Source organism: Triticum aestivum, chromosome 5D (assembly GCF_018294505.1).
Source record: "Triticum aestivum cultivar Chinese Spring chromosome 5D, IWGSC CS RefSeq v2.1, whole genome shotgun sequence".
NCBI lineage: Eukaryota > Viridiplantae > Streptophyta > Magnoliopsida > Poales > Poaceae > Triticum > Triticum aestivum.
The window spans coordinates 293,282,489-293,354,577 of NC_057808.1; positions in this window are offsets into that span (position 1 = coordinate 293,282,489).

Sequence of the window (72,089 nt, forward strand, 5' to 3'; positions counted from 1 at the left end):
GATAGATCTTGCGTGAGTGTAGGAATTTTTTGAAATTGCATGCTACGTTCCCCAACATTGTGATGCAACAAGCTTCAAGAAATGATGATGGAATTTTTATGATGCCCGGCCTTGTTGAGCATAAGGCAGTTCTTCCATTCTCGATGCATGCAATTGAGAGATTTGATCATACTTGTAAACCCTCCTGAATCTCCAAGTGTCATGAGTCTTGTCAAGTCATCATTTGGTTCTCTCAACCTATCTAACCATGGCCTCTAGGCATGTGCTTTTAGACATCCAGATGTACTTGTCCCTTGAATCTGTGGCTATGCCATATGTAGGTATTGTCATAGCGGTCATGCACTTACGGAGACCTAAGAACCTAATAAGGCCGAAGACATCCTTCTCCATCTTGAAGTGGTCATCATAGTCCCTTGCACCTGTGTAGAGACGCATGAACAATGGTCGATGTATCTGGAATTGGCGCCAAAAATAGTTTTTGAATAGCACATTGGAGCAACGTAGTCATTGTAGAAAGTCATATGCCCTCATGTCATGTTCCGATTCAACACTTGATTTCCGTTGAACCCTTGAAGTTAAGAACAAGCTCCTCGCACGCTCCATTTCTTCAAGAATCGTCATCATCATCGTTGTTTCATCCTAATCTTTGTCCTCATCCAATGAAGATGAATCCATGAACTAGGCGTAGAAGTCCAACTTGTCTGAGCCCATCATGTTTGCTTCAAAGTGAAAAATGAGAAAGAAAATAAATTGCACCATGGCATTTTTAGAACACTTGACGGGTGCGGTGTTTGCCATGGAAAACATCCATAAGGGTGTAGGGTACCTGGAGAGTGACCGTATCTAGGCAAGACTTGGGGGACGTCAACAGGGGTCCAGTGAGGCCTGGGGACGACAACAACGGTGAACTTGGGAGCGAGCGATAGAGAGAGAGGAGGAGGGCATGACTGTGAAAAGGTAGAGGCTCCTAGTGGGGTTTGGGTGTGACATGGGTGTCGGAGTCAGGCATGGCAGACATGCGGTCTGCCTAGAGTTCCCTTGATTTGGGGGCCGAGCTGTTGGATTTCGGATGTCATGACTAGTCTGGGCTGATTTTCTGTTCCGCATTGGATGGCCAAAAGCATCCGGACGACCTGGTCTAGACATTTGTGGGCATTTTGGTGATCTGTGTTGGAGATTCCCTAAGCCTTGTCCTTGCATCTCTACCCATTTGCTCATTCTGATTTACTTTACAATCACCTAGATCAAGAATGCTCATTTGTTTCCCTGCAAAAGCATGCTCATTTCTGTGATTAGGATTAGTGATATTTTTTCTACTAGGTGCTCCTTGATTGCTTTAGAAACTTGAGTCATACTACCCAGTTTGGTCAGAGGTTAACCAAATGGATACGTCATTTCCCCCCTTCCCACTTACACTACACATGCACAATTGATGATAAATTGAATCTAACTCATCATGCCTAATACCAATTAGTGAGGATAAAATAAATATCATGCACACGAGAAAATTTGTACAATACAACACAGCAACACCGAGGAAGCCTCCCAGTCCCACATGTTGGGTGGTACTAGAGAGAAGTGAGCCAGATAATCTCTGTTGTGTACTATGACCGAAATGAGTCTTCGGTGGTGGAGGCAAATGAGTTGCCGAAATTTGATTTCGCCCTCATGAAAAGGGGCTACGACATTGACTTCAGTGACATCGGTATGATGCATGAGCACTTGTGGGCATCGCCTTAGCCCCGCCCGCCGTGTTAGCAATGAGGGAGACAACACTAGGATGAGGTTTTTAGGCTGACCTTTGGAGGGCTTTAAAGTTTGCTTGGATGTGAAATGGCTTGGCGGTGAATGGGAAGGCATGGAAAAAATATGTTATTTGAGATCATGAGAAGACCAACAGGCTTCAGAGAAGAATTAACGAAATCGAGCTAGAAAATGAGAGGCTTCAACAGGATAGGTGAATTAGACAAAGGTGCACAAATATCAGTTGAACTTGTAGGATAGGATGCTTGGATTTGGTGTTGTAGTATATTTAGGGTTGTTTGTTATCCTATCACTACAGTTGTTAGCAAATGGTAGATGCTTCTGAGGTAGACGTGGCTAAATGCATGTTGATCATATTTAATTTTAGTGCAAACAAAATTAATGAGAGCAATTTTGGGGATCCTTTAGAATACAGCTAAAAACCAATGATATTTTAAGAGTTAGGTTCGAAAGCAGGTTTTTGGAAGTTAAGTTTTACGACTGAATAGAGTTGTCCAAATTTGTTAGACCCACACGAGAGAAGAAACAAAAGTAAATATCATTGCCTGCAATGTGGGCAAAGGACTTCGATGCATGTTCCTTGCACAGAGATTGGAAACCACCAGGCAACAATCTATGGGCTTCAATTTGCACAACATTCTCGGCGAGATCCACACAATGGTGCATCCCGCACCATCGGGAGGTAGAGAGGCGACAACTGGGAGGTGGAAATAAACAGAGGGAGATACTACCATGGTGGAAGAGGTGACGTGAAGTACCTTGATGGGATCAATGCCACTGAGTGGAGGGGAGCGGCGAACAGGAGATTGAGAGATTGGGTGAGAAAATGGCCACCGCCATCTCGTTCAGATCTGAAGAGGGTTAGAGAGTTAGGGTTTGTGATACCCACATTTTGCCAAGCCTCACAGAATAGTGTCACCTTCTATGTTAACGGACATCAACCCAGAATCATTATGTAGATACCCCACAAAACTTGAATACCAAACCATACTACAACGTTATAGAGTTGTGTACAAGTAGTCATAGACCAACATATTCAACACCATCGCCATAACATGGTACAAATACCATCGATGCGTTAAGTGGTAGCGAAAGGTAAATGGGTTCACGAATATAGAGAAACTCCATAATCCACTGGAAAACCGACTTGGTTACTAACTAGCCCTAGAATGCATCATCTTGTCATCTGCACAAAGAAGAAACATGCAAAAATCCGGCCAAATCAAAAGCCGAGTATTTTGAATGTACTCGCAAGTCAACCATAACCGAGACAAACAAATATGGTTAATCATAAATTATGCCCCTTGGTAGTACCATAAATATGACAGTGCAACAAGGCATAATGTAGCAAGGTATAGCATGACACAGTACCGAACATATAAACATGTGAGCTTGGTAATAAATGAGGATTTCACATCTTGAGCTCCACAATTTTGATAGTTGTACTATTCCATTTAAGGAAACCCGGGTGGCACGGCTTAGTAAGCCGGTTGCCCAGGCGCGTCCCTCTAGCGCCACGCAAAAGACTAAGTGTGGTAAAAAGATGTGTATTTCTTTCCACCACACTTTAAGACTAAGTGTGGGTCCCAGCAGTCAGGGGGAAACATTTTTTTTCGCGAAATATGGTGGCTCGTCCGGTGGGTCCCTGCTGTTAGGTGGAGGAATAATTATTTTGCGCGTAATAAGGAGGCACTTCCTTGCGGCCGCCGTGGACCCAGCTGTCAGCCTCTCCACGTACAGTACTCTTCCGATGGAAGTCATTCCTTAAACACGTTGACCACGCCGTGCCAAGAGCACCAGGGCGGTGGACGACGGCGAGGCCTAGGAAGGGGACGACGTGGAGCAGGGGAAGACGCGGCAGTGGAAGCCCGCGCGGAGAGGAGTACGAGGGTTCACTGGTTCGGCTATGGTGTGAGGCTGCCGTCACCGCAGGGCCTGGCTAGCGATAGGAATAGTAGGGGGCGGTGAGGCCTCCGCGGCAGCAGAGCCGGCCACGGGAGGCAGGAGCATGCGGCATGACCGGTGCTGCTTTGGGCAGCTGGAGCAAGAAGATCAGAGGTTGAAGAAGCACTACGGCTGTTGGATGGACATCGTACAGTCACTTGATCTTGAATCGTTCATATTTACTAAGTTGACAAAGCACTCTGTCCCCGTCAACTTAGTAGGCCCACAAGTCAGCCTCCCACCAAGGTGGGTCCCAACTAGCAGGGGGAGTATTCATTTTTTGTGCGTAATAAGGAGGCACTTCCGGTGGGTCCGAGCTGACAGCGGGGGGAGGGGGGATGTTTTTTCGAGAAATACGGTGGCCCGTCCGGTGGGTCCCAACAGTCAGGGGGAAATGTTTTTTCCGCCAACTACGGTGGCCCGTCCGGTGGGTCCCTGCTGTCAGGTGGAGGAATAATTATTTTCCGCGTAATAAGGAGGCACTTCCTTGCGGCTGTCGTGGACCCAGCTGTCAGCCTCTCCACGTACAGTACTCTTCTGATGGAAGTCGGTCGTTGACCACATTGACCATGCCGCGCGGAGAGCACCACGGCGGTGGACGACGGTGAGGCCTAGGAAGGGGACGACGCGGAGCCGGGGAAGACGCGACAGTGGATGCCCACGCGGAGAGGAGTACGAGGGTTCACTGGTTCGGCTACGGTGTGAGGCTGCCGTCACCGCAGAATAACATGGGTGTGGGTGAGTGGAGGGATGGCCTGGCCAGCGGTGGGAGTAGTATGGGGGCGGTGAGGCCTCCGCGGCAGCACAGCCGGCCACGGGAGGCGGGAGCAGACGGCACGATCGGCGCTGCTTTCGGCGGCTGGAGCAAGACTAGAGGTTGAAGAAGCACTATGGCCGTTGGATGGACATCTTACGGTCACTGGAGCTAGAATCGTTCATATTGACTAAGTTGACAAAGCCCTCCGTCCCCGTCAACTTAGTAGGCCCACAAGTCAGCCACCCACTATGGTGGGTCGCAGCTAGCAGGGGCGTATTCATTTTTTTGTGCGTAATAAGGAGGCACTTCCTTGCGTGCGATGATAGCTTTTGGGTCCGACCTGTCAGCGGGGGGAGCATTTTTTTTGTGAAATACTAAAGCCCTTCCCGTGGGTCCTAGCTGTCAGGTGGAGGAATCATTATTTTGCGCGTAATAAGGAGGCATTTCCTTGCGTGCGGCCGTGGACCCAGTTGTCAGCCTCTCCACGTACAGTCCACTTCCGATGGATGTTGTTCATTGACCACGTTGACCAGGCCTCGCCGAGCGCACTAGGGCGGTGGACGATGGCGAGGCCTCAGAAGGGAACGTCATGGAGCCAGGGAAGACTCGGTAGTTGTTTCCCACGCGGAGGAGTATGAGGGTTTACTGGTTCGTCTGCCGTCCCCGGAGAATAACAATAGGTGTAGGTGACTAGAGGGATGGCTAGGCCAGCGATGGGAGTACGGTGGGGTGGTGAGGCCTGCGCGGCAGGATAGCCGGCCGCGGGAGGAGGGAGCAGGCAGTCCTGCCGGCGCTTGTTTGAGCGGCTGGGGCAGGAACAACAGAGATTGAAGAAGCACGACAGCCGTTGGATGGACATCCAACAGTCACTACTCTCATGTGTTGACTAAGTTGACACGGCGTCGCGTGTGCGTCAACCTTTTTTTAGGAAAGCATACGCGTCAACCTGTAGTAGGCGCACAAGTCAGCCTCAAATCTGTGGAAAACAGCATACAGCCCATCTGCCATTATTTCTAATAATATACAGCCCATTTGCTAATTCTTAAGAATTTTTTTGGAGCCCATCTTCTTTTTGTTAGCATTACACCCCATATTGTGGCCACGGTTAAAAAGTATACGAAATTTTGCATATTTCGGTGCGGTCAACTCTTTTTAATCCCGAAATATCGATTCACATTCAAACTATTTTGAAAAATAATTTATATAAATATAAAATCCAAATAATTGTCCACGCATAAAAATCAATGGAATTTAAAATCTTGTAATGAAAAAAATTGAAACTAATTCCCGGTTTGATGTGTTTTAAAAATGTACAACCCATTTCTGGGCAAACCGAATGAAACTCTCCTCGTCTTGAAAGATTTGCAGCCCAGCAGGGCTGATAAAGCAAGTAGGCCTCGTTTGGGTATTTCTTTGAAAAAAATAGAACTGGGCTAGCCATTTTCAGCAAGAAAAAAAACAACTGGGCTCATGATGTGGTAAACATAAATAAAACCCTGGCTAGACGGGCCACAGCCCCCGCACAGCCCCGTTGTTACCCTGATCCGTCGCTAAAACTAGTATAAATAACAACTGCTTGTTCCTCAAAAAAAACGGCGCGACCTGCTGGGTCCCTGGTGTCAGCCGCTCGTAGTGTAATTCTCTCGTTTATTGACTACATTGACAATGGCGTGAGCCCCAGATGTCCAACCATTAGGAGGAACCATATTTTTGGGCTTGTAATATAGAGGCACTTGCTTGCGTACTGCATGACGCTGGTGGGTCCCTACTGTCATCCTCTCCACGTACAGTCATCTCCTTGTTCCTCTCGGTTGTTGACAACATTGACAACGCAAGAGGGCAGCGCACCGTGCACGGTGAGCGAACCAAGGCCGCAAGGCGGAGGACGACAGCGAGGCCTCGGATGGAACGAACAGGAGCCGTGGAAGATGCGCCGGTCCAGTCGCAGGTGGAGGGGAGTACGACGGTTGACTGGTTCGGGTGCGGGTGTGTGTTGGGGCCGACATCACTGGAGAATAACAGGACGTGTGGGGGAATAGAGGGAGGGACTAGCCAACGTTGGAGGGTACGTACGGCAGGGCGGCGGAGGCGCATCCAGCCATGGGAGGCGGGAGCAGGCGGAGTCGACGGTGTGGTTTGGTTTGGGTGGCTGGAGGAAGAAGAAGACAAGAGATAGAAGATACACGACAGATGTTGGATGTCAATCCAACGGCTGGTAGGCAGAATCGTTTGTTGACTGGCGAGTAAGTCGACACCACCTTGGATAGGCTATTTCCTCGCGGGTCCCAAATGTCAGAATCCAAATCTGTCACGGTCATGCAGCCTTTCCTATGAAAATTTACAGCCCATTTGATGTGCTAGTTCGAAATAAGTTTGTGGGTGTTGGTGGGGGCTAATCACTTGGCTTCTGTAATGCACAGTGAGCTCAAACAGCCGGCGAGAGTGATGTTATTTCCCTTGGTTGGGATTTGTTAGTTGTTACAATATTTCACTCTAAATTAAACGACTAGCAAGCCATTTGCCTTGTTTCAAAGAAAATATGACAGTCACAGCCGAGTTGAAAAGGGCAAGAACATCCAACTCCAGCTTACAAACTGTACAAAAGAACGAGGGTTAATTGTTCATCAGGTTTACAAAAAAAACCCAGGTTGAAAAGGGCAACAACATCTAACTCGAGCACTATTTTCGGCAGTCACAGTCAAATGGATTGGTCAGGTCCATAGAATGAACATCCTGGGTCGTAAAATTTACTGGATTATGACCACAATATGTTGTAAATAGAAGCCCGGCACGTTCAGAAGCTCTTTTGCGCACCTGAAACTCCTGTTTTGGTCTTCCACATACCCATCCGTCAAAACCATGCTGCTGATAAACATAAGCCTGATGGACAATAGTAACCTCGCATTCAGCAGGAAGAATGTGACAAATCTTGTGTTTGCACGGTTGGCTACATATCGTTCTAGCGTTATTGTCTTCAATCGAATCTCATGAGAAGTGAGAAAATCCTGATGCTTACGAATCCACCGATTGGTTATAACTTTCTTACCCCGTCCTGTTGCCTAAATAGACATGAAGATTGAATACAATTAAGGTCTAAAAAAAGACTGTCGAAAGAGCAATAGCTAAACGGTTAATTCTAGTACACTATATGCGGGCTTCCAATGTGCGTGAAATTATCACCTTTATATACAACTTCTCCAGACATGGAAAGCATTGCAGCAAGCCAATAATCTTGTTCTGATCAAAACTATTCATTTGGATATATAAGATCTTGACAGAATCCAGCACCATTGATAGGTCATCCATGGAGAAACTCTTCATTGAGCATAGAACGTAATATTAGTACAAAATGTGTACTCCAATATGATATATAACTTATGCGCAGAAATTTAGAATGCAGCTTATGGTTACAAGTGTAGATGATAATATAAAGTACCTGAAGAACTGTGGAGCCAAACACCATATTGAAATGAGCACAGAGATCATGTATTACACCCAAGGTCTCCAGTTTAGGCGCAGAGAGGACGGTTATTTGCAACGGTGAATAACTATAATCAAGGATCAACCTTTGAAGTCAAGGGGCATCTTGGATGATGAGCTGCCTTCCGTCAAAAGAAATTCCAATTCTTACAAGGTTAGGCGACTTTATTTGGAGACAACCGATTCTAACTGTGAAAACAAGCACCAAGCACTCCAGGGCAGGGCAACTGGAGTGGATGATGCGGTGCAATGAGGCCTCCGATATACGAACCCGCACAAGTGAAAGTTTCTTGAGAAATGGGAGTTGAAGGTTTAGTACCAGATTGTCTGGTAGGTAGCACAACGCAAAGGTGGCGGTGTGGAGAGAGGAGGAAAACCGCGAGATGAACATCAGTGCTGAGGGCACAAGTACATGGCGTTCGGTATGTGGTATGTGATTTCCAGGGGAATAGTAGAACTCAAGCAGCTATAGTTCTATGAATTCAAGGGATTTCAGCCAGGCGTCCACCATGCAGGGCATGGTATGCTTGCTCAGGTAGCATGACGGGATGCAGAGGCTTTGAACGAAGCCCCGGTGGGAGGAGATGATGGCTCTGGGGATTTCAAAATCATTGAAGAGAGATAGCCGACGACAGTCGAGATTAAGGGGCACGGCGCGCCATAGAGGGCGCCACCGAATTGAGAGGACTTGGGTAAGGCAACAATCCTTGGTGGGGAGAAGCGAGATGATCTCCCCAAGGACGGCGTCCGGGAGATCGCTGATGCGGTCCACCTGAGATTCTACGGGTTCCTAGGATCCGGTGGGGGCGGGGTCGCCGCTTCTCCCCGCGCTGCCGGGTGCGGGATCTACAACAGGCGTCGCCGCTGGCGGGAGCCTCATCTTCTTGGCACTGGGGTCAGCCGAATCCATTTTCCTCGAGGGCGTCGCATCGCACTCACAGATTTGAGAAGAGTAACGAATGACGAGCCTAGTTGTAGTGCGAGTGAATAAGAAGGGGAGCTGGGGTTTTTCTGTAGTAGTGAGGAAGAAGGGGAGCTGGGGTTTTCTGTAGGAGTGAGGTGAGGAATTTGGGGGTACGAGTGGAGCGAGCTGACGTGAGGTGGGTGGGAGTGAGGAGGAAGAAGAACACCCAGGTTTTTTTGGGGGGCGGTGTGCTGGGTGTGGGTAGCGCCTCTCATTCAGTAAATATATGGGCTTTTGAATTTATTTTACTACTTACTAGGGTGGATGGGCTGTTTTGTCTTGGGCCCAGAGAAACAGTTACTACTCGTACAGTGGAGACACTCTACAGCTACCCCGAAAAACAATTACTACTAGTACAGTGGATACAATACCGCTTCTGGCTCCTCCTAGGTCATCGAAACGTCTCCCTCTACCGAATGTCATTATACTTTTGTTCACCGACATGCGGGCCATGCAGCGCGCAGGCCCAAATGCCATCCACCAAATTAGAAGGCAGTATGCAGGCGAAGAGTCACCCCGGTCGTAGCGTGGCAGTAACGAGCCGTCGTATCACAAAACCCCACCTCCCCGCAGTCTAAGTTTGACGGACGAAGCAACCATCATTTCACTCTTCCCTGAATCCCCTTCTCCCTCACCGTCTTCAAGAAAGGCAACACTCGCATCTGCCACTGTTCTTCTCCCCCAACGAAGGGAAGGTAAGAGGATCCGTGATGTTGGTATATTTTCGTTCAGAGAAAAAAAGAACTTTTACAAAGCAGTAACCGATCCTCACTCTCTTTTTTTTTCATTGTCATTGCAATTGTGTTTTCCTTTCAGTGGTCTCCTAGTATTCGTCAGTTTCATGATGGACCAAGGAGAACCAAGAAAAGATCTGCCGATATTGGAGCAGACGCGGGAGGCTGATCCTCACGAGACAGAGAGCTCCAAGAAGATGGAGGTAGCCACCGAGCCGACCCCAGATACGCTCACGGCCACTTCTGAGATGGTCAACGCCCCGTTTGAGGTTACAGCCCCCGTGGCACTGCAGGAGCAGTTTTCCCCCTTCGAGGATGTGTCCCCCCCCCCACCACTGAGCTGCCCAAGGTGATTTTCTTCTTTGCTGATCTCGATTGTGGTTTTTCATCTAAGTATGTGGTGATCAATAATGCAAAATTTTATTAGCTTCGATGCCATGCTATACATAGTGGTTTAAATAACTTGTGTTTCTTATACTGGAAAGTAATTTAGAATTTGTTTCTGTTTCAATTAGAGCCCTGATGCAGACAAGGATTGTGTGGTTGTACATGTCACTCGCTATGAGGCGGATGACCTGAATATACGCACTGGGAAAACAAAGTTTTTAGGCTGTTGGATGATGACCCACAAGTATAGGGGATCTATCGTAGTCCTTTCGATAAGTAAGAGTGTTGAACCCAACAAGGAGCAGAAGGAAATGATAAGCAGTTTTCAGCAAGGTATTCTCTGCAAGCACTGAAATTATCGGTAACACATAGTTTTGTGATAAGGTAATTTGTAACGAGTAACAAGTAACAAGTGTAAATAAAGTGCAGCAAGATGGCCCAATCCTTTTGGTAGCAAAGGACAAGCCTGGACAAACTCTTATATAGAGAAAAGCGCTCCCGAGGACACATGGGAATTATCATCAAGCTAGTTTTCATCATGTTCATATGATTCGCGTTCGGTACTTTGATAATTTGATATGTGGGTGGACCGGTGCTTGGGTGCTGTCCTTACTTGGACAAGCATCCCACTTATGATTAACCCCTATTGCAAGCATCCGCAACTACAAAAGAAGTATTAAGGTAAACCTAACCATAGCATGAAACATATGGATCCAAATCAGCCCCTTATGAAGCAACGCATAAACTAGGATTTAAGCTTCTGTCACTCTAGCAACCCATCATCTACTTATTACTTCCCAATGCCTTCCTCTAGGCCCAAATAATGGTGAAGTGTCATGTAGTCGACGTTCACATAACACCACTAGAGGAGAGACAACATACATCTCATCAAAATATCGAACGAATACCAAATTCAGATGACTACTAATAGCAAGACTTCTCCCATGTCCTCAGGAACAAACGTAACTACTTACAAAGCATATTCATGTTCATAATCAGAGGGGTATTAATATGCATAATGGATCTGAACATATGATCTTCCACCAAATAAACCAACTAGCATCAACTACAAGGAGTAATCAACACTACTAGCAACCCACAGGTACCAATCTGAGGCTTTGGGACAAAGATTGGATACAAGAGATGAACTAGGGTTTGAGAGGAAATGGTGCTGGTGAAGATGTTGATGGAGATTGGCCCCCTCCCGATGAGAGGAGCGTTGGGGATGACGATGCCGATGATTTCCCCCTCCCGGAGGGAAGTTTCCCCAGCAGAACAGCTTTGCCGGAGCCCTAGATTGGTTCCGCCAAGGTTCCGCCTCGTGGCGGCGGAGTTTCTTCCCGAAAGCTTGCTTATTATTTTTTCTCGGACGAAAGACTTCATATAGCAGAAGATGGGCACCGGAGGGCCACCAGGGGGCCCACAAGGCAGGGGGGCGCGCCCAGGGGGTGGGGTAGGGCGCGCCTCTCACCCTCGTGGCCAGGGTGTGGCCCCCCTTTGGTATTTTCTTCGTCCAGTATTTTTTATTAATTCCAAAAAAGACTTCCGTGAAGTTTCACGACTTTACGAGCTGTGCAGAATAGGTCTCTAATATTTGCTCCTTTTCCAGCCCAGAATTCCACCTACCGGCATTCTCCCTCTTCATGTAAACCTTGTAAAATAAGAGAGAATAGGCATAAGTATTGTGACATAATCTGTAATAACAGCCCATAATGCAATAAATATCAATATAAAAGCATGATGCAAACTGGACGTATCATTGGATCCTGGAAGCCATTTGCGCCTATACCAATGAAGAGTTGTATTCCAGCCTCACTGTTGTCAGGCGTGTTGTCCAGGGTGTACTGGAGCACAAGAAGTTCAAAGCTACTCCTTCGTTTGTGAGGCATAATGTTCTTGTCAAGCTTACGCAGGAAGATGACGTGGCATGCTCCACAAACAAGTTTATGAGTGGCAAGGCCGCAAGGTTGTCTTCATGAAGGTTCACAGGACTGAGCTGCTGCCGGACATCCTCGATGATGTTCATGGCAAGGTCCGTCTTGTGTCCAGCCCAAATTAGATCGAGGCATGAAATAGTTGCCCCAGCTAGTGTTTAATAGTAGTTTGGATGTGTCTAATTATCTGAACCTTGCCTGTTATCGAGCCCTCTGGGGCTAGTACTCTATTTGAATCCGTCTGTGGGAACTGCTGCTACTTTTGTGTGCCCGTGAAACATGTGAGAACCATCGTAATTGTTGCCGAAACAGATGCATCCTCACTAGTTTTTTCATGAATATGGCATGGTAAGACATAAGTTGTCTTGTCACGGTTTATCATACGAGCAGTGTGTGTTTTGATGAAATAGAGTACTCGTTCGAGCACTGTGCGCCGACGTATACATAAGTACTTCTAAACACTGTTGGTGCTCTTGTAAGTGGTTGTGCAAAACACGGCACATTGGCTCAGCTCGCTTCAACAATAGGCTATCGACCAGCTAACAATTAACAATGTGCTGTCTGACATATAAGCAACTATGTATCTTGTTACAGTGCTTCATGCAGTTAACTGAGGCCACAATGTAAATTCCAAACGTTCACACGCTAGTCCAGCGTTCATGTGGAACACTCACATTAAACTCGGCTTCATAAAAAACTTGAAAAGCATAAGTTAAGCAATTTTATACATCTCAATGATTCATAGAACATAACAAACATATACTAGTTCACAGCAAAAGACAAAGTTGTGAGAAGGTTTACAAATCAGGAAAAAACAAGCAAGGCTTCTCTGAGCAAAGGGCCTCTCGGCAGGCTTAAATTTCCTGGAGTTCACTCTGGTTTTTTCTTGTTGCCACCATCCAGGGTTAGGTTCTCTCATTCCAGAATAACCAATTATAATTGTGGTCTTAGCTGGAATGCTAAACTGAACCATGCAGTGTACTGACCAGCTAAAATGCTTGTGCATTCCACTAAATTTAAGCACCGCTATTTGCAGAAATAAGCAGACCACAATGCCTCTTGTCCGCGCACCTGTCCAAAAAACCACCGTGAAGCCGTGCCAGCTAGTCCTCGATCCATGGATGAACTGGTAGAAAGTGCTTTCCGGACTAGGATGCAGTTATTTTCACTCGTCCCTACACTGCAATCTGGAAGTGAAATGTACGAATCAACTTCTTTTATATTGCGTAGGTCATTCTACCTAGTAACTACCAATGTAGGAATACCTGGAAGACGGGTGGTTAGACGACGACAGCGAGGGATAGCCATCTCATTTTGCGCAGTTCTACTAAAACTCAGGTGTGTGCTTTTGATTGCGCGGATAGAAACGATACGGAGATAGACATCCCAAAACGATATGGAGGCAGACATCCATGTTTGCGCAAATATGAAATACGGTTATTTAAACAGTGACAGATATTTGCAGTGGTGTATGATTAATAGCGGCATGCATTGTGTTATAATTGTCACTAGATTGACAGTATGAAAGTGTCCTTAAGTAAGTGGCATCACATCACATCAACACTGCCACTAGATTAACATGCAGAACAATAGCATTAGTATTACTGTCATGAGAGTAGCACATGGTCAGTAAATGTGCAATCAAATTTGTGCAGTTCCACTAGGATGAAGCAATGTTAGCGGTGTGAGATTTAAGTGTGACTGCAAAAACACAATTCATGGGAAATAAAGCAAGACAGAAGCACTTCATAAAATGGTGGTGGCATTGCTTCAATTTATTGACGGCACTAGACCATTACTTATAGTGACATTAGGTGGCTTTGCTTAATGCTTCATGTGATTTTACATTAACGGTAGCGATATGGGCGTAGGGACAGCAGGGGCATAAAGTGGTGAGGCAGATGTGGTTGCCGAGAGCGGCAAACACTCAGGCAGCATGTCTGCATTTGTCCCATTTTTTATCTCCTCGGCGACATTTTCCTATGTGAGCACAGGAAATCTAGACCTGCTCATTCTCATTTGCGTTGCCCCCAAACCCGTCACTTTCTTTCCTTTTTCAACCAAGAGATAGGTCCACTTCCCCCCACCCTTCGCCATCCACCATGCTTTCTTCGTCTTTTCAACCAAGAGACCGGTTGGGTAGCCAGTATCTACTACTTTCCCCCATTTCCTCTTAGAACCAAGTCCTAGATTCATGCTACAGCTTTCCCACTTTCTTCCCTGTTTGAACCAACTCTTAGAGTCGACTGTATGAACTAGCTTTACCTCTAATAATAGTAAAAGTCTAGGTGGCTTTGGAACAGCGGACGGAAGTAGAAAAAGATCCACACGAAGCCAAGTGGGGAGCTGGGGCACTAGAGCAAGGCAGGTTTCGAAGGAATATATACCTGAGGGTCGTTGGCATATATGGCAAAGACGGCGTCGGGAGGCCGCATCTTGGCCACAATACCGCAGGGAGGAAGAAGGGGTCGGAGGCCCTCCCGAGCCAGCGCTCTCTCGGAGACAACGGCACGGCCGCCGACCGGGCTGCGCGGGCAACCGTTCGTCTCCTCCCTCGCCGCTGACGACAGCGTGAACGATGCACCTACACCCCTGCCCCGATCGAGGTTGTCCGGCCGGATTTGTGACTAGCTATGTGCTGAGAGAGAGTGTGGCCACCTATGTCTTGCTTAGATCTGGAGAGCATGAGAGAGTGAACGAGAGGAACCCTAGTAAAGCAAGCACTAAGGCTCCTGCTTATATATATAGTGGAGTGATTTTGTTGTACTAGCTTCAAAAAAAATGCGCTCCTACGTGTACCCGCGAGTGGGTGTGAGAGAACTAGTGCGGGCGTGCACTGCTTCTCTTCGTGAGAGTACAATATACTATGCACAAGGAACATTCGCCACAAGAGTAATAGTATAAGTGTGTGACGTGTGAGCTAAAATAAAATGTGCGCGACGTCTTTTGTTTTTTACAAGTTCTGAGGGTAGGGTGTGAAGAGCACATATGTGTGTGACGTCTAACTGCAGATAGACGGTGGGTGCGAGAGGACTTGGGAGAGTCGTGACTCGTGAGGGTGCGTGTGCGTGAAAGAGAGGGGGGCACGTACCAATGCAATGCATGTGTCCGTAAATCATTATCCGACAAACGTTCGCCACAAGCCTTTTCCTGACGAACGCCGTAAGAACCGTTAGATCGCCATCCGACAGTGTCAGATTTGCCATGTCATTTAACAGAACAGCCACTCCTCCTACACACAAATCTTCCACGTGAGTGTTAGCAACTACTGTATGCTCCCTCTGTTCCAAAATGCGGTGCATATAGCTTTCTTGAAAATTCGAACCTCGCAAACTTTTACCGACTTTTCCTGTACCAAATTGCACATGTAGAATACCCTGTATATATCATTTCATTCATCTTCGAGAGGTAACTATAAAGATGGGGGAGGAGTCTACAAAGAAAGACCATCGTATCACCTGCAGCAATTTCACCATCCTTTGGTGTGGAGGAATATCATAGGAACTCTATATGATATGATTTTTATAGGATTTTTTCATTTAGAGCCAATTGGTTCATAGGAATAGATTCATATACTCCACATTTCAAAGGAAATAAACATGATATCATTTCTATAGCTTTAGAGCCACTTGGTTCATATGAATGGATTCCTATACTCCCATAATTTCAAAGGAAAATAAACATTAGCGTATATTCAATAGAAAAGTTCCTATGATATGAACCAAATTACATCTCTTTTCTAATCCCTCCTCATAGGAATTGAGATACATGTCATCTCTAGATTCAATAGAAAAGTTCCTATGATGTGAACCAAATGACATCTCTTTTCCAATCCCTACTCATAGGAATTGAGATACTCCATGTCATCTCTTTCCCTACAACTTCCATGTATACATCTTCTATTCCTAAATAGCTAGTACAACCCACTAGTAGCTTTTTTCCAAGACATGCAACTATGGCACAAGAACTATATAGTGTGCGAATAACTTTGAAAGATGGTCGCTGGATGAAGCTAATCCGACAGTGCAGAGATGGCAAATCCGAGCACTACTGGCCGTTGGATATCATCAACATTCCACCAGATCTGCCACATGTACAATTTAGAAGACTCCATGGTTGAACTTAAGCATAATGCACAAACCTCAAAACACAAGCACTTCTCCTTTGTTCTAGAATCTTCCGTATCATAATTGAATTTTTTTCTAAATGAATTGCCATTATTTGTTTTTTACTTTATGCGTTACAATGCACAACCCCATGAATCTTAACATTTTTATAAAACTAATTGATTTTGAATGAGATGAACTATAAGAACTAAACGAACATCTACATCATGCATATATGACTCAAAAGCTTTACATGCTATAGTGTGTATTTATTCATAATTTGGTTTCGAAATCTCATGCGTTCAATGCATGTTTACCTTACTAGTTTTGAGTAGAGTAGCAAATTTCACGCGGCCCCAGGTATATCAAAATGCAGGGCCCATGCATCATTGCCTTTCGGTCGAACCTACGTCCACAATGTTTTGTACGTACTATATCTCCACTGGTCCCCGAACCCAAAATGCTGCCTCGTTCCCCTAAAATCAAGCGGCCCACACATATTTAAGGCGTCGACTCGAACTCAATCCCTCTCCCGTTTACTACGACGTGACCCCGCACTCCTACAAACCCTACCGCCGCACGCATCATCGGTTTTCTTCAAGAGGACGAGGGAGAAGCCGATTTGTAGTGGAGGCGCTTTCAAAAAAAGGATCTGTAGTGGAGACCCCTACCCTAGGGTGCCCTAGGTAGCTGCCGCACGCATCATTGGTTTTCTTTTTTCTTTATGCTCTTGCGCCCTGGAGTGAAATGATGGTTGCTTCGTCCGTCCAGCTTAATGCAGGAAAGGTGGGGCTTTGTGATTTGACCCCTCATCGCTCATTTTCTACTACTGTGGCGCTACGACCGGGGTGCCTCCAATTCCAACCGCTGCTCCGAACTGTAATTTGGTGCATCGCACGTGGAACAAGACGGTGGATGAGCCACATGTAGGCCAAAGGGGTCCTGTTAAGTGTGTCGCCATTTCGTGTGCGGACTGACCCTGCTTGAGTTGCTACGCCAACACGACAGGAGCAGCCTACCACTTGGTTTTGCTCCTTAGTGAATCCCGACTATATTGATCTAAAAAGATACGTACTGAACTACCCTCTCCGTCTCATTTTTTAGGCGTCTCGGTTTATAGGGAGTGCACGTAGTTCTAGGTCGTACATTTGACTAACTAAATATGAGTTACTATGTCACAAAAAGTATATCATTGGATTCTTAAGCGGATGTAGTTTCTAAACATATACTGTTCATCACATATATAGCCAGTTAAATTCTCAACCTAGAACGACGTGCATGCCATGTAAACCGATACGGAGGAAGTATAGTAAAAATGTGGTGATTTTACCAAGCGATCGGTGGGGGAGCATGGCCTGTCATGCGGTCCCACGTGTCATGATGTACCAAGGCGATGCGCGTGTCCCTCTTGAGGCAGAAGCAATACTACGTGCTTTGAGATGATGGCGAACCAAAGTGTGAAATAATGGTTGCTTCGTCCGTCTGGGAAGGTGCGGCATTGTGATTTAACGTCTCATTGCTCATTACTACTACTGGGGCGGTACGACTGGGGTGCGTCCCCCCTGCTGTTCGCACTGTTATTTGGTGCTTGACACGTCGACCCGGTTCCTATATGTCCCACATGTCGGCGATAGGAAGTACAGAATTCATGAAAGCGACCGTCGACGGAGGAGTACAAGACACGGCTTGGGTTTTTGCTGCTTCGCGCGATCCATCGATACAAACTCGGACTAAAAAAGGCAAGGGCAGGTCTTTTCCCACGCGGCAGTTAGGGGAGTTTGGCATAGTCTGTTCGAGGCAAGGAGGCAGGAAGGAAAATGAGCAAATAAAGGTTGAGCGACTTAGTTTTGGGAAAATCTGATTTGACGGAGTACGTACCCACTAGGGTTTATAGGGCTCATCTAAAAACATTCATTTTTCCGTTTTATAAGTCTCAATTCTACTACTAGTAGTAGTACAATCACATGTTGGATTTCGAGGTGCGTTAGATCACCCGATGCAAGCAGTGTCAAGAGAAAACTCACCAATGCATGTAGAAGTTCATGGAAATTTAGTGGTTATTCATGCATTCGTTCTAATTAATGCCTCGGTAAACATAACTTCTTGAGAAAAACGAGTGTACTAATTATTTGTACAAACTAGGAGTACAAAATTAATTCGACCACTCACCGTCTATCTTGGTTGGAGAGATTTTGAAATTGAGCCATAAACTGGAAAGGAGGGAGTAGTAACTTTTGTCTCGTTTACTATTTGTAGCCTTGTATAGATGCAAAATGTATTTTTTTATAGTGGCCTTGTATAAGTAAATGGAGGGAGTACTAAAGGACATATATATTCCAAACAATTTGATAATCTCTCTAACCAAGGTAGTAGGGACGAGGAGTAAACGGAGGGAGTAGTAAAATTTTCTCCTCGTCCTGCGAGCCATTGCGCGCGTGGGCGAGGGAGCGGGCGTAAGGCGTACAATACTACTACTAGTAAGCAAGCTTCACCTCATCTTGCGAGCCACCGCGCCCGTGGGCGGGGGAGACGGCGTACTGAGCAAGCTTCTCCTCGTTCTGCGAGTTGATGGGACACATCAAAAGTACTCCAGTGTATAGAGCCTTGCCTCTAAGGTAGGCCCCACATGGTTTGCCTGTTTTTTAACATAACACGCCAAGTCGCAATTTGTTTGTTCACCCGTGGTAGATGATCCTCCCTCCACCAAGTGGACAACCAGTACACGTGTCAAATTACCACGTGGGCTGCCTTTTCGTACAGAAATGAGCTCCACCGTGTACCCACGCGGGTGTGGTTGGGAAAGAGACGGGAGTACGTGCGCCGTGCGTGCACCTCTTCTCTTCGTGCACGTCCCCCACCTACGTGGGTGTGTGCGAGAGAGATACAAACCTAGAAATAATGCTCCGTCCATCCCCATGGCTCCGCCCAGTCCGACCACCAGTCACCACCACGCCCCACTCCTCCTCACCTTATCTCTCATCTTTCTCCCTCCATTTTTATATACAAGGCCACTATCAAAATTACAATTTGCAGATATACAAGGCCACTAACAATAATCGATGCAATATTAATGGTGTTTGCCTCGTAGTACTAGCAAAGGAGGACATTAATTATCCCTTGCATGCATGCGGGAGTGTGAGCATTGGCTTGATGTGCATGAAAGAGAAGAATACACATTAATTTACACGACAAACAAGGGAACAAGGTGGCTTGCAACATTGACTTAGAAGACATTAATTTTTTCTTGATACCTATAATATGGGTTTGTGGCCTTGTATACAAAAATGGAGTCCGATAAAATTCTTGAGATACCATTTATCCGATAAAATTCTCGAGATATCATTAGTTTTTACAAAATGGGATTACTCCTGCATGGGTCAATCACAACAGGTGTTTTGTAAAAAATGCATCTTGATGTTCCGTGCAATGCACGGGCATCTTGCTAGTCCATGAAAACAACACATGGCAAAATTCCACGGCGAACGAGGGATTTGAATATGTTGGGAGGGGCTATTTGGATCTTGCCCGGGGTAGCCAAAATATTGGCGACCCTTTTGTCCACTAGTGCCTTTGCCACCAATGAACGAGGAATGGCTCGGGTGCTCATGCATCCTCCAGCGCGCACGTTGGAGACGAGCTCGCACAAGTTGTGTTCTTTTTGTCCCACCACGCAGCCCGAGCCGCCCGCAGACCGATCGGCGACCCGCAAATTACACCATCCAACCGTAGCCGCACACATTATGATAGGAACTCAACCAACCGGACGAAATTCACGCAAACACGGCGATATTTCATATAAACACGACGGAAATCATATAAGATACCAGATTTTCATACAAACATGACGGATTTCATTACATTCAAATGAACTACGCGGTGCTAGTTCTGGACAGCACAGGTATATAATACCTGGCCTAAATGGTCGCCCGCCGATCGATTTGTGTTCCTCATGTCCAGCAGTACGATCACCGGACTGCCGGGAGCCCCGGAGGTATATGCCTCAGTGCAAAGGATGGCTCGCTTCCCCACTGTCCAATTGATATCATTGGCTGATGCCAAAGATGATGGTGGAAGGGGGCTTCCCCGCTTCCGTGGAGCCCATGCGGGGTCGACGAAGGTCCTCGCAACAAAAGGATCCGGCAAGACACCTGTTGTGTACGCCGGAGTCGCCTCTGCGGTGGCCTTCATGGGACCCAAGCGGTGGCGGCCTCCCGTGTTCTACTTCTCCTCGATGATGGCGGCGGACGCGGAGGCGCTGGCCACCGACTCGTCGCTCTCCGCGCACCCGGCTTCTATCGCTGCTTGCATGGCGCGGCCGCCGACATGGGAGTCTCGGCCATAGAAACGGGAGACGCGGTATGAGGCAGCGGCATGGACGGCAGCAACGACGCCCGTGCGCCGCTCCTCGTCGAGCTGGCCTAGAGCGGCGAGTTGCTGAACCGCGCGTCGGCTTGGGGCGGCAACTGGCTCCGTCGGGCGAGGGGAGGGAGGTGGATCAGCGAGCTGCATAGTTCGTATCCGGCAGGCTCGGCGGGCCACCCAGCCAGCTTGGATGCGGAATAACTACTCTTCGTAAGCCATTGTAAGAGTGGACAAAATGGTGAAGGAGGAGATAGGGGAGCGGCGGAGGTGTGCGATTCTTGGCCGGCGTTTGGCCTCGTTTAAATAGGAGATTAAATAGATGGCGGACGGGAGGAGCTCGGCCGGTGTTGCGTTTAATGCCGGCCCGGTCATGAACGGACATGTGTCCAGAGTGGGTTTCTCGGCTTCCACACGGGCGGGTTTCATGGAGGCGTTTGAATGCGGCAAGGAGGCGTGTTCAGCCGGGCGTGCAGCGAGTGGCGCCCTCGACTCTGACGTAGGACACCGCGCCGTTCTTCCATTGACATGTGGGCTCTTTGGGTACATGGCCTGCATGTCAGTGACCCAACGCAGGCAGCGCAGAACAGAGGAACCTTTGGTGGGCCAAGGCGGTCAGAAGCAGGCATTTCATAAACTGATGATTGTTCATTGAGTGTGGCGTCGTCTTTTTCATGTATATAAGCCTACTATGTTGATAGCCCGTTCGATACGTTGTGATTCATAAAGACCACTGCAAACATCAATGTTCTGCTTATCACAGATAAGATTGATTAATACCCGTAACAATCCATGTCATTAACAAAGGGTGCATGCACATATAGGTTGAGCGTGTGTCTTGCGTCGTGTGTTGTGTGCATGCAGGCGTGTGAGTGTTGCGTGCATGCAAGGGTACATTTCAGTGTTGCATGCATGTGTGCGTACGTGCGTGTGTTCGTGAGTGCATGTGTACGTGTCAGTGTTGCACGCCTGCATGCGTGTGTTTGTTCGTTATGTGTGTGTGTCAGTGTTGCACGCCTGCATGCGTGCGTGTGTTCGTTATGTGTATGTGTCAGTGTTGCACGCCTACATGCATGCGTGTCTTGCGTGCGTGCATGTGTACGTGCGGGGTGAGGCTACACGTCAGTGGACTGACTTTTTCATCTCTGGTCATTAGATTTTCCAGCCGTTGGATACGAAATCAAGGGCGTGCAGTTTATCATCAAACTCCACCCCCCTGAGCCGCCAGCCACCACCGACCGAACCGCCGGCCTGCACCGCCCGCAGCCGGCCCGCGCCGCCCCGCCCGCTCCGAAACCACTCCCCACCGCTGGTCCGCCGCCGCACCAGCCATCCCTCTAGGCCCCCCCGCACCGAGCTTTTCCTCCAGCGATCCCCACCTCACCGCCCAATCAACGCGCCCCCACCGCCGGCGACTGCCAACTAGAGGTCTCACGACTTCGAGTACCCACCGACCACTAATTTATTACCATTTCTGTCCTTCATATATGCGCTGACGGGTGGGCCCTATGGTAATGTGCGCTGCTGAATGTGGACCATTTGATTGGTCAATTGATCGTGTCATCAACAAATTACGGAGCTGTATGGTGAGCCAGTGACCGTATGATCACCCTAAAATGTATTTTATTAACACAGTACAGACTTAAACTACCATTTCTTTCTTTCATATACGGGCTGATAGGTGGGCCCCGATGGTGCAACACTAGTTGCACCACGTGGAACGTTTGACTGGTCAATTGATTGTGTCATCAACAAAATACGGAGTTGTACGGGTGAGCCAGTGACCTTATAATCATGACATGTATTTTTTTAACACGGTACAGACGCAAGGGCTGATATATACGCGCAAGCACTCACCGCTATAAGCGCACACACGCAGACCCTACCCCTATGAGCACCTTCGTGAGAGTGAGCCAGCATATGATCTTGAGATTTTACGAAGTCACCATAGGTGCCTCGTAGTCGAGTGGAACGTCTCCTCCCACTGAACGCACATCGCCGGAAAATACTGAAATTAACCCAGGATAAATGCGAGCACCTGGACTTTAACCCTGGTGGGCTCGAGAAACCACTGTCCTCCTAACCATCCAACCACATGTTGGTTAGCATGACAAAATGTATGTGGTGACCGTGATGAGCTTATTCTGAAGTCCAGTGACCATATCGTGCTTTCGCTTCAAATACAATGACCGTAAGTGTCGTCAACAAAATACGGAGCACGCATCAAATGCAAAGTCCGTCAGTGTCATCAAGAAAATACAGAGACGTATCGTGAGCTAGATACCATATGATTACCACGAGAATGTATACGGTGACCGTAATGAGCTTATTCTGAAGTCCAATGACCGTATAGTGCTTTAGCTTGAAATACAGTGACCGTCACGCGTGAATGTGTCGTGGGCATGCATACTTTTAGAGGGCCGAGAGATAGTTTGTGTGCGTACGTGAAAGTGGTGTAGAAAGAGGGGGTGTCCGGTGGAGACAAGGAGAGATATGCCCTTCGTTTCTCTTTCCCGTGACTAATATTTTAGGAGAATATATAAACATTCACAATGCAGAACAAATATTTTAGGATGCACCATGCAATTAACTTTCATGTATAACATTGTACTATTGTATATGCTTATTTTCTTAGTGGCCGATTGCGTGTGTGGTGTGGTGGGCACATCATTTCTAGTTGTGGTGGGTCAACATGAGGACTCATGGGTCGGTTCCATCCTGCGCCACATAGGTTGGACCGAGACGCGTTATACGAAGACCCATGTGGAGGACTCGGCGTACAACACGAAGCTAGCTACCAGAGTCGCGGAGGACTCTATCCCCACTGGTGATAAGCCGACTATATATGATTTGTAACCCTAGGCCCCAGTATGTTATAGAAGCTTGGGGGCTAGTTCGTCGATAGTATACACACACGCACAATGCCTGGTATTCACGTGTACTTTGTACACACCCCTATCACTAATATACAGTACCAGGAGTAGGCTTTTTCCTCAACTGCAAGGGTCCGAACTAGGGTAAAACTTTGCCTCGTATTACCATCCAGCCTAACAGTCAGGGATATCCTACCGAATGATATGATGGAATCATATCTGCCAACTACTAAGAGAGAGGTGTGTCTGGGGGGGGGCAATGTGTGCGAGAGAGGCCTAAAGATAATGTGCGTGCGGGAGACACGTAGGCACATATATGTGCGTATAGAGGGCTAGTAGAGACCGTGCGTGTGTATATATGCATGTGAGAGAAATAGTGTTTTCCAACTGAGATTAGTGAAAAGAGTGGTACATAGTAGTCAGAAAGAGAGAGAGAGAGAGAGATACAGAGAGAGCATGTGCGTGAGACACCCCGACACCCCGAGAGAGATTGTGAGCATGTGTGAAAGAGAAATGTCGATGCATATAAAGTGTGTGCACTTATGCGTTAGATAGAGAGATATATAGCGCGTTTGTGAGAACGGGCCGAGGCATAGTGCATCTACGTGTAAAAGGCGGTTCTACGCATTAAATTAAAATATAAATGGCATTATTATTTTTGGATGAGATCATGAATTTTGCAAATTGCGTATGGACGAAAATCGGTCTATCAGACACCCATACTCTATTGAATTCTAGCATGTGCATGTGTTTATTTCATATTATCGATCCATAGAGTGAGAGCGGTTTGAAATACAGGCAATGGATGCTTTTGCAATTCATATATAAACATTAATTAGTGCACTCCATGTTGTTAGTGTGAAGCACTTTATACATTTGTCACTTGCATGGATACATTCCAAATTGCTAGCTACGAATAGAATACATGTCGAATTCAACATAAAGGGGGTTTCGAAGATTCGAATTCATAGGAAGTGCATTCATCTATTTGAACCCGAGATAATGGCATTTGTAAATAAGATGTAAAAGGGGGCATCAATCTTTGTTGTGCGTTTGAACATGCTATATATATCCATACGCATGTCTAACTTTTTTTTGCAACCAAGGAGACTATATCTGGAACCATGCATGAACTGAGGTAAGTTGCATATTTTTTAATATATACTCGTGTACAATGTATATTCAAATGTACCCCCTCCATTCCAAAATAATCATAGCTTTAGGATTTTCAAGAGTAAAGATTTGTGAAGTTAGACAAATCCTAAAAGTTCAATTCAAGAGAACCGAAAACGTTAATGCTTCTGCTCCCAAATATTGAATGAAGTGCCAAAGAGGCCTCTGGTCACCCGAAACCGGGCGAGACTAATGTTTGTGGTAGGAAATTACTGTCCTGACTCTGGCCCGTGTAGCCTATCGGCCCGATGTCCAAAGGTCTAAACCGGGGTAGGTTTGTAACTTCACCAAGACGCCAGTCTCAACCGCCTCCGAGAAGCATTCATACGCCATGGGCGCCTAAACACCCATGCGCTCGGCCGAAATCTATCCCGCCCACATTTGGGACACCTGAGATTACTGTCCTACCCCCAACCCGCAATATGTCCAAAATTTTAGATGGGGGCAAAGTTTGTAACTTTCCCCAAATTTCAAACAAGCGCGTCCCAAACCGAAACATTGTTCCCCCTTAGTTCCCCGCCTCCCTCCGTTTCCCCATTCGTACTCCGTGGGCGCCAAAATGCCCTCTCCACCAGCCGCGAAACCCCAACCTCCTCCATCCTCCACCCCATAGCGCCCAATCCACCACCGCCCTCCTCCATCACGCCGGAGCCGGTACCCCGACGTCGTCGTCCAACGCAACCACAACCGCAACCGCAACACCCTCAAGGACTTAGCAGTTGAAGCCGAGGCACATCTGCCTCCACGACGCCGACGCTGACATGCGCCGTACCAGAACCACTCCGACCACGCCGTCCCGCGCCTCACTTCTGCCGCTCCACTGTCGCAACCGTCCACCGCACTGGAGCTATTCCCGCTACGCCGTCATTCGCCGCCTCGGATCTGGTTCCCCGCCGCCGATAGACAGCCACCACACCACACTCAACAACTTGGCCATGGGTTCGTCCAAGGCTCCACCGTCGTCCACAACTTCTCGTTTCCAGCGAACCACAAGAAGATCGTTGGAAAAATAGAAGGAGGGCACAGCACTACCAGCAGAAAGAGGTACTCCTCTTCCCTTATTCGTGCAAACCTTACGTCTCTGCTCACACTGTATTCATCCCACGAAAGAAACTAGTTAAGCGCTTCTTACTGCATCTTCTTCGTGATACTAAATGCACAAGGTTTCCTCCCTTTACTATTTCACCTTTGCTAGAGATCAGTAGCCCGCCTGGATTTCAATTCAGGGTCAGTCGAACCGCAATTAAAAGAAGGAGCACCCGCTTAGGCGCGCGGAGCACCTAGTCCGCATGTTCGCCGGGGAAGCGGCGCATCAGTGTCTATCATAGGGGTGTGGGGCGCAGGAGCTACTTGCGCCTGATTTGGAGGTTGGCGGGGCTTGAATGGATGGCTGGTGGGCGGTGCCAAGCACGGCGGTGCGGTGAGGTCGAGGGGAGGGCGCAGGCAGGGGACTGGGCCGGTGGTCACTGTCGTTTCGAGGAAGATCGTCAACACTGACTGGCTGGAGGTAGATGAAGGACGATGCAGAAAAAATGGACTGACCTATTTGTTTTCAGTCGACTGTTATTTTCATAGAATACTGTAGTAATTTAGTGTGCCATGCATGTTGTAGAGCTATCATATGTCTCCCGTCATTTATTTCTCACCTACCTGCTATCTGCTACCTTTACACTGTACTAATTGTGCACACACTTCACCCATACTCACACTATTGTTTTTTTATGCATGGGTATTTCAGACTCTGATGCAGTGTTGATGTAGGCAGAAAAGAAAAGACAGAAGTCGCTCCAGTGTAATTCGAAGATAAGCACTAAGCGTTTCAGCGCTCTAAAGGGTGCAGTGTCAGCAGTTGGGGACAGTAAACGTAGCTCTGCAGTTGATGATCTCAATTGCCACACACAACCATCCCAGGTGCTTGCTTTAACTTCGCGCTGTCAAATGTGGTTGCATGTTGCATATGGTGTCTAGCTTGTATTGCTTCCAATTTGGTTGAATTGCATCTGCTTACTTTACACATTATACCTTTGATAATGACATGCCTTCCTGTTTTTTATACATACTACATATTTCTATTAACCATGTTCGTACATCAAACTAATGCTCTTTTGTATCCCTCGTCAATCACTTATGATGAGACAGTCACCCCAGCGGGTTACTGTGAGACGCCATACTCGTTTAAAGAGTGCAGTGTCATCCTCCCCACATGATTCTCAAGAAACAGCAAGGCTAAATGAAGATAGTCAACGTAGCTCTCTAGTTGATGACTGCAATTGAGGGAGTCCTGGACTAAGGGGTCCTCGGGCGTCCAGCCTGTTATCCATGGGCCGGACTGATGGGCTGTGAAGACACGAAGGCCGAAGACTGTACCCGTGTCCAGATAGGACTCTCCTTGGCGTGGAAGGCAAGCTTGGTGATCAACTATGAAGATTCCTTCCTATGTAACCGACTCTATGTAACCCTAGATCCCATCGGTGTGTATATAAACCGGAGGGTGTAGTCCGGAAGAGATATACTCATTACCATAGTCATACATGCTAGACTTCTAGGGTTTAGCCATTATGATCTCGTGGTAGATCAACTCTTGTAATACTCATATTCATCAAGATCAGTCAAGCAGGAAGTAGGGTATTACCTCCATACAGAGGGCCCGAACCTGGGTAAACATCGTGTCCCCTGTCTCCTGTTACCATCGACCTTAGATGCACAGTTCTGGACCCCCTACCCAAGATCCACCGATTTTGACATCGACATTGGTGCTTTCATTGAGAGTTCCACTTTGCCGTCATCAATAGGTCTGATGGCTCCTTCTGTCGTCCATAGCGACGCTGTCCAAGGGGAAACCTTCCTTCCCGGACAAATCTTCGTGTTCGGTGGCTTCGTACTGCGAGCCAACTCGTTTGGCCATCTGGAGCAGACCGATAGCTACGCCCCTGGCCACCAGGTCAGATTCGGAAGCTTGAACTACGTCACGGACATCCGTGGAGACCTGATCTTTGACGGATTTGAGACCGCGGCGATCGCTCCCCCTCGCTCCAAGGAACATGACCTAAATCTGTCATCGGATCACATCCAGGAGATGGTTCCTGTTGCTGCAACGGCCTTAGAACCGAAACAGATTGTGCCATCCGAGGCCATAGAATCCATGGTGTTGGAGCCGCACACAGACTCAACACCTTGCAATATCTGCGTCAATGGAATTCCGGACTCGTTTCCGGCCATAAGTTCCGAACCACGGACGCCTGCGGACACCGAGATGGATCGGTTATCGATCTTCGAGTTCAGCGCCGCATACATCTTCCAACACTCGCCCTTGGGCGATGTGCTAAATTCATTAAAGAACCTATCCTTGGCGGGGGACTCACAGCCGAACTATGTCTGGTTCGAACTAGAGGCTGATGATGGAGAATTTCGCTTCCCACCCGCCACCCACTTTATAGCCACTGTCGAGGACTTAACCGACATGCTTGATTATGGCTCCGAAGACATCGAAGATATGGATGACGATGCCGACAAGGAGCAAGGCCAAGACCCACCATTCACTGGACGTTGGACGGCCACCTCTTCGTACGATGTGTACATGGTTGACACACCTAAAAAGCTAAGCGACGATGAAAAAGAAGATCCAGTTGCGAATAAACCTCCTGAGACACAGTCCAAGCGCCGACGCCCTAAACGCCGTTCTAAGTCACGTCGCTCAAATGACAACAACACTGGCACCAGAGAAAATAATACTCCGTACGATGCCGAAAACAATGAAGACCCTGTTCGAGCAAGATCCGAATAGGAGGAACAAGAAAACGAACAAGCCAGCCCCGATGAACAGGCCCTGACCAGCGACAATTCGGAGGATGACAACTACCTTCCGCTCTCCTAAGATGAGGTAAGCCTTGCCGACGAAGACTTCATCGTACCCGAAGAACCCCTCGAGCAGGAGCGCTTCAAGCGCAGGCTAATAGCTACTACAAGGAGCCTGCTCAACGATAGATGGACCAAAGTCCTGGCCGCTGAAGAATACGGCCTTAGTGGACTAGATAAAAGCTACCTGAAGCATAGATCGCTACCTCAGTTCGATGACGAGGCATTGGAGCCCGTACTATCATCACACAATGCGGCAGGTCAACGACAACTCAGTCCGGATAAAGAGGCAACTCAAGCTGAACACCAGACCGCTCCGCCTCGCCGTAAAGGCAATAATAACACAACTCGTGGTTGTACTGATGACCTTCGATGGGACTTGGACAGTAGAACAGGACACACAATATCGATATACGGATCGCAAGGGCATGCCTCGACACGCGATGATGGCTACCTATTCGGACGTGACAAACCTAGCCATGCCCGAGCCGAAAACCGCAAATGGACTCCTTCGGAGTTACGTCGCAGTGTGGCCCAACATAGGGGTGACACACACCCTCTTTGCTTCACTGATGAAGTAATGGATCATGAATTCCCCGAGGGATTCAAACCCGTCAATATTGAATCATACGACGGAACAACCGATCCCGCGGTATGGATAGAAGATTTTATTCTCCACATCCATATGGCCCGTGGAGACGACCTCCACGCCATTAAATACCTCCCGCTAAAGCTAAAAGGGCCAGCTCGGCACTGGTTAAACAGCCTGCCTAAAAATTCCATAGGCACCTGGGGGGAGTTGGAAGAGGCCTTCCTTGACAACTTCCAAGGAACATATGTCCGGCCACCAGACGCCGATTACCTAAGTCACATTGTCCAGCAGCCCGGAGAGTCAGCCAGGAAGCTCTGGACTCAGTTCTTAGTTAAAAAGAACCAAATCGTTGACTGTCCAGATGTGGAAGCCCTTGCGGCCTTCAGACACAGCGTCCGGGACGAATGGCTTGCACGCCACCTCGGTCAAGAAGGACCTAAATCCATGACAGCCCTCACTGCTCTAATGACCCGCTTTTGCGCGAGAGAAGACAGCTGGCTCGCTCGTAGAAGCAACAGCGCCAGCGACCCGGGCACTTCCGAAATCCGAGATGGCAACGGCAAGCCACGACGAAGCAAATACAGTGTCGCAATAATAATGAAAGATCACGTGACACAGTGGTCAACGCTGGATTCAGCAATCCCAAGCCCGGTCAACGGAAGAAGCCATTCAGGGCAAACCAAGACGAACCATCTAACCTAGACATGATATTGGACCGACCCTGCCAGATTGACGGCCACCCCGATAAACCAGCTAATCATACCAAAAGAAACTGCTGGGTCTTTAAACAGGCCGGCAAGCTCAACGCTGAACACAAGGTGAGGAGGCCGCCAGGCGACAGGGACGACCGAGAGGTTCACCAACGAAATACCGGGGGTCAGAAGCAATTTCCACCTGAGGATCGACTACTCTCGGAGCGGAAATATCAGTCCGGCTTCCGCCGCCCACCTCGTATACCTGCAAAATTTGTACCGTGCATACATCACTACACACTCAAGATACCATGGGCATTGGCGGAAGCACAATGCGGACAATCCTGCAAGCATTCCCATAGCATTTTCTATCTATTTTATTTTTATTCCTTTCTTTATTATCTCTTAAAAACAGGTGACGAAAAGGACAAACATCTAAAACTGACTCTATCGGAGTTCGGATCCGTACACTCACCTAAGGGGCTACGTCCGTCAAGGATCCCCCTCCCTGAGGAAAGGCGGCGCAGACGTGCGACAGGAGGTCCAAAATACCTTTTTGTAGACCGCACTCTTTATTTCGAGCCTGTAATATGCCTTTCCTCCGCCTTCGAACCTGGGCATGTCAAATAGCCAAGGTTGTGGTCTTTATATATAAAGTAATAATGGGCATATCGCTCAGGTCCCAGTAAACATTATCCGAATTAATCATTCGTGTCTTTTCACCAATGAATATGGCTCCTAGGGTTGTTTCACAGATATACCTAGGCATAGCCTGCCAGGGGCTCGGTATGGGAACAAATGAGTCACCAACAAAGTCCGAACAGATTTATAGCGTACTTCGGCGTCGCAAGTTTGGCCTTGTATGCATCAACTCCGAATCATTGTCTTGGGTCAATAGTTGGGTTGTGCGGCTCCTGTTCTTGCTACCCTACGTTCCGCTCCATCGGCTAGGGTAGTAAAGGGAGAACTATTGCGATTGTGCTTCCGGTTCATCCAGTCAAGTACCTCAGTAGAGAAAGCCAAAAACTGACTGTCATGATGCGGCGAGAGCTGGTCAACCACTTGATGACTTATTGGAATCTTTAGCGATTCTCCGTGTAACACGAGGGATCTTTTTCAGATCAAATATGTAAAGCATCGTATTATAATACACCGCGTACATACCAGGGGCTATGTCGTAGACCCACCATAAAACTCATATGGCTTAGTGAAAGTGTTAACGCCCTATAGTCTAATTGCCTGGTTCACCGCATTATCACCTCCTTCATGGACCAAGTCGTTGGATCAAGAGTGATTAAATGCTTTTCCGAACACCCCCGTACTTCCTACGAGGGGGCTGAAGCCGACGACTGGAAAACTTTCAGATTATATTAAAACGGCCGCACAGGAGGAACACAAGCTTTCGAGCAAAACATAAAAATAGATTAACTATAAAGTTGTCTTTTACAATTCTCATACACCTCACTCGAACATTATGTCTTTCGAGCACTGACCCTCTATCAAGCGGGCGGCCTCTAGGACGTCTTCAAAATAATGCCCTGGTTCAGGACGGTCCTTGCCCTTGGGTGGACTCTTCGCCGCAACCTCGATGGCCTTCATCTTCCCCCAGAATGTCTTGACTCGGGCAAAGGCCATCCGTGCACCCTCAATGCACGCCGACCGCTTCACTGCATCGATGCGCGGCACCGCGTCAACAAGCCTTTGCACCAAACCAAAGTAGCTATTCGGCACAGGCTCAGTTGGCCACAAACCGGATTATGACGTTCTTCATGGCAGCGCCGGATATCCTATGAAGCTCGGCCCATTGGGACATCTGTTCATTCAGCAACAGAGGGCGCTTTGATGTGCCAAATTGTGACCAGAAAAGCTTCTCCGTTGCATACTCCTCTCGTGCTTGGTAATACTGTGCCGCATCGGAAGAACTCTTTGGCAAGTCCAAAAACTCGTCCGGAGAACTCCACACTTGGTTAAGCTGAGCATAGTTCGGATCACTGAACTTAGCCTGTAGCAAAAAGGGCTTACCAGCCGCAATCTCCCCAGCTTGCCGGATCTCCTCACAGGCCGCTCTGGATTCAGACCGCGCTTCTCTTGCCTCTTGTAAGGCCTTGTCCAGTTCAGCCGTTTTGGCTTCATTCTCCCTCTTCAGAAATTCACAGCGGCTAGTAGCATTTTTCAGTTCGAGCGCCATCGTGGATATCTTCTCTCGTCTTGGCGCCGTGCAGCTTGTTCAGCCTTTAACTCAGCCGATGCCTTTTTGGCAGTCGCATTGCTACGCCAGGCCTGCTCCTTGGCCCGGGCCAGCTCCGCCTGAAGAACTTCAACGGCAGCAGCACCATCTGCGGCCATGCATATTCCAGTATTATAACTTTTAGCATTATGCTTATACCACAAAAATATATGGGGATTGCCCCGAATACATACCTTGCGACTCGTCAAGACACATATTGATTAACACAAGGTCATCCCCTGCTACATCAAGCTTCCGCTGCAGCTCGGCAATATCCATAGTCTGGGAAGCAGCCTGCGTTCAAGTTCATCATATTAGTCCTTGAGTAATTCTTTTTGATCCTCCGTTCGCTTCCCAGTGGAAGCCAACCCGAGTCTCAGGGGCTACTACCTATACGCAGGTGCATCTTTGCAAATAAAACATAGCTGAAAACATTATATCACAACCTCGAAGCCTTTTAGCAGGCTCATGAAGGCTTCATTCAATCCGCTCTTCGCGGACAAAATCTTCTCAACTACTGTACCCATCAAGGTATGATGTTCCCCCGAGACAGATGCTTTTCGCAGCATGTGCCGCAATATATCCGGCGTCGCCGGGTCTCCGGAATCCGCTCTAGGAGCACAACCAACCTTTGAAGGAATCCGTTCACCTGTCTCCAGAATCATCGTTGGCTGCAAGCCGGACAGTCCGGGGCCTTTATTATTGGCCCCAGAATCCCGGACGGTCGGAGGTCCACCTTCGGGTACTGCCTCTTTCATCCCCTGCATAGCTTGTTGGTGAAGAAAAGCCCTCCGTGATGATACTTCAGAGTCGCCCGCCTTGTTGGGCGAGGAGGTCGGGGGAGGTGTCTCGCTTTCCATCATCTCTGGGAGGAGACCTCCCGAAGAAGAGGATTGCCCAGAAAAACTCGGTGCCGACCTGTAAAAATACACGGACACGTTACGTATATCTTCGGTAACGGGAAAGGAGCTGGACGCTATCAAAGTGCCCCGGATTCACTTACGGTTTGGTCGAGAGCTTGTCCCCATGTTGGAGTTATTCAACGGCATCGCTTTCCAAGCCCAAGCCACTCGACGGTGGCATCTTGCCCCTCTTGGGAGACCACCCCTCCCAACCTTCGGAGGCGGCCCTTTTCCTCCTGCTCGGAGAAGGGATACTGGCTCCTCTTTCGCCTCTGTCTTCAGGCGAGGAAAGGTCGATTTCTGCGGACTCAGTATCCGACTTACCTCCGGAACAAAGGTCATCCCGGGTCTTCTCACTCTCCTCTTTGCCCTCCCTTGCCGGCGCCTGGTATGGTGCCGAGGCCAACATCCTTGTTAACACAGGATTAGCTGAATCTTCGGGAAGGGGAGCCGGACACCTAATCCATTCCACTTTCTTTATCCAGCCCTGAAAAAGGATGATTCGGTCAGTGTCTTACCACTGGGTATCTGATTATGAGGTGTTCGGCGAATGGGTACTTACCGGGGTGTCCGGATGGTTACAGTCTAGGCTGATATCTTCGATGGTGTCCGGCCATTGCTTTCGTTTCCCGAAAAATAATCTCCACATTCCTTCGTGCGTAGTGCCGAAGAAGTGATGAAGAGTCCACGACCCTTCTGGATTGAACTGCCACATGCGGAGAGGCCGTCGCTGGCACGGCAGGGTCCGGCGGACTAGCATTACTTGAACAATGTTGACGATATTGATGTCCCTCTCAATGAGGCTTCGGATGCGGCTTTGCAGAGCCTGCACCTTGTCCGTTGATCCCCAGTCAAACCCCTTGTTAATCCACGATGCAAGCTGAAGTGAAGGGCTGGATCGAAATGCGGGCGCAGCTGCCCACTTGGAGCCACGTGGCTCGGTGATATAGAACCACCTGTGTTGCGATAAATCGGAAGATTTGGCAAAGGATCCTTTCAGCCAAATAGCGCTATCAAGCTTGCTCACTGTGGCACCACCGCACTCTTCCTGCTCCCCCTCTATCACTTGCAGCTTCACATCGAAGGTCTTGAGCCACAAGCCAAAGTGCGGAGAACTTCGGAGGAAGGCTTCGCGCGTGATGATAAACGCCGAGATAAGAAGAATAGAGTCCGGGGCCAGATCATGAAAATCTAGCCCATAAGAGAACATGAGCCCTCGGACAAAGGGGTTAAGTGCAAACCCTAACCCGCGGAGGAAGTGGGACACGAACACGGCCCTCTCACCAGATCTGGGGGTGGGAATAACCTGCCCCTCTGTAGGAAGCCAATGAAGGATTTCTGCGGTCAGATACCTCGTCGCCCGAAGCTTTGCAATATCTCCCTCTGTGACAGAAGAAGCCACCCACCGACTTTGGCGGCTGGATCCGGACATGATTGGAGCTTCTGGTGAGTGAAACCCGGGTGTTGGAACTCGGAGTAGCAAGGGTTGAGCAAGAAGCAAGCGTGAAAGAAAAAGACAGGTCTGTACCCCTATATAAAGACCGCGAATATCGAACGTCTCCTCCTGGGCCTCAAAACTTGCCTATTCCCAAGGAGTTGTACCCGAGTGACGGTTGGGTTACCCACGTCTGGGTTGATAAGAATCCCTTAAAAAAGGGGGACACGATCTCCGCTTGGATAAGACATGCCGTGTCTTAAAACGAGGGACGGCAGGCTAGCCAACGTTCCGAAAATAATGACTGGGCAGGCGTGACGTCATATTACCAAAAGGTTGTCAGCGGATTGGATTCGTGAAATGTTATATCCTCCGCAGTTATGTATACAAGTCCGGATACAATCATTATATCTGAAGACTATCTTGGAGTTCGGAAAGGGGAACCCGCCTTGCAATGTCGAAGACAATATGCGCGCCGGACTCCTCATCATTGAAGCCAGGTTCAGGGGCTACTGAGGAAGTCCTGGACTAAGGGGTCCTCGGGCGTCCGGCCTGTTATCCATGGTCCGAACTGATGGGCTGTGAAGACACGAAGGCCGAAGACTGTACCCATGTCCGGATAGGACTCTCCTTGGCATGGAAGGCAAGCTTGGCGATCAACTATGAAGATTCCTTCCTATGTAAACGACTCTATGTAACCCTAGATCCCCCCGGTGTCTATATAAACCGGAGGGTGTAGTCCGAAAGAGATATACTCATTACCATAGTCATACAGGCTAGACTTCTAGGGTTTAGCCATTACGATCTCGTGGTAGATCAACTCTTGTAATACTCATATTCATCAAGATCAATCAAGTAGGAAGTAGGGTATTACCTCCATAGAGAGGGCCCGAACCTGGGTAAACATCGTACATCAAACTAATGCTCCTTTTTAAAACCTCAGTCAATCACTTATGAGATATAGCAGTCACCCCAGTGGGTTACTGGTGAGACGCCTTACTCGATTAAAAGAGGTGCAGTGTAAATCCTCCCACAATGATTCTGAAGACACGGCAAGGAGTGACAGATAGTCAACATAGTCTCTAGTGAATGACCATTCCCCCACACCACCATCGCAAGGTGCTTGCTCTTACTTGCAGTGTGATATGTGGTTGCATGTTGCATATGGTGTCTACCTTGTAATGCTTCTAATTAGGGTAAATTGCATCTGCTTAGTTAACACATTATACCTATGAATATGACATGCTTCCTGTTTTTGGTACATACTACGTCTTTCTATTAACCATGTTCTTACATCAAACTACTTTTCTTGTGTATCCCTCATCAATCACTTCTGACGATACACCTTCAAGTTGACAGTGTAATATTGGTTGCATCTTGCATATCATTTCAAACATGATTTCCTCTAATTTGTTGAAGTGCCACTTGTAATGAGACACATCTAACTTGGTAGAGTGATTTCGGTTGGATCTTTCATATGGTGTCTAGATTGCATGCTTCCAATTTGTTGAAATGCCTTCTCTTAGCGTTTTTCATACATATTCCATCCTCTACAATGTGGTTTGCCATACATAAAAGTTGTGTTTGTCAGTATCATGCATCAACGAATTTGGAAGTGCGAATTTCATTCCTTTTTCTTGTGTGTTTACTTGACAAGGCAAAATCTGAAAGGACGAAGGCACGGAATGATGGTGGTCCTCTGGAGCAACCGAAACAGATGATCTCTGCAGATTCTCCTGCTACTCGTACTGCAGTGCTAGTTCCAAATCTCATCTCCCCTACTCCACAACCCAAGGTGCTTGCTCTAACATGGCAGTGTGATATCTGGTTGCATGTTGCATATGGTGCCTAGCTTGTATTGCTCCTAATTTGTTAAATTGCATCTCCTTAGCTTACACATTATACATGTGAATATGACACGCCTTCCTGTTTTTGGTACATACTATATCTGCCTATCACACCATGTTCTTACATCAAACTACTGTTCTTGTGTATGTTGCATCTATCGCTTATGATGAGTCAGTCACGCCCGTGGGTTAATATGAGACGTGCTACTCTTATAAAGAATGCAATTTCATCCTATCCACATGATTCTCAAGAAACATCAAGCCTAAATGAAGATATTGAACGTAGCTCTGTACTTGAAGACCGCACTTCCCCTACACCACCATCACAGGTGCTTGCTCTAACTTCGCAGTGTGATATGTGGTTGCATGTTGCATACGGTATCTAGCTTGTAATGCTTCTAATTAGGGTAAATTGCATCTGCTTAATTTACACATTATACCTGTGAATATGACATGCCTTCCTATTTTTGGTACACACAACATCTATGTGTTAACCTTGTTCTTACATGAAACTACCTCTCTTCTGTATCCTGCATCAATCACTTACGATGAGTCACCTTTATTCGTTGCATATTGCATATTATTTCTAGCATGTTGCCATGTGTTGCTTCTAATTTGGTCAAATACATTTGTTAGGGCACCCTTTTAATTTGGCAGAGTGATATTGGTTTCATCTTTCATATGGTTTCTAGCTTGCATTGATTCTAACAAGTTCAAGCACCTTGTGCTTAGTTTACACTTTATACATCATACATGTCAATATGTCACTTCGTCCTGTTTTTCATACATATTATATCCTCCTATCATGCGGCTGCCTTACATGAAAGTAGTGTTCGTCAGTATCAGGCATCAATGAGTTCTGAAGAGCAAATTTTATTCCTTTTTCTTGTGGGTTTGACTTGACAAGGAAAAATCAAGAAAGAGGAAGGAAAAGAGTAAGGAAGGCGATGATGGTCATCCTCTGCAGCAACGTAAATGGAGCATCTGTACCAATTCTCCTTGTACTGATAGTGCATTACAAGGTCCAAGTCTCCGCTCCCCTACTCCACCGTCCAAGGTGCTTGCTCTAACTTGGCAGTGTGATATCTGGTTGCATGTTGTATATGGTGTCTAGATTGTATTGCTCCTAATTAGTGTAAACTGCATCTGCTTAGCTTACAGATGATACGTGTGAATATGACACGCTTTCCTGTTTTTGGTACATACTATATCTGTCTATCACACCATGTTCTTACATTAAACTACTCTTCTTGTGTATCCTACATCAGTCACTTATGATAGGACACCTTTAAGTTGGCAGTGTGATATTGGTTTGCGTCTTGAATATGATTTCTAGCATGTATTGCTTCTAGTTTGATGAACGCCACCTATTACGAGACAGTTTTAACTTGGCAGAGTGATATTGATTACACCTTCCATATTGTGTCTAGTTTGCAGTGCTTCTAATTTGTTGAAGTGCCTTCTGCTTAGTTACCACATCATAGGTGTGAATATGTCAAGTCGTCCATTTTTTTGTACATATTCCATCCTCGTATCATGACTTTGCCTTTCATCAGAGTATTGTTCGTCAGTATCATGCATGAATGAGTTCTCAAGAGCGAATTATATTCCTTTTTCTTGTCGGTTTGACCTCACAATGCAAAATCAATAAAGCTGAAGGAAATTGGCAAGGCACTGGATAATGGTGGTCCTTCTGAGCAACTGAAACAGAGGTTCTCTACAGATTCTACTCCGCCATCCTCCCAACAAGATTCGCAAGACAACGCAAGGCTAGACAGTCAACGTAGCTATGTAGATGATGAGCACATCTCCCCTACTCCACCATCACAGGTGCTTGATCTAACTTGGCACTATTATATGTGGTTGCATGTTGCGTATGATGTCTAGCTTGTATTGCTTCTAACTTTGTTGAATTGCATCTGCTTACTTTACACATAATGCCTGTGAATATGACATATATTCCTGTTTCTAGAACATACTATATCTGATCACACGATGTTCTTACATCAGACTACTGTTCTTGCATATCCCACATCAGTCACTTATGATAAGGCACCTTTAAGTCGCCATTGTGATATTGGTTGTGTCTTGCATATGATTTCTAGCATGTACTGCTTCTAATTTGTAGAAACGCCATACAGTTTGAACTTGGCAGAGTGATATTGGTTGCATCTTTCATATGGTGTCTAGCTTGCAGTGCTTCTAATTTGTTGAAATGCCTTCTGCTTAGTTACCACATCATAGGTGTGAATATGTCGTGCCATCCTGTTTTTCATACATATTCCATCCTCGCATCATGTGTTTGCCTTTCATCCGAGTAGTGTTCATCAGTATCATGCATGAATGAGTTCTGAAGAGCGACTTTTATTCCTTTTTCTTATCGGGTTGACTTCACAATGCAAAATCATTACAGCTGAAGGAAATTAGTCCGACAGTGGATGATGGTGGTCCTTCGGAGCAACTCAAACAGGGGGTCTCTATAGATTCTACTCCGCCATCCTCCCAACAAGATTCGCAAGACAACACAAGGCTGGACAGTCAACGTGGCTATGTAGATGATGAGCACATCTCCCCTACTCCACCATCACAGGTGCTTGCTCTAACTTGGCACTATTATATGTGGTTGCATGTTGCGTATGATGTCTAGCTTGTATTGCTTCTAACTTTGTTGAATTGCATCTGCTTACTTTACACATAATGCATGTGAATATGACACGTGTTCTTGTTTCTAGAACATATGTGTACATGATGAGCACATCTCCCCTACTCCACCATCACAGGTGCTTGCTCTAACTTGGAACTGTTATATGTGGTTGTGTTTTCCGTATGATGTCTAGTTTGTATTGCTTCTGATTATGTTGAATTGCACCTGCGTAGCTTACAACTTATACATGCAACGATCACTTACCCATAAGACACATTTAACTTGGGACTATGATGTAGGTTGCATCTTGCATTGTCTTCTAGCTTGTACTTCTTCTAATTTCTTGAAATGGCACTTACGACGAGACACTTTTTACCTGATAGAGTGATATTGGTTGCATGTTCATATGGTGCCTAGCTTTCATTTCTTCTAATTTTGTTGAAATGCCTTCCGCTTACGTGTGAATATGAAACGCTGTCTTTTTTTTGTATATATTCCGTCCTCCTATCATGCGCTTGCCTTACATCAAAATAGTGTTCGTATGGATCATGCATTAACCAGTTATGCAGAGCTAATTTTATTCATCTTCTTGTGGTTTTGACTTCATAAGGCAATATCAGAAAATAGGAAGGAAAAGAGTAAGTTAGGGGATGTTGGTGGTCCTCCGCACCGACGCAAACAGAGACTCTCTAGATTTGCCACTGCTACTGCTAATGAAGTTGAATTCCCAAGTCTACATGATGATTTCATCTCCCGTACTCCACCATCGCAGGTGCTTGCTCTAAGTTGACAGTGCGATAATTGGTTTCATGTTGCATATGTTGTCTAGCCTGTATTTCTTCTATTTTGATTAAATTGCACCTGCTGAGTTTATACATTATACATGTTCATATGACATGGCTTTCTGTGTCTAGAATACACTGCATCTATCTATCATACCATGTTCTTACATAAAAGTACTGCTGTTGTGTATCCCGCATCAGTCACTCGTGATTGGACGCTTTTAACATGGCAGTTTGATAGTGGTTGCATCTTGCATTGATTTCTATGTTGTACTGCTTCTAATTTTTCAAATTGCCACTTATGACAAGACACTTTTAACTTGGCAGAGTAATATTGGTTGCATCTTTCATATGGTGTCTAGCTTGCATTACTTCTATTTTCTTGAAAATCCTTCTGCTTAGTTTACACATCGTAGCTATGAATATGTCATGCTGTCATGTTTTTCTTACATATTCCATCCTCATATGGTTGTCTTACATCAAAGTATTGCTTGTCTGTATCATGCATCAATGAGTTCTGAAGAACGATTTTATTCTTTTGTGTTGTGGGTACGGCTTGACATGGCAAAGTCAAAAAAGAGCAAGGAAAATAATATAGTAGGGAGTGGTGTTACTCGTCGGGTGAAACGGAAAAGGATATGTCGTCGAGATTCTGCTGGTACTTATAGTGCAGTAGAAGGTCCAAGTCCACCGGCTAAATCTACAAACACAGTATCACCTGCTCCACCAGCTGCAGCATCCGCTTCAACTATACCAGCATCTCAACGAGTTACTCGTTCGTTTGCTCCGGAACTGGCCAGTTCCCAAGCTGCCTTCACACCTAACACTACTTCCGAAGCACTGCTGACACAACAGGACTTGGCAAGATCAGATGAACCACATGAGCATCGACACCAAGATGGTACCTGACCGAGTCAAGTTGCAGTTGCATGCTCCTTTATATGTACTCTCACAGTTTGATGTACACTAACACTTTCCATATTCGTTGTTGAACTAGCACCATGGCGCAAGCGGAAACAGACAAGTTAGGTACTCAGAGATAATGCCTGATAGATTAACAAAATCTAAAGGAGGAAGAATGGAGATCCATTTTGAGGCAGGTTTAAAAAGGCCGCGTGATGCTATAGAGTAAGCCAAGTTAGTATCAGAGGCAGCCGTTGCCGTTAGGTGTCATGCACGTATCCTCCCAACGTGGATCCAGTACAGGAATGAGAAAGACAATACCCAGTTTAACACCTTCCTTGACCATTTATCCATAAGTAATGTTATTCATCGCAATTAGTAATATTGTCTTGCTCTGTCCCATACTTTCTAGCTTCCTCCTAATAAGACTCACATTCTTTTTTCAACATATGAGGTTCAAGTTGGATCCGAAAGATGATGCAACTAAACAAGCATGCACTCATGTTTTTCAGTCTGCTCTACGACAGTATCGGTACCACCTTAGAAAATCTCACTTTGAAGGCAAGGCTAACAATGAAATCGCCCAAACATCTCCAGTGGAATATATTACAGATGAAGACTGGACAGCCCTCGTTAAACACTGGTCTGATCCAAAGTATCAGGTAGGCTATATGTATTTGATCAGACCACATATTGAACTTGTATTTATGTATGTGCCTTACAAGTGTATCTTCTTCTAGGCTAACTGTTTGAAGAACAAGACCAACCGTTCTAAAGTGAAATTCCAACAGACAACATGATCTCGTAGCTATATTGCACACTGCGAGGCTCTTGTAAATAGCTGCTACTTCCTTCTTTTTTCTGTGCCATATTATCGTATCTATATTGACTTGTTCCAAATACAGAGGAAAGCCCGTGCGGACCAAAAAGAACCTGAACCGAATGCAGTGCAAATCTTCAAGGATTGCCACACCAGCAAGATGAAGGGCATGAGCACACCAGTTCAAGCCGCTGTTGTAAGTCCTTACTCCTCCTGCCTTTGAACTGATTGGTACTGTGATGTGTTCATTTAACTACTTGGTTTGCAGCCAATGTCAGTTACTCTGTTCACTTTTATACACAGTTGTCTTAACATATCATTTCACCTTACATGGTTTAAAAGAGATGAAGGATATTCTTTTGGTCTTGATCTATAATCTAGTTGTTATGTTCACGTGCGCCCACAATGATAAAATAGCCTGTTTGTTTTATATCTGTTTGCCCATGGTATGAATGATGTCATACTATGTTCATCCTACTTTAAACCATGTCTCTTTATCCTTAGATGTCAACGAATGTGAGGAAATAGACAGTACAGTAGGCATGCTACATGGACATATGTTCCGAAAGTGATTTTATTATGTAGTTGGCACTACAATACATGCTAATATATTATAGTAGTTCACCAAAATAAGTTATGTATGAACGTGTAACCTACTTTGTTTGTTTTTTGTCTCATTAGTAACTTATCTGGTACACTAATCTACAAGTTCAAACTTTCAGGAAGCTATGGAACAAATGATTGAACAGCCACAACCACCTGAAGGTGAGGAGGCTACCATAGGCACAATGTCACCTCTTGCTGCAGTGCGTCAATATCTCTCCACTAACAGTGCAAAAAGCACCTTCCTGCGCAATTCTGGGTTGGTTGTCAAGGTAACCTCGTCCAAATCTCCTACTTAACAAAATCTTTCTGCTAGATAGAGTGATATATCTGTGCTCCAGACACAAGTCCAATCCCTAATGGACGTTGTTTTGGAAACAAGAATAGTGGTTGACAAATGTCGCCAAGATATGAATGGTTTTGAAACCAGACTATTAGACATTCGCTTCGTTGTTCAAGAGCAATGGCGGAAAAAGGTGAAGATCGTGCTGCTCCATCAAATTCTACAGCCTGAAACATTAGCACTCAGGTCAAATGATCTGTGCTTATATAAATCTGATGGTGCTTTTATCTGCAAGGACTGTAAACTTTATGCCAACAGGCCTTTTGTTGTATGGTTGGAATTTATTTTGTTGTGATACAACATTTATGATGCTGCCAAAGGCTGCAGTAATTACGACGCTATTTTTGTATAGTGTAGGTTTATCTTAGTAATGTATTCGGCCGAAAGCTTCGTAGGAGCCCAACATGCCAACATTCGTCGGGCCCATTCCAATTGGGCTAAAAACAATTATGGGCCAAAATTTGCATGTAGCCCACTAAAAATATCTGGGCCTAAATCAGCATAAGCTTTCATATTTTTCTGGTAGGCCTGTGCCCATAGTGGGCCTTTAACAGGCCTAAACATAATTTGGGCCCTCAGTAACAATAGGCCGTTTACAGGTGTAAATATCTTGAGCCCATAAAAACATGGGCCTTTAATAGACCGAAAGTGAGATTGGGCCCTGATTGTGCCAAAGAACCCACAGGTTTTAGCAGGCCAAAATGGTGGCTCATTTACGATGCGGATCTTTCACAGGCCGAAATTCGGACGTGCCGTAAATGCACCGACATAATACATGGGTCTTTAACAGGCCGAAAGTTCGGTCGGGCTAGATTATCGTCATTTTTATATGGGCCTTTAATGGGCCCGATGTGACATTGGGCCACATATGGCCCATGGATTTCGTCCGACGTTAACAGGTCGAAAATCACAACAGGCCGAAAGTGGCCCAAATCTATAGTGGGCCTCTCACAGGCCGAATGTCAGACATGGCCGAATATGACCCAAATCCTTCACGGTCGTTTATGGGCTGAAAGTTTCAATGGCCTCTAAATAGGCCCAAATGAAGCAGGACCTTTAACAGGCCAGAAATACACAGGGCCGTAATTCGGCCCATATACTTAGCGGACTGTTAACGGGCCAGAAGTGGCCATGGGCCGCGATGATGACAAGTTTAGGACAGGCCGTTGACGGGCCGATTTGACACTAGCCGTACGGGCCTTAACTGAGAATGTTAGGCCTTTAGCTGGGCCGGCCCATTATGGTCTGCAAAATCTAGTGGGCCTTTAGCTCGGCTGGCCCATTGTGGTCCGCTAAATCTTGTGGGCCTTTAGCTGGGCCGGCCCATTATGGTCTGCAAAATCTTGTGGGCCTTTAGCTGGGCTGGCCCATTATGGTCCGCTAAATCTTGTCGGCCTTTAGTTGGGCCGGCCCATTTAAACTTTATGGGCCACTTTTGGGCCCGTCCACGTGTCAACATATCATAGGCCCATCTCGACCGTTGGATGAGTGACATCTGTGCCAACGCGAAGCTGACGCGTGGTTCCGTCGGCCAATGAGAATTTTACACATGGAAAATCGGCATTGGTCGTGGCTGTTAGCGGGTTATCGGATCCAAAACCGGACCCGGTAGCCTAACGGCGTCCCGTTACGATGGATGCCACGTGTCGGTCACCCTTGACGAAAGCACTTCTATGACGCACGATTTATCGTCATGGAAGTGGACACTTCCGTGATGATAATTTTGGTAATGTCATGGAACACTTCTACGACAGCACAGGTATGACTATCTTGATTCTCTCATAAAATCGTCATGGATGTACATGCATGACAAAAAACGCGACCTACTGTGACAAACATGTATCATCACGGAAGTGTGATGACCCACAAGTATAGGGGATCTATCATAGTCCTTTCGATAAGTAAGAGTGTCGAACCCAACGAGGAGCAGAAGGAAATGGTAAGTGGTTTTCAGCAAGGTATTCTCTGCAAGTACTGGAATAAGTGGTAACAGATAGTTTTGTGATAAGATAATTTGTAACGGGCAACAAATAACAAAAGTAAATAAAGTGCAGCAAGGTGGCCCAATCCTTTTTGTAGCAAAGGACAAGCATGGACAAACTCTTATATAGAGAAAAGCGCTCCCGAGGACACATGGGAATTATCGTGAAGCTACTTTTGTAGCGACCAGACCTCAAATGGCCTGTGCTGCTGTGCACCAGTGTCATCCCTGGATCAGTAATGCTGACACGCACAGTACAAATGGAGGATTTATAATAGAGTAGCAATCACACACTTATTACATCGAATATCTCCACAGAGATTAAGTATGATAAATATGGCTTAAGGCCATCTAAAACGATAACAACGGAAGACTTCGAAGATAAGTGAGTCCATCAACTCCAGCGGCATCACTGAGTATAAGACCACGACCTAAGGCACCTTACTCGTCGTCTGAGAAGTCTGCAACATGAAACGTTGCAGCCCGAAAACGGGTCAGCACATAGAATATGCTGGCAAAGTAACACATAGAGAATAATGAACAATAACAATGCTATACTACATGCATATATGGCTGGTGGAAAGCTCTACGGTTATGTTTATGCGAAAAGCCAATTTTTCTCTACTTCAAAGGAATAAATTTTATTTAACTATCATGGTGGTTGTGAAACATTGAGATGGTTGACAGCATCTCAATCCCAATTAGGTGTCATCAATAACCCAACAAAATTAATTAGAAGTAACATGGTGATGAGATTCAAATGATAATCCAGGTACTAGATACTCAAGTTGTCCATAACTGGGGACACGGCTAACCATGATTAGTTTGTACACTCTGCAGAGGTTTGTGCACTTTTCCCCACAAGACTCGATCGCCTCCGCTTGATTCTCGCACTGCACGATGTTTGAGAAACGGATGACCGAGACACAGTCTTTCAGGAACAATCACTCTTTACTCCGGGTGGACCGGTACACCTACTTTCCCCTACATCTGCTAGCCCACCTCTTCAAGAGATCATGTAACCTACTCAACTATGCTAGAGCCCATAATAGCTTGTGGTTGCACACGGAAGTTTCTAGCATGAATAATCTTATGATCCCTTTGAGCCTGGGTGGCGGTCCTTATACAAACAACAACACTGGATTCTCCAGGTGCCTCAATCCACCCAGATGTGAGTTTTAGTTGCCACCTTAGGTAAACCATTATTAACAATCTCACATCTGTCATGAATATCTCTCAAACCCAATCCACGTCTACGAGCATAGCATGGCAATAATAATAGCAACGTAGAAGTAACTCCCACGGGTTTGATAAAAGAACAGGTAATAGGTACTACCTCAACTACTTCCCAGTACCCACAATTTAATTAAATCCTAACCATGCAATTGTTTGAGGAAAAGATCTAATGCAATAAAACTGGGTATGGAAGGTATGATCAAAGTGTTACTTGCCTGGCTGATGATCCGCGAAACCTAGCGATTCGAAGTAACAAGCGGCACACTCCGAGTACTCTATCGCAAACAACAAGTAGACAATCAGTACTCATCTAATGCACAGGTAAAACTCGAATAAAAGATCCAACCAGAAAGTTCAACTCAAGAACTCCGGTTTGCAAAAAGAATCAACTCGAACGAAGCAACGAAAGTCAAACGGCGAAAGAAACAAGCTTCATTTACTAATCTGGATCTAGGTCAAATTTTACAGTAGCAAAAACTTGTTTGAGTAGGTTAAACGGAAAGAGAATTTCGATACGAAACTCTAGGCGCTTGAATCGCCTGATTCCGATAAACGAGCGAAAAATTAAACAGAAACGAAGATTCGATCAGAAATCGAAAACTGAGATAATCGCGGAAAAATCCGACGAAAAAGGAAAAACGGACGAACGGTTAAAGAACGGACGTTCGTTAACAGAGAAAATCCGACGAACGCGTGCGTTAAAACGAACGGGTCGGTGAACGCTCGCAAAATAACAAAACCGAAAAAAAACCGATCTAGGGTTTTTTTACACGAACGGTTTTTTTTAAAACAAAACCGGCAAAGAACGGCGGCGAGGTATACCTCGTCGGGGGCGGGCTCCGGCGGGGCTCCGGCTGCTCCGGCGAGGGCGGCGGGGTGCGGCGGGGGCTCGGGGTGCTCGGGGGTGCGAGGGGGCGGCGAGGGGGCGGCGAACGGCGAGCGGCGGCGGCCTCGGGCTTCGGCTCCGGCGGCGGCGGGTGCGGGGCAGGTGCGGGCGGCGGCGGGGTGAGAAGAGGGGGGGCGGCGGCTATATATATGAGGGGGGGGGTGCTCGGCTTGGAGGAGGGGGCAAGCTCCGGCGGGGTCCCGTGCTCGCCACGGTCTCGGCGGCGGCGGCGTCGTGCTGGGGAAGGAGACGGCGCGGGCGGGCTGGCGGCTCGGCTGGGCCTCGGCCCGGTCGGGCGGCGCGCAGTTTTTTTTTTAAATACGTCCCGCGGAAAAAAAATTGTAGAAAAATAAATAAAATCCAAAAAAGATAAAATAAATTTTCCCCGTCTAGTTAGAAAATCTAGAATATGAACATTTTTTTGACACAAAAATAATTTTTTGAAAACATGCAATATTTTTAATGCAATTAAAATTGCAAATAAAATCCGAATAAAATCCAATAAATGATTTTAACATTTTTCCTCCAGTATTTCAATTTTTTTGGAGAAGTCATATTTTCTCCTCTCGTTTATTTTTAAAATGAAATATTTTTCCGGAGAGAAAATAATTAAAACCAAAATCCTCGTTTTATAATTTGATGAAAATCAAATATGAAAATTCGAGAAAATCCCCAACTCTCTCCGAGGGTCCTTGAGTTGCTTAGGATTTATCGAGGATTTGTCAAAAATGCAATAAAATATGACATGCAATGATGATCTATGTATAACATACCAAATTGAAAATTTGGGATGTTACAAACCTACCTCCCTTAAGATGAATCTCGCCCTCGAGATTCGGGTTGGCTAGAAAACAGGTGGGAGTGGTCCTTCCGTAGATCTTCCTCTCGCTCCCAGGTGGCTTCATCTTCCGTGTGGTGACTCCACTGGACTTTGCAAAACTTGATAACCTTACTGCGGGTAACTCGGCTGGCATACTCCAGAATCTTAACTGGTTTCTCCTCATAGGTCAAATCACTTTCCAGTTGAATTGCTTCCAGCGGCACAGTATCTCTCAGTGGTACCTCAGCCATCTCTGCGTGGCACTTCTTCAACTGGGAAACGTGAAATACATCATGAACTCCAGACAATCCTTCGGGCAATTCCAGCTTGTAGGCAACCTCTCCCATACGTTCCACAACTCTGTATGGTCCGATAAAACGGGGTGCTAACTTTCCCTTAACTCCAAAGCGCTTCACTCCTCGAAGTGGTGATACTCGAAGATAAACTCTGTCTCCGACTTCGTGAACTGTCTCCTTTCGTTTAGAATCGGCATAACTCTTCTGTCTGGACTGGGCTACCTTGAGCCTGTCGCGAATCAACCTTACTTTCTGTTCAGACTCCTTAATCAAATCTGGTCCAAACAACTGACGGTCTCCAACTTCGTCCCATAACAACGGTGTTCTACACCTCCTTCCGTACAAGGCTTTGAAAGGGGCCATCTTCAAACTGGTCTGATAACTGTTGTTATACGAAAACTCCGCATATGGCAAATTGTCATCCCAACTAGATCCATAATCTAGTGCGCAAGCTCACAACATGTCCTCCAAAATCTGGTTGACTCTCTCGGTCTGTCCATCTGTCTGTGGGTGAAAAGCTATACTAAATTCCAGCCTGGTTCCCAATGTTTCATGTAACAGCTTCCAAAACTTCAAGGTAAACTGGGTTCCTCTGTCTGATACAATGGTCCTCGGAACTCCATGCAAACATACGATCCTGGTCATGTATATCTTTGCCAACTTAGCACTGGTGTAAGTGGTCTTCACTGGAATGAAATGAGCCACTTTCGTCAAACGGTCGACTACAACCCATATTGAGTCATAGCCTAACCGAGTCCTGGGTAATCCTGTAATAAAATCCATGCCTATTTTATCCCACTTCCATTCGGGTATCGGCAATGGCTGTAGCAATCCTGCTGGCTTCTGATGCTCTGCCTTTACTCTCTGACATACATCACAAACTGCTACATACTCTGCAATATCCTTCTTCATTCCGGTCCACCAGAAAGTATTCTTCAGATCCAAATACATCTTGGTATTCCCTGGGTGAATCGAGTACGGTGAATCATGGGCTTCTTGCAAAATCAACTTCCTGATCTCCGGATCATTTGGCACATATACGCGGCCCTCAAACCATAAGGTATCGTGCTCATCCTCACGAAATCCCTTGGCTTTACCTTTGCTCATCTTCTCCTTTATCTCTTCAATCTCCTTGTCTGTCTTCTGAGCTTCTCTGATCCTTTCCATCAAGGTAGACTGAATCTCCAATGTCGCTAAATAGCCTCTTGGGACTATCTCCAAACATAGTTCGCGAAGGTCCTCGGCTAACTCCTGAGGTAACTCTCCTGTCATGAGGGTGTTGACATGACTCTTGCGGCTCAACGCGTCTGCTACTACGTTAGCCTTCCCTGGGTGATAATGCAATCTCATATCATAGTCCTTAATGAGCTCCAACCATCTTCGCTGTCTGAGATTTAACTCCTTCTGCGTGAAAATATACTTCAAACTCTTGTGATCCGTATACACCTCACAATGGTTTCCGATGAGAAAATGTCTCCATGTCTTCAATGCATGCACCACGGCTGCTAACTCCAAATCATGCGTAGCATAATTCTTCTCATGGGGTTTAAGTTGTCGTGAAGCATATGACACAACTCTTCCTTCCTGCATAAGCACTGCTCCAAGTCCTCGACGAGAAGCGTCGCAATAAACTTCATAATCCTTGCGTTGATCTGGCAGAATCAACACTGGTGATGTAACCAATCGTTTCTTCAACTCTTGGAAACAAGCTTCACAATCCTCAGTCCAATTGAATTTGGTGTCCTTCTTCAATAGCTCAATCATGGGTTTAGCAATCTTCGACAAATTCTCGATGAATCTCCGGTAGTATCCTGCAAGTCCAAGAAAACTCCGGATTTCTCCAACTGTCGTGGGAGATTCCCAACTTATCACTGTGTCAACCTTGGCAGGGTCTACTGCTATTCCTTCTCCCGAAATAACATGTCCAAGGAATCCAACTTCCTTCAGCCAAAATTCACATTTGCTGAACTTGGCATATAACTGATGTTCTCTGAGCTTCTCAAGTACCAATCGCAAATGCTCCTCATGCTCTTCCTCATTCTTGGAAAAGACTAAAATATCATCAATGAACACCACGACGAACTTATCCAGAAACTCCATAAACACTTTGTTCATCAGGTTCATGAAATAGGCAGGTGCGTTAGTCAGACCAAAAGACATAACGGTATACTCATACAATCCATATCTGGTGATAAAAGCCGTCTTAGGTATATCCTGCTCTCGAATCTTTAACTTATGGTATCCCGATCGTAGATCGATCTTGGAAAATACTTTAGCTCCTTGTAGGCGGTCAAACAAATCATTGATCATCGGCAGTGGGTACTTGTTTTTTATGGTCACTTCATTCAGTCCACGGTAATCAACAACCATCCTCAGCGATCCATCTTTCTTCTCCACTAGAAGTACTGGTGATCCCCAAGGTGACGAACTTGGGCGAATATAGCCTTTATCCAGTAACTCCTTGATCTGCTTCTTAATTTCCTCCAAATCTTTTGCGGGCATCCTGTACGGTCTCTTAGATATTGGCCCTGTGCCTGGCAAAAGTTCAATCAAGAACTCAATGTCTCTATCCGGTGGCATGCCTGGCAACTCTTCTGGAAATACATCCAGATAATCCTTCACCACTGGTACTTCCTCCTGTACAACTCCTGATAAGGAATTCACTTGAGTCCTCTTCGGCATATGCCGGGATACATACTTGATCCTTTTTCCTTCCGGGGTGGTAAGCAAAATCGTCTTGCTGGCACAATCGATGTTTCCTCCATACAACGATAGCCAATCCATTCCCAAAATCACATCCAAACCTTGCGACTCCAAAACTATGAGGTCTGAGGGGAAAACATGCCTACCAATGGCCAATGGTATCTGAAAACATCCTTGGCTGGCCATATACTCTGCTCCTGGCGAGGTTACTAACATAGGGGTTTTGAGAACTTGGGTGGATAGCTTAAACTTATTCACAAATCCCCTTGATATGTATGAATGCGATGCACCAGTATCGAAAAGAACGGTTGCAGTAAATGACTTAACCAAAAACTTACCTATTACTGCATCAGGCTGTGCTTCAACCTCCTCCACGCTCACGTGGTTCACATGTCCTTTGTTGAACGGGTTCGGCTTCTTCCCAGAGCTTCCATTGCCATTTCCATTTTGGGCTTCAGGACAATCAGTTGCATAATGTCCAGTCTTCTGGCACTTGAAACAAGTAACATGACTTAGGTCCCTCTTCGCTGGGGTAGATGGGTTGGTGCGGTTCTGTCCGTTGCCTCCTCCATTCCCATTACCATTTTTAGAGCCATTATGGTTGTGCGAACTACCTCCTCCATGGGTATGCTGAAACTGTCCTCCCGATTTAGGGGCAAATCGTGGCTTCTGCTGAGCTCCAGAATTGTACTTCCCTTGTCCATACTTCCTCTTACGGTTTTCAATCTGCTGTTGCTTCCCTTCAATCATGAGAGCTCTATCTACCAGCTCCTGGTAGTTGTTGAAGGTTGCTACCATCAACTGCATACTCAGTTCATCATTCAGTCCTTCCAAAAATTTCTCCTGCTTGGCAGCATCTGTAGCAACGTCATCTGGTGCATAACGTGCTAACTTACTGAAATCCTCCACATACTGGCCTACGGTGCGTCCTCCTTGGCGTAGGTTGCGAAACTCACGCTTCTTCATAGCCATAGCTCCTGCTGAAACATGAGCTGTACGGAAAGCTTGCTGAAACTGGTCCCATGTGACAGTGTCAATAGGGTGCGTGGCTGTATAATTCTCCCACCATGATGCTGCGGGTCCATCAAGCTGATGTGCGGCAAAACGCACTCTTTCCGCATCTGTGCATCCTGCAGTGGTCAACTCCCTTCCAACTTTGCGGAGCCAATCATCTGCAACAATCGGCTCGGTGCTACTGGAAAACACCGGCGGGTTTAGCCTCAAGAAACGGGCTAAGTGATCCACAGGTGGTGGCGGCGGTGGGTTGTTGTTGTTGTTGTTGTTGTTGCCTTGGTTCTGCACTAACACTTGCATCAGGGCATTCTGTTGCTGAATCAACTGGGTGATCTCCGGTGGGAAAACAAATCCGGTGTCGCGTCTCGGAGGCATCTGATAGGTTAGAAAAGATGAGAGTTAAGAATAGAATGAGGTCTAGAGAGAAAACACTACCCATATGCTCATGAGACAAATACAATCAATATCACTCAATCAATTCAAACAAGGCATAACAATCGATCTAACTAGCGTTACAAAGTGCTTGAACTATACTATTAAATGGGGAAAACTACTACTGATATGGTGGTCTACTAGAAATTCTGATCAGTTGAAGACTCCATGATGTCTGCTCCAGCTTCATCAACAAAGTCATCTTCACTTGGTTCTGAGTCAGTGTCGTCGATGATGATGTAGTTATCCGGACAAGTGCATTCGTCATCCTTTGCTTTTGGCACTGGATTTCCCATGAATACTCCAATCTTCTTCTCCAGGTCGTCATTCTTCCCTACTAGTGCGATGATTTCCTCCATATAATCCTCGCGTGTAGCCTTGAGTTCTTCCTCCATCTCCTTGATCTTGGTTAATGCCTTCTTTAGTTCTTCCTTGTCCGTGCACATCTGGTCTCCTGGCGACGAATATGTTGGTTTTGCTCCTGGATGAAAGCTGCAATTGATCCATCCTTCTTGGTTCTGATCATCTCCCATTGCGCGTCTCGGCGTCCACAAATCTGATAAATTGTATCCTTAAGCTCCTGGTGGTAGACTTCTCCAATGCGTCCCATGGCGATGTGTGCGGCCATGCTCTTCCCTAAACTCCAGGTTGGTGCTTCGAAAACCAATCTTATGGGTTCAGTAACTGGCACAAACGTCCTTCCTGGAATGTGAACTTGAATCTTCCAGCTCTCCTCTTCGGGTAATGTGGCGTTGTAGGTTCCGGTGATGCTTGGTATTCCTATGTTCAAATACTTAGTGACTTCCTTCAAGTGTCGACCAAACGGCGTGTCTTCATCTGGTTGCATGAACTTGCTCCTTGCATCCGCCATTCCTAAAAGAGTAGAAAGTGGAGAGGGGTCAGAAATGAGAAGAGAGAAGCTTTCTAGGGCTTAAGCTTAGTGGTCGTGTCCTACAGTCAGCGTGTGCTCTGATACCACCTTTGTAGCGACCAGACCTCAAATGGTCTGTGCTGCTGTGCACCAGTGTCATCCCTGGATCAGTAATGCTGACACGCACAGTACAAATGGAGGATTTATAACAGAGTAGCAATCACACACTTATTACATCGAATATCTCCAAAGAGATTAAGTATGATAAATATGGCTTAAGGCCATCTAAAACGATAACAGCGGAAGACTTGGAAGATAAGTGAGTCCATCAACTCCAGCGGCATCACTGAGTATAAGACCACGACCTAAGGCACCTTACTCGTCGTCTGAAAAGTCTGCAACATGAAACGTTGCAGCCCGAAACGGGTCAGCACATAGAATATGCTGGCAAAGTAACACATAGAGAATAATGAACAATAACAATGCTATACTACATGCATATATGGCTGGTGGAAAGCTCTACGGTTATGTTTATGCGAAAAGCCAATTTTTCCCTACTTCAAAGGAATAAATTTTATTTAACTATCATGGTGGTTGTGAAACATTGATATGGTTGACAGCATCTCAATCCCAATTAGGTGTCATCAATAACCCAACAAAATTAATTAGAAGTAACATGGTGATGAGATTCAAATGATAATCCAGGTACTAGATACTCAAGTTGTCCATAACCGGGGACACGGCTAACCATGATTAGTTTGTACACTCTGCGGAGGTTTGTGCACTTTTCCCCACAAGACTCGATCGCCTCCGCTTGATTCTCGCACTGCACGATGTTTGAGAAACGGATGACCGAGACACAGTCTTTCAGGAATTATCACTCTTTAGCCCGGGTGGACCGGTACACCTACTTTCCCCTACATCTGCTAGCCCACCTCTTCAAGAGATCATGTAACCTACTCAACTATGCTAGAGCCCATAATAGCTTGTGGCTGCACACGGAAGTTTCTAGCATGAATAATCTTATGATCCCTTTGAGCCTCGGTGGCGGTCCTTATACAAACAGACAACACTGGATTCTCCAGGTGCCTCAATCCACCTAGATGTGAGTTTTAGTTGCCACCTTAGGTAAACCATTATTAACAATCTCACATCTGTCATGAATATCTCTTAAACCCAATCCACGTCTACGAGCATAGCATGGCAATAATAATAGCAACGTAGAAGTAACTCCCAAGGGTTTGATAAAAGAACAGGTAATAGGTACTACCTCAACTACTTCCCAGTACCCACAATTTAATTAAATCCTAACCATGCAATTGTTTGAGGAAACGATCTAATGCAATAAAACTGGGTATGGAAGGTATGATCAAAGTGTTACTTGCCTTGCTGGTGATCCGCGAAACCTAGCGATTCGAAGTAACAAGCGGCACACTCCGGGTACTCTATCGCAAACAACAAGCAGACAATCAGTACTCATCTAATGCACAGGTAAAACTCGAATGAAAGATCCAACCAGAAAGTTCAACTTAAGAACTCCGGTTTGCAAAAAGAATCAACTCGAACGAAGCAACGAAAGTCAAACGGCGAAAGAAACAAGCTTCGTTTACTAATCTGGATCTAGGTCAAATTTTACAGTAGCAAAAACTTGTTTGAGTAGGTTAAACGGAAAGAGAATTTCGAGACGAAACTCTAGGCGCTTGAATCGCCTGATTCCGATAAACGAGCGAAAAGTTAAACAGAAACGAAGATTCGATCAGAAATCAAAATCTGAGATAATCGCGGAAAAATCCGATGAAAAAGGAAAAACGGACGAACGGTTAAAGAACAGACGTTCGTTAACAGAGAAAATCCGACGAACGCGTTCGTTAAAACGAACGGGTCGGTGAACGCTCACAAAATAACAAAACCGAAAAAAACCGATCTAGGTTTTTTTTAAACGAACGGTTTTTTTTAAAACAAAACCGGCAACGAACGGCGGCGAGGTATACCTCGTCGGGGGCGGGCTCCGGCGGGGCTCCGGCTGCTCCGGCGAGGGCGGCGGGGTGCGGCGGGGGCTCGGGGTGCTCGGGGGTGCGAGGGGGCGGCGAACGGCGAGCGGCGGCAGCCTCGGGCTTCGGCTCCGGCGGCGGCGGGTGCGGGGCAGGTGCGGGAGGCGGCGGGGTGAGAAGAGGGGGGGCGGTGGCTATATATATGAGGGGGGTGCTCGGCTTGGAGGAGGGGGCAAGCTCCGGCGGGGTCCCGTGCTCGCCATGGACTCGGCGGCGGCGGCGACGTGCTGGGGAAGGAGACGGCGCGGGCGGGCTGGCGGCTCGGCTGGGCCTCGGCCCGGTCGGGCGGATCGCAGTTTTTTTTTAAATACATTCCGCGGAAAAAACTTCGTAGAAAAATAAATAAAAGTCCAAAAAAGATAAAATAAATTTTCCCCGTCTAGTTAGAAAATCTAGAATAGGGCTGAACATTTTTTTGACACAAAAATAATTTTTTGAAAACATGCAATATTTTTAATGCAATTAAAATTGCAAATAAAATCCGAATAAAATCCAATAAATTATTTTAACATTTTTCCTCCAGTATTTCAATTGTTTTTGAGAAGTCATATTTTCTCCTCTCGTTTATTTTTAAAATGAAATATATTTCCGGAGAGAAAATAATTAAAACCAAAATCCTCATTTTATAATTTGATGAAAATCAAATATGAAAACTCGAGAAAATCCCGAACTCTCTCCGAGGGTCCTTGAGTTGCTTAGGATTTATCGAGGATTTGTCAAAAATGCAATAAAATATGACATGCAATGATGATCTATGTATAACATACCAAATTGAAAATTTGGGATGTTACAACTTTTCATCACGTTCATATGATTCGTGTTCAGTACTTTGATAATTTGATATGTGGGTGGACCGGTGCTTGGGTGCTGTTCTTACTTTAACAAGCATCCCACTTATGATTAACCTCTATTGCAAGCATCCGCAACTACAACAAAAGTATTAAGGTAAACCTAACCATAGCATGAAACATATGGATCCAAATTAGCCCCTTACGAAGCAACGCATAAACTAGGGTTTTAGCTTCTGTCACTCTAGCAACCCATCATCTACTTATTACTTCCCAATGCCTTCCTCTAGGCCCAAATAATGGTGAAGTGTTATGTAGTCGATGTTCACATAACACCACTAGAGGATAGACAACATACATCTCATCAAAATATCGAACGAATACCAAATTCACATGACTACTAATAGCAAGACTTCTCCCATGTCCTCAGGAACAAACGTAACTACTCACAAAGCATATTCATATTCATAATCAGAGGGGTATTAATATGCATATAGGATCTGAACATATGATCTTCCACCAAATAAACCAACTAGCATCAACTACAAGGAGTAATCAACAGTACTAGCAACCTACTAGTACCAATCCCGGACGTAGAGACAAGAATTGGATACAAGAGATGAACTAGGGTTTTGAGAGGAGACGATGCTGGTGAAGATGTTGATGGAGATTGCCCTCTCCCAATGAGAGGAGCGTTGGTGATGACGATGGCGATGATTTCCCCCTCCCGGAGGGAAGTGTCCCCAGCAGAACAGCTCTGCCGGAGCCCTAGATTGGTTCCGCCAAGGTTCCGCCTCGTGGCGGCGGAGTCTCGTCCCGAAAGGTTGCTTATGATTTTTTCCTCGACGAAAGACTTCATATAGCAGAAGATGGCCACCGGAGAGCCAACAGGGGGCCCACGAGGCAGGGGGCGCGCCCTGGGGGGTAGGGCGTGCCCCCCACCCTCGTGGACAGGTGGTGGCCCCCCTGGCGTATTTCTTCCGCTCAGTATTTTTATTATTTCCAAAAATAACTTTCGTGGAGTTTCAGGACTTTTGTAGTTGTGCAGAATAGGTCTCTAATATTTGCTCCTTTTCCAGCCCAGAATTCCAGCTGCCGGCATTCTCCCTCCTTATGTAAACCTTGTAAAATAAGAGAGAATACACATAAGTATTGTGACATAACGTGTAATAACAGCCCATAATGCAATAAATATCGATATAAAAGCATGATGCAAAATGGACGTATCAACTCCCCCAAGCTCAGACCTCGCTTGTCCTCAAGCGAAAGCCGATAACGATAAATATGTCCACATGTTTAGAGGTAGAGGTGTCGAAAAAAAATAAAATACGGACATGAGGGCATCATGATTGTTCTCATAACAGCAACATATATGGATATCGTCATATGATTTCTTATGCTCAAGTAATAATATATCCACAATGCAGAGTATGAATCAGAAACTTTATTGAGAACTAACAAACTATAATCTCAGTCATTGAAGCAATTGCAATTTATCATAACATCAGAAAGAGTCTATGTCAGAGCTTTCTAGCAAGTCCACATACTCAACTATCATTTAGTCTTTCATAATTGCTAACACTCACGCAATACTTGTGGTTACGGAGTTTTAACCGGACACATAGAAAGATAGGGGCTTATAGTTTCGCCTCCCAACCTTTTACCTCAGGGGTAATGTCAACAATAAAAACTCATGCTAACCCACATCCAATTAGATATTGTATCAGGATCTTTCCAACATCCTGTGCTTGCCAAAGGATAAAATATAAAAAGGAAAGGTGAAGATCACCATGACTCTTGCATAAGGTAGAAGATAATAATAAAGGATAGGCCCTTCGCAGAGGGAAGCAGAGGTTGCCATGCGCTTTCAAGGTTGGATGCACAAAATCTTAATGCGAAAGAACGTCACTTTATATTGCCACTTGTGATATGAACCTTTATTATGCAGTCCGTCGCTTTTATTTCTTCCACATCACAAGATCGTATAAAGCTTATTTCCTCCACACCAATCAATCATACATATTTAGAGAGCAATTTTTATTGCTTGCATCGATGACAACTTACTTGAAGGATCTTACTCAATCCATAGGTAGATATGGTGGACTCTCATGGCAAAACTGGTTTAAGGGTTTTTGGAAGCACAAGTAGTATCTCTACTTGGTGCTAAGAATTTGGCTAGCATGAGGGGGAAAGGCAAGCTCAACATGTTGGATGATCCATGACAATATAATTTATCTCAGATATAAGAAAACATAACCCATTACGTTGTCTTCCTTGTCCAACATCAACTCTTATGTCATATTTTAATGAGTGCTCCCAATCATAAAAGATGTCTATGAAAGTATATTTATATGTGAAACCTCTCTTTCTTTATTACTTCCTATTAATTGCAACGATGACCAAAGCCATGTTTGCCAACTCCCAACAACTTTTAATCATGATACTCTTTCTATGTGAAGTCATTACCCTCCATAAGATCAATATGATCTCTTTGTTTCTTTTTATTCTTTTTCTCTATTTTTTTATTTACTCAAGATCATAGCAAGATAATCAAGCCCTTGACTCAACACTAATCTTTATTATATAGCTCACGGACTCGATTACATAGAGAGATCATAAAGCAAAACTCAAAACTAGATCATGCCATAAACTTTATTCTACTAGATCAAGATACTACTAAAAGGATCGAACTAAGAAAAACAGTAAAGATAGGAGATGTGGTTGTGATACGATACTGGGGCACCTCCCCCAAGCTTGGCAGTTGCCAAGGGGAGTGCCCATACCCATGTGATTATGTCTCCTTCTTCGGTGATGGTGATGTCATATTCTTGGCGATAATGCCCCTCAGGATATGATTCTCTTCCTCGAGCTTGTTGTAGCGACCAGACCTCAAATGGTCTGTGCTGCTGTGCACCAGTGTCATCCCTGGATCAGTAATGCTGACACGCACAGTACAAATGGAGGATTTATAACAGAGTAGCAATCACACACTTATTACATCGAATATCTCCAAAGAGATTAAGTATGATAAACATGGCTTAAGGCCATCTAAAAACGATAACAGCGGAAGACTTGGAAGATAAGTGAGTCCATCAACTCCAGCGGCATCACTGAGTATAAGACCACGACCTAAGGCACCTTACTCGTCGTCTGAAAAGTCTGCAACATGAAACGTTGCAGCCCGAAAACGGGTCAGCACATAGAATATGCTGGCAATGTAACACATAGAGAATAATGAACAGTAATAACGCTATACTACATGCATATATGGCTGGTGGAAAGCTCTATGGTTACAGTTTTGCGAAAAGCCAATTTTGTCCTACTTCAAAGGAATAAATTTTATTTAACTATCATGGTGGTTGTTAAACATTGAGAAGGTACCTCCAACTCAATCCCAATTAAGTGTCATCATTAACCCAACAAAATTAATTAAAAGTAACATGGTGATGAGATTCAAATGATAATCCAGGTACTAGATACTCAAGTTGTCCATAACCGGGGACACGGCTAACCATGATTAGTTTGTAAACTCTGCAGAGGTTTGTGCACTTTTCCCCACAAGACTCGATCGCCTCCGCTTGATTCTCGCACTACATGATGTTTGAGAAACGGATGACCGAGACACAGCCTTTCAGAAACAATCACCCTTTACTCTGGATGGACCGGTACACCTACTTTCCCCTACATCTGCTAGCCCACCTCTTCAAGAGATCATGTAACCTACTCAACTATGCTAGAGCCCATAATAGCTTGTGGCTGCACACGGAAGTTTCTAGCATGAATAATCTTATGATCCCTTTGAGCCTGGGTGGCGGTCCTTATACAAACAGACAACACTGGGTTCTCCAGGTTCCTCAATCCACCCAGATGTGAGTTTTAGTTGCCACCTTAAGTTGAACCATTAATAAACATCTCACATCTGTCATGAATATCTCTCAAACCCAGATCCACGTCTACGAGCATAGCATGGCAATAACAAAAGCAACGTAGAAGTAACTCCCAAGGGTTGGAATAGAAAACAGGTAATAGGTACTACCTCAACTACTTCCCAATTCCCACAATTTAATCAGATCCTAATCATGCAATTGTTTGAGGAATAGATCTAATGCACAAAAGCTGGGTATGGAAAAGGTATGATCAAAGTGTTACTTGCCTTGCTGATGATCCGCAAAACCTAGCGATTCGGAGTAACAAGCGGCACACTCCGGGTACTCTATCGCAAACAAACAAGCATACAATCAGTACTCATCTAATGCACAGGTAAAACTCGAATGAAAGATCCAACCAGAAAGTTCAACTTAAGAACTCCGGTTTGCAAAAAGAATCAACTCGAAAGAAGCAACGAAAGTCAAACTGTGAAAGAAAGAAGCTTCGTTTACTAATCTGGATCTAGGTCAAATTTTACTGTAACAAAAACTTGTTTGAGTAGGTTAAACGGAAAGAGAATTTAGAGACGAAACTCTAGGCGCTTGAATCGCCTGATTCCGATAAACGAGCGAGAAGTTAAACAGAAACGAAGATTCGATCAGAAATCGAATCTGAGATAATCGCAGAAAAAAATCCGACGAAAAAGAAAAACGGACGAACGGTTAAAAAAACGGACGTTCGTTAACAGAGAAAAACCGACGAACGCGTTTGTTAAAACGAACGGTTCAGTGAACGCTCGCAAGATAATAAAACCAAAAAAAACTGATCTAGGTTTTTTTTAAAACGAACGGTTTTTTTTTAAAACAAAACCGGCGGTGAACGAGGCGAGGCAGTACCTCGTCGGGGCGGCTCCGGCGGGGCTCCGGCGAGGGCGCGGGGTGCGGCGGGGTGCGGGGCTCGGGGTAGGGCGAGGGGGCGGCGAAGGGGCGGCTCCGGCGGTGGCGGGCGAGGTGAGGGAGAGAGGGGGGTGCGGGGGTTTATAAAGGGGGGGAAGCAGCTTGGAGGAGGAGGGGCAAGCTCCGGCGGCGGCGGCACGGACTCCCGTGTCTGCCATGGACACGGCGGCGGCGGCGCGTGCCGTGCGCGAGGAGGAGAGGGCGACGGGGTGGGCCGGTGGCCTGGCGCTCGGCTGGGCTCGGCCCAGTGGGCGCGCGCGTTGTTTTTTTTTAAAATGTTCCGCGGAAAATAATTCACAGAAAAATAAATAAAAATCAGAAAACTATAAAATAAATTTTCCCCGTCTTGTTAGAAAATCTAGAATAGGGTGAACATTTTTTAACACAAAATAAATATTTCGAAAACATGCAATATTTTTAATGCAATAAAAATTGCAAATAAAATCCAAATAAATTCCAATAAATGATTTTAACATTTTACCTCCAGTATTTCTATTGTTTTGGAGAAGTCATATTTTCTCATCTCGTTTTTTTTTAAATTAAATATTTTTCCGGAGAGAAAATAATTAAAACCAAAATCCTCGTCTTATTATTTGATGAAAATCAAATATGAAAATTTGAGAAAATCCCCAACTCTCTCCGAGGGTCCTTGAGTTGCTTAGGATTTATCGAGGATTTGTCAAAATGCAATAAAACATGATATGCAATGATGATCTATGTATAACATACCAAATTGAAAATTTGGGATGTTACACTTATTGAGTTGCTGCTTGAGATCCATTATCTCCTTACGAAGCTTCTCTGTAATGGCTAAAGCCCCTTTCACCCAAGGGTGTTGCATAGCTGCGGGAGAACAAGTGACACTCTTCTTCATATTTTCATAAGAAAGAAATTTAACATTGGAAGGGATAACCGAGTTTGGAATAGCTGAGCTCTGTAGTTCCCCCATCGTGAACCCAGCTCGGAAGCGAGAAGTGACTTCTTGATCCTCAATGGCATCTATCCTCATCAATTCAGCCTCCATCTCTTCCTCCGTTGCTGGCCCAAAGTGGTCAGCATCGCCGTGTGTTCTTGGCCTCGATGCCGGATGAGACACCCGGCTCTCCCCAGCTGACTCTTGAGAAGACATCTTGCTCTAATCTGCAGCAGCAACAACTTGAAACAAGAACAGAGGATAATTGCGTGATACAGGAGTCAAACCCTTCGGGAGAATATATAATGAATTTTTACTGACCAAAATACGTAACGTGCACGAAAACGGAGTCCGGAGAGCACACGAGGTGCCCACGAGGTAGGGGGCGCGCCCAGTATGGTAGGGCACGCCCTCCACCCTCATGGAGCCCTCGTGTCCTTCCCGGACTGCTTCCTATTTTTCTATTTTGCTAAATATTCCAAAACGGAGAAATATTGCCATAAAAACTATTTTGGAGTCGGTTTACTTATCGTACCACATACCTATTCCTTTTCGGAGTCTGAAACGTTTCGGAAAGTGTCCCTTATGTATTCCTCCGGGGTTACGGTTTCAATAACATTGGTTTCAACATTTATAGGATTACCTGAGATATAATGTTTGATTCTTTGACCGTTCACCACCTTCGGATTTGTGCCTTCGAAGTTGTTGATTTTTATGGCACCGGAACGATAGACCTCCTCGATAACGTAAGGACCTTCCCATTTAGAGAGAAGTTTTCCTGCAAAAAATCTTAAACGAGAGTTGTATAGCAATACATAATCACCTACATTAAACTCACGCCTTTGTATCCTTTTGTCATGCCATCTTTTAACTTTTTCTTTAAACAACTTGGCATTCTCATAAGCTTGGGTTCTCCATTCATCAAGTGAGCTAATATCAAACAACCTCTTCTCACCGGCAAGTTTGAAATCATAATTGAGCTCTTTAATAGCCCAATATGCCTTATGTTCTAGTTCGAGAGGTAAGTGACATGCTTTTCCATAAACCATTTTATACGGAGACATACCCATAGGATTTTTATATGCAGTTCTATAGGCCCATAATGCATCATCAAGTTTCTTGGACCAATTCTTTCTAGATCTATTTACAGTCTTTTGCAAAATTAATTTGAGCTCTCTATTACTCAATTCTACTTGACCACTAGACTGCGGGTGATAAGGAGATGCAATTCTATGATTAACATCATACTTAGCAAGCATTTTACGGAAAGCACCATGAATAAAATGTGAACCACCATCAGTCATTAAATATCTAGGGACTCCAAACCTCGGAAAAATAACTTCCTTAAGCATCTTAATAGAGGTGTTATGATCAGCACTACTAGTTGGAAGAGCTTCTACCCACTTAGTAATGTAATCAACAGCAACTAAAATATGTGTATATCCATTAGAGGCAGGAAAAGGTCCCATATAATCAAAGCCCCAAACATCGAATGGTTCAATAACAAGTGAATAGTTCATAGGCATTTCTTGTCGTCTGCTAATATTACCAATTCTTTGACATTCATCACAAGATAAGAGAAACTTACGGGCATCCTTGAAGAGAGTAGGCCAATAAAAACCGGATTGCAATACCTTATGTGCAGTTCTATCTCCAGCGTGGTGTCCTCCATAAGCTTCAGAGTGACACTTGCGTAGGATCTGTTCCTGTTCATGCTCAGGTACACAACGTCTAATAACACCATCTACTCCTTCTTTATAAAGATGTGGGTCATCCCAAAAGTAATGTCTCAAGTCATAGAAAAACTTTTTCTTTTGCTGGTATGTGAAACTAGGTGGTACAAATTTAGCAACGATATAATTAGCATAATCAGCATACCATGGAGTAGTACGAGAAGCATTTATGGCATTTAATTGCTCATCAGGAAAGCTATCATCAATAGGTAGTGGGTCATCAAGAACATTTTCTAACCTAGACAAGTTGTCTGCAACAGGGTTCTCAGCTCCCTTTCTATCAACAATATGCAAATCAAATTCTTGTAGTAAGAGAACCCATCTAATAAGTCTAGGTTTAGCATCTTTCTTTTCCATAAGATATTTAATAGCAGCGTGATCCGTGTGAATAGTTACTTTAGAATCAACAATATAAGGTCTGAACTTATCACAAGCAAATACAACTGCTAAGAATTCTTTTTCAGTAGTAGCATAATTTCTTTGAGCATTGTCTAGAGTTTTACTAGCATATTGAATAACATTAAATTTCTTATCAACTCTTTTCCCAAGAACAGCACCTACAGCATAATCACTAGCATCACACATAATTTCGAAGGGTAAATTCCAATGAGGTGGCTGAACAATAGGTGCATAGATCAATGCTTTCTTAAGTATTTCAAATGCTTCTACACAATCATCATCAAAGACAAATGGTATATCTTTTTGTAATAAATTAGTCAGAGGCCGAGAAATTTTTGAGAAGTCCTTAATGAACCTCCTATAAAATCCGGCGTGACCAAGGAAACTTCTTATACCTTTGATGTCCTTGGGACATGGCATCTTTTCAATAGCATCAACCTTGGCTTTATCAACTTCAATACCTCTTTTAGAAACTTTATGCCCCAAGACAATACCTTCATTAACCATAAAGTGGCACTTTTCCCAATTCAAGACAAGATTAGTCTCTTCACATCTCTACAAAACTCGATCAAGGTTGCTCAAGCAATCATCAAAAGAGGATCCATAGACGAAGAAGTCGTCCATGAAAACCTCACAAATCTTTTCACAAAAGTCAGAGAATATAGCCATCATACATCTTTGAAAGGTAGCAGGTGCATTACATAAACCAAAAGGCATACGTCTATAAGAAAAAGTACCAAAAGGGCAAGTAAAAGTAGTCTTTGATTGATCATTGGCTGACACAGGTATTTGAGAAAAACCAGAATAACCATCTAGAAAGCAAAAATGTGTATGTTTAGATAATATTTCTAGCATTTGATCGATAAAAGGTAAGGGGTAATGATCCTTTTTAGTAGCCTTATTCAATTTGCGGAAATCAATTACCATCCTATAACCTGTAATAATTCTTTGAGGGATCAACTCATCTTTATCATTAGGAACGACGGTAATACCTCCCTTCTTAGGGACACAATGGACATGACTTACCCACGGACTATCAGCAACGGGATAAATTATACCTGCCTCCAGGAGCTTTAGTATTTCTTTTCTTACCACTTCCTTCATCTTAGGATTCAGCCGTCGTTGATGATCACGAACTGGTTTGGCATCTTCCTCCAAATTTATTTTATGTTGACATAGAGTGGGACTAATGCCATTAAGATCATCAAGACTATATCCAATAGCAGCACGGTGCTTCTTCAGAGTTTTCAATAATCTCTCTTCTTCATGCTCTGAAAGGTTAGCACTAATAATAACAGGATATATCTTTTTTCTCATCAAGATAAGCATATTTAAGAGTATCAGGTAACGGTTTAAGCTCAAACACGGGATCACCCTTGGGTGGAGGAGGATCCCCTAGGATTTCAACAGGCAAATTGTGTTTCAGAATAGGTTCCTGTTTAAAGAATACTTCATCTATTTCCCTTCTTTCATTCATAAACATATCATTTTCATGGTCTAGCAAATATTGTTCTAAAGGATCACTAGGAGGTACGCCAATAGAAGCAAGACCAATAATTTCATCCTTACTAGGCAATTCTTCTTCACGGTGTTGTCTACTAAATTTAGAAAAGTTGAACTCATGAGACATATCACCTAAACCGGTAGTAACAACATCATTTTCGCAATCTATCCTGGCATTAACGGTGTTCAAGAAGGGTCTACCAAATATAATGGGACAAAACCTATCTTGTGGGGAACCAAGAACAAGAAAATCAGCAGGATATTTAGTTTTCCCACACAAGACTTCAACATCTCTAACAATCCCCATTGGTGAAATAGTATCTCTATTGGCAAGTTTAATTGTAACATCAATATCTTCTAACTCAGCCGGTGCAATATCATGCTTAATTTCTTTGTATAAGTCAATAGGTATGGCACTAGCACCCATATCACATAAGCCATGATAACAATGATCTCCTATTTTAACAGAAATAACAGGCATGCCTACCATAGGTCTATGTTTATCTTTAGCACAAGGTTTGGCAATTCTAGCAGTTTCCTCACAGAAATAAATAACATGCCCATCAATATTATCAGACAAGAGATCTTTAACAATAGCAATATTAGGTTCAACTTTAATTTGCTCAGGAGGTGTATAAGTCCTAATATTGCTTTTATGAACAATAGTTGAAGCTTTAGCATGATCCTTTATCCTAACAGGAAAAGGTGGTTTCTCAACATAAGAAGTAGGAACAATAAGGTCATTATAAGTGATAGTCTTTTCTTCAACTTTAACAGGTGCAGCTATTTTTACTTCTATGGGAGGATGATATTTAAACCACTTCTCCTTGGGGAGATCAACATAAGTAGAAAAATATTCATAGAAAGAAGCTACTATCTCAAAGTCAAGTCCATATTTAGTGCTAAACTTACGGAAAACATCGATGTCCATAAAAGATTTAACACAATCAAACTTAGGTGTCATACCTGACTCCTTACCTTCGTTGAGATCCCAATCTTCAGAGTTGCATTTAATTCTATCCAATAAATTCCATTTGAATTCAATAGTCTTCATCATAAAAGAGCCAGCACAAGAAGTATCGAGCATGGTGCGATTGTTATCAGAAAGCCGAGCATAAAAACTTTGAATAATTATTTCTCTTGGGAGCTCATGATTTGGGCATGAATATAACATTGATTTAAGCCTCCCCCAAGCTTGAGCGATGCTTTCTCCTTCGCGAGGCCAAAAATTATATATATAATTGCGATCACGACGAACAAGATGCATAGGATAAAACTTCCGATGAAATTCCAATTTCAATCGTTTGTAGTTCCATGATCTCGTATCATCACATAGCCTATACCATGTCGATGCATCTCCCTTCAAAGATAAAGGGAAGACCTTCCTCTTAACAACATCACCGGGTATACCTACAAGCTTAAATAATCCACAAACTTCATCCACATATATTAGGTGCTCATCAGGATGCTTTGTTCCATCTCCTGCAAAAGGATTAGCTAGCAGTTTTTCTAACATTCCCGAAGGAATCTCAAAGTGGACATTTTCATTTTCATTTTCATTTGCAATAGGTTCAGTAGGTTGAGGAGCAACTCTTTGCTCTACTGGTCGGGTGAAGATACGCCGAACAAGCCCCTCAGAGGATTACTTTCCATAGTAACAAGTGATAGTAAATTTCAGCACACTATATAAATTTTTCCTTACCAAATTCCACCTACCAAAGGCGCTTCACTCCCCGGCAACAGCGCCAAAAAAGAGTCTTGATGACCCAAAAGTATAGGGGATCTATCTAGTCCTTTCGATAAGTAAGAGTGTCGAACCCAATGAGGAGCAGAAGGAAATGATAAGCGGTTTTCAGCAAGGTATTCTCTGCAAGTACTGAAATAAGTGGTAACAGATAGTTTTGTGATAAGATAATTTGTAACGGGCAACAAATAACAAAAGTAAATAAAGTGCAGAAAGGTGGCCCAATCCTTTTTGTAGCAAAGGACAAGCCTGGACAAACTCTTATATAGAGAAAAGCACTCCCGAGGACACATGGGAATTATCGTGAAGCTACTTTTCATCACGTTCATATGATTCGCGTTCGGTACTTTGATAATTTGATATGTGGGTGGACCGGTGCTTTGGTGCTGTTCTTACTTGAACAAGCATCCCACTTATGATTAACCTCTATTGCAAGCATCCGCAACTACAACAAAAGTATTAAGGTAAACCTAACCATAGCATGAAACATATGGATCCAAATCAGCCCCTTACGAAGCAACGCATAAACTAGGGTTTAAACTTCTATCACTCTAGCAACCCATCATCTACTTATTACTTCCCAATGCCTTCCTCTAGGCCCAAATAATGGTGAAGTGTTATGTAGTCGACGTTCACATAACACCACTAGAGGATAGACAACATACATCTCATCAAAATATCAAACGAATACCAAATTCACATGACTACTAATAGCAAGACTTCTCCCATGTCCTCAGGAACAAACGTAACTACTCACAAAGCATATTCATGTTCATAATCAAAGGGGTATTAATATGCATATAGGATCTGAACATATGATCTTCCACCAAATAAACCAACTAGCATCCACTACAAGGAGTAATCAACACTACTAGCAACCTACTAGTACCAATCCCGGACTTAGAGACAGGAATTGGATACAAGAGATGAAATAGGGTTTTGAGAGGAGGCGGTGCTGGTGAAGATGTTGATGGAGATTGCCCTCTCCCAATGAGAGGAGCGTTGGTGATAACGATGGCGACGATTTCCCCCTCCCAGAGGGAAGTGTCCCCAGGAGAACAGCTCTGCCGGAGCCCTAGATTGGTTCCGCCAAGGTTCCGCCTCGTGGCGGCGGAGTCTCGTCCCGAAAGGTTGCTTATGATTTTTTCCTCGATGAAAGACTTCATATAGCAGAAGATGGCCACCGGAGAGCCAACAGGGGGCCCACGAGGCAGGGGCGCGCCCTGGGGGGTAGGGCGCGCCCCTCACCCTCGTGGACAGGTGGTGGCCCCCCTGATGTATTTCTTCCACTCAGTATTTTTTATTATTTCCAAAAATAACTTCCGTTGATTTTCAGGACTTTTGGAGTTGTGCAGAATAGGTCTCTAATATTTGCTCCTTTTCCAGTCCAGAATTCCAGCTGCTGGCATTCTCCCTGCTTATGTAAACCTTGTAAAATAAGAGAGAATAGACATAAGTGTTGTGACATAACGTGTAATAACATCCCATAATGCAATAAATATCAATATAAAAGCATGATGCAAAATGGACGTATCAAAGTGTATTTTTTTGTAGTCCTATGATCTCAGCAAGCGGGGTAGTGCAAACAACCGTTATGGGGTGCTCTTGAAAATATGGCTTTAACTTCTTGGCGGTAAAGTGCACGCCGTAGCACATCTTTTGGTAGTGGGGGTAGTTTTGCTTGGAAGCCAACATCACTTCACTCAGGTAATACACGGGCCTCTGGACCGGTAGAACCTTGCCGTCTTCCTTGCGCTCAACTACTATGACTGTGCTGACCACCCGGCTGGTGGCAGCGATGTAGAGGAGCATGGGCTCCTTAGTTGCCGGTGCGGCCAAGATAGGCGGCGTGGTCAACATCTTCTTGAGATGGAGAAAAGCCTCATCCGCCTTGTCATTCCACTCGAAGTGAGTGGTTTTCTTCAGGAGTTGGTACAGGGGAAGGGCCTTCTCGCCTAGCCGACTGATGAAGCGGCTGATGGATGCCAAGCAGCCGGTGAACTTCTGGACGTCTCTCAGTCGGGTAGGCTTCTCCATCCTCTCGATGGTCTTGATCTTCACAGGGTTGCACTCAATGCCGCGTTCAGAGACCAGGAAGCCGAGGAGCTGGCCAGCTGGTACTCCGAACACGCACTTCTCTGGGTTGAGCTTGATCTGAAATCGGCGCAGATTTTCAAAAGTCTCCTTGAGATCTTCTAGGAGGGTCCCACGCTTCTCCGTCTTCACCACAACATCGTCCACATAGACGTGGGCGTTTCTGCCGAGCTGCTTGAGGAGGCACTTCTACATGCAACACTGAAATGTGGCGCCGACATTCCTCAAGCCGAACGTCATCGTCAGGTAGCAGAAGGCTCCGAATGGTGTGATGAAAAAGGTCCTCAGCCTATCAGCCGGGTTCAACTTGATCTGGTGGTACCCTGAATATGCATCCAAAAAACTCAACAGCTCGCATCCGTCTGTGGAGTCTATCACTTGGTCAATCCTTGGCAAGGAAAATGGATGTTTGGGGCAAGCTTTGTTGAGGCTGGTATAATCAATACACATGCGCCACTTGTTGTTCTTCTTCAATACAAGGACTGGGTTGGCCAGCCACTCCGGATAGAATACTTCCATAATGAAGCCGGCTTCTAGGAGTCGGGCTATCTCTTCACCGACAATTCTTCTCTTCTCCTTCGACAGACGGCGGAGGGGTTGCTTGACCGGCTTGACGTCAGGTCGGACGTGTAGCTTGTGCTCGGCGAGATCCGTCGGAACACCCGGCATGTCCTTAGGAGACCATACAAAGATGTCCCAATTCTTACGGATGAAATCGACGAGCTCGCTTTCCTATTTGCTGTCGAGGTTCGTACCTACGACAGCGCACCTCTCCGGGTGCTCTGGGTCCAATGGTATCTTCTTTGTCTCCCTGGCCGGCTTGAAGGATCCTTCGGCTCCCGACTCCTTGGGATCTGGGGACATGTCCGGCTGCTTGCCGACCATGGCTACAACCTAGTCAAGGAGCCGCTTCTCGGCAGTGATCACAAGGGACTCGACCAGCCGACTGCTGGCGGCTGCACAGGCGGATGACTTCTTGTAATCTCCAGAGACAGTGATAATCCCTTTGGTGCTTGGCATCTTCATCTTGAGGCAGGCATAGTGTGGTACCGCCATGAATTTGGCCAAGGCAGGTCGGCCAAGCAGTGCATGGTAAGGGCTTTCAAGGTCAACTACTTCAAACCAGACGGCCTCTCGGCGGAAATGATCTTTGTCTCCAAAGAGGACATCTATCCTGATCTTGCCGATTGGTGAGTGCGAGAGGCCGGGTACTATAACATGGAAGACGGTCCGACTGGGCTGGAGCTATTTTGGCTTGATGCTCAACTTCTCCATGGTATCCTTGTACAAAATGTTGATGCTGCTACCACCATCTATCAGGAACCGAGAGAAGCGAGCAGCTCGCCTCTCCGTAGCAAAGGTGGCATCCAACACCAGAGCATAAGAACCCGGAGAAGGCATTACTTCCAGGTGATCAGCTCGGCTCCAACTGATTGGCTTCTCAGACCAGTGCATGAACTCGGGGGCTTCAGAAGCAACAGCATTCACCTCTCGGGACTGCTGGCGTCGGCTGTGCCTGTCGTTAGCCACACTGGTGAAGACGACATAGGCTCCTTGTTCTTCAGGGTACTCATCTTGGATGGCAGCAACTGGCTGGGCCACCGGCTACGGAGGGGGAGGCGGCGGCGGCTGGCCAGCAGGCGGAGGAGGCAGCAACCCTTCGCCCTTGGAGATTTGGGTGAGCCAGTGACACTTCCGAGTGATGTGGTTGGACGGCTTCGCGCCGCTGTGGAACTTGCAGGGTGCATCAAGGGTTTGCTCATAGGAGAAGGCGGGCAACCAATTTGGTTTGCCGCCTCTCTGACGCTTGGGAGCAGGCTACCCCTTCGGCTGCTGGTCTTCGATTGTCGCCACTTGCCGGCTGGTGGAAGCCGGTTGTGGTGCATTGCGCTTGTTGTCGTTTTGTCGCTGTCGCCGACTGGTGTCACCAGCCGGAGTCCGTGGGGCCTGAGGAGCCACTTTGCCAGATGCATCAACTTGAATCTCCGTCTTCACGGAGGAGTCGGCCATGGCGTACTTGTCCGCTATGACAAGCAACTCGTCGAGGGTTGCCGGCTCGTCGCAGAGAAGTTTGTGCTTGAGCAGGGTGCCTTCTCTACACCCGGCGGTGAAGTACTCGATAGCCTGCACCTCGTGCACTGAAGGAAATATGCCCTAGAGGCAATAATAAAGTTGTTATTTATATTTCCTTATATCATGATAAATATTTATTATTCATGCTAGAATTGTATTAACCGGAAAGTTAGTACATGTGTGAATATATAGATAAACAGAATGTCCCTAGTTTGCCTCTACTTGACTAGCTCGTTAATCAAAGATGGTTAAGTTTCCTAGCCATAGACATGTGTTGTCATTTGATGAACGGGATCACGTCATTAGGAGAATGATGTGATGGACAAGACTCATTCGTTAGCTTAGCATTATGATCCTATGACTACTGCTTTCTTCATGACTTATACATGTTCCTATGACTATGAGATTATGCAACTCCTGAATATCAGAGGAACACTTTGTGTGCTATCAAACGTCACAACGTAACTGGGTGATTATAAAGATGCTCTACAGGTGTCTCCGATGATGTTTGTTGAGTTGGCATAGATCAAGATTGGGATTTGTCACTCCGATTGTCGGAGAGGTATCTCTGGGCCCTCTCGGTATTGCACATCACTATAAGCCTTGCAAGCAATGTGACTAATGAGTTAGTTGCGGAATGATGCATTACGGAATGAGTAAAGAGACTTGCCGGTAAGGAGATTGAACTAGGTATGGTGATACCGACGATCGAATCTCGGGCAAGTAACATACCGATGACAAAGGGAACAACGTATGTTGTTATGCGGTTTGACCGATAAAGATCTTCGTAGAATATGTAGGAGCCAATATGAGCATCCAAGTTCCGCTATTGGTTATTGACCGGAGATGTTTCTCGGTCATGTCTACATAGTTCTCAAACCCGTAGGGTCCGCATGCTTAACATTCGATGACGAATTGTATCATGAGTTATGTGATTTGATTACTGAAGTTTGTTTGAAGTCCCGGATGAGATTGGGGACATGACGAGGTGTCTCGAAATGGTCGAGACGTAAAGATCGATATATTGGAAGGCTATATTCGGACATCGGAAAGGTTCCGAGTGATTCGGGTATTTTTCGGAATACCGGAGAGTTACGGGAATTCGTATTGGGCCTTAATGGGCCATACGGGAAAGGAGAGAAAGGCCTCAAGGGTGGCCGCGCCCCTTCCCCATGGACTGGTCCGAATTGGACTAGGGAAAGGGTGCGCCCCCTTCCTTCCTTCTCCTTCTCCCTTCCCTTTTTCCTATTCCATGTGGGAGGTGGAATCCTACTAGGACTAGGGAGTCCTAGTAGGACTCCACACTTTGGGTGCGCCCTATGAGGGCCGGCCTCCTCCTCCCTCCATCCTTTATATACGTGGCTAGGGGGCACCCCATAGACAGACAAGTTGATCATTGATCTCTTAGCCGTGTACAGTGCCCCCCTCCACCATAATCCACCTCGGTCATATCGTTGCAGTGCTTAGGCGAAGCCCTGCGCCGGTAGCTTCATCATCACCGTCATCATGCCGTCGTGCTGACGAAGCTCTCCCTCGACACTGAGCTGGATCGTGAGTTCGTGGGACGTCACCGAGCCGAACGTGTGCAGATCGCGGAGGTGCCGTACTT